We start from the raw sequence: 71,262 nt of genomic DNA on the forward strand, positions 1-71,262 counted from the left end.
TGAAGTATCAAGGTAAAATGTTTATAATCTATATTCTCAATAAAAATATCTTTTTAATTTTTAGAGCATTTATTGTATCAAAACTAAAAACAAACACTTTTATTCTTGATAATTACTTATTCTCTCATTTATTATAGTTATTTGCTTAAATATCACCAATTTTATCATTTAAGGATTCTCAAATACCATAAAAAAATATTATCTTGTATGTTACAGGCTTTCCATATCAAACTACAAGTTTTATAAATAATAAATTTTATTGCTAAAATATATAATTAACCCATGATACAAACCGCTAAAAATATACTTATTCGTGAACATTTTTTAGTTTTGAAACATGATCACCATCACCCTTCTTGCATCTGTACTGGAAGTGGTAAAAATGCCCAACTTGAGATTTGGTAAGATAAAACTGGTGGTAAGGTCGTATGGTGACCAGCGACCCTAACAGAGTTAGACTTGTGACTCCTGGGGTCTGAAAACTGAAAAAGCTGCTCATAATATTCCCTGTTTGTACTGTTAACTAGCATGATACCGGGGTGCGGGGAAATTGACATTTAATGTTTATAATTGAATATTAACAAATCAGATGTTTATATATATATATATATTATCACTTTTACAATAATCGAGATATTTGTATACGTACATTAATAAAACAATATACAAAACGAATGATATTAAATAACTAAGGAAGTTAAAAAAAAAAAAAAAAACTGGGATCGGCAGAAATTCAACGCACGTCTCCCCTTTTTTATTTAAGAGTTAAAATTAAGGAAAACTTGACTTCATTTCGAAGGAAGAAACCCGTGTTATCTAATGCGTTTTTAAATTATAAAAACATAATTGTTTAATTAAAATTAATCACACGAATGTTTTTTTTTTATATCAAAAATCAATTCCACATGTCTCTTTAAATCCTGAAACAGGTCGGCGATGAAAAGTACATGTTGTTGTGGTTATAATTCTTTTGCTTTTCTAAATTTTTTGCACGGCGACTAGATAGTTAGTTTTCATTTTCCATTTTCGGGTGAAGGAATAAATTAATAGACTACGATCAGTGGGTTTGGCACAATAAAATGTTCTCTTTTAGTTTTTCAAGCTTCATATGATATCTAGTGGTGTTTTTATATTTTCAACCTGGTTTTTGATTACAAACAAGTTGATACGAGGAAAAATTAATAATTTAATAAATATAAATATTATTTTAAAAAAATGATTGCATACATCAACATGTGGGTTTTGGTCACATCATTTGAGCAACGTGTAAGGAGTCTTTCGGTGGCCAAACGATGGCTTATGAGATGGCGTTTAAATTGTCTCAGCGACCCCTCCATTCTCGGGCAACAAGTGTGTCCAAGGACCACTAGTTTGGTGTCGACAACTTTTTATCTATTTTTTTCTTCTATTCTCTTTCTCCTCTTTAATTTCCATACCTGGCCCTCTAAGTTTTCAAAGCATCCCTTTAGTTTGTTTTTTCTTCATATTTTGTCTGTGTTTTTTTCTTTTTCAATTTTATCATCCTTTAATTTTTTTATCTGTTAGATTTGCTTTTTGTTCTTTTAATTGTAAATTATTTTATTTCATATTATTTTAAAATTGATTTTTTTTTATGATTTCATCCTCAGATTTTTTTTCTATCATATTTGATCCTCATTCTTTTGTTTGTCACATTTTTTTTTACTTTGATAAATTTTTCAAATTGATTTTTTTTCCAGTTTCATTCGCTAACATTAAATTGGCTGGGAAATGAGCTTCTTCAATAATCTTAGATATAAAATTTCACAGGTTGTGAGTTTCCAAGATTAACCCAAATTTAGAAGATTCGTTTGGATTTGCTTGATTTTTTTTCTTTTATTAAGGACGTATTTTTTCAATTTTAGCTTTCAACATTTATTTAACTAAAGATTAAGCTCTATTATTTTTATTGTTTGCTTTCTATAGAATTTTTTACTGATTTTGAAAATAACCTGGGTTATCTCAAGTATTTTTATTTGTCATTCTTTTTTAAAGAAATTTTGTTTTTGAATTAAATCAAATTAATTTATTAAATATAAGTATGAGATACTCACTTCATGATATTTTATTTAACTTTTCTTTCTTCTCCTCTCGAGTATGATATTGACACCTTATTTTTTATAGTTAATTATTACTTTTTTTAATTATATTATTAAATTAATTGAACCTATTAAACTCAACCAAGTTAATAATCCGATTCCTCATATTTTTTTGCCTCTTTCAAAATCCTAACATTACCTGAATATTTTTTTATATTAAAAAAAATTTAACCTAATTTGCAGCTTAGCGCATCACATCTTTCTAGTTATTTACTACTATTGAAATGAACAATTGAAAACAAACAAAAAATTGTACAGTATGTTCTGCTCCCCTTTTCTCATTTTTATGAGTACCTTTTGGCTTATCAAATAAACAAAAAACCTCTCTCTCTCTCTCTGTTTTTATTTTATTATTATGATGAATTTCTCATTCACAATGAAACTCGAATTATTAATGATTAGTAAAATGTTAAAACAAATCCTTGCAAAAGAAAATGAAGAGAAAAATTAGCATTTTATAAACTAAAAATTACCTTATCATCTTTATATTTTATTCTATTCTACATTTTACCTTTATTGTTTTTAAAATTACAAAAAGCATGTTAAAGAAAAATTTTAAATTAATTGAAATGATGAAAATAACCCCATAAATATTATATCGAAACTTGCTTTTCCAATTCCAAACAAGTCTAGCATCTGGATTCACTGCATAGATAAATCCTCAACAAGACCAACTGCCCTCAAATAAGCAAGTTCTTGTCTGAAAACCATGAAAACCATGGTCAGGTCACAAGAAACAATAAAGATTGTTTCTTGATTCCATTTATTGCTACAATTTAATTAGAATTTCTACAATTTATTGCTGTTTTGGTTTCTAGATTCCATTTATTGTCATGTATCGAAAGGACAATTAAATGCCTTGGTTTGCTGGAAGACCTGGGGGAAGATGGGACACAAAACGAATGTAGCAATGACACAGGGGGGAAACCTAGACTGAAGTGGCACACACAAGGTACTTCCTCTTTTTCCCATCACAGACACAGACACAGACACAGACACACACCACTTCTGTATAAATACGTTGTGTTTTGATGGAGTTGCTAAATAGAGATTACTGGTTGCGAGACCTCAAGTAGAGGGAATGGTGACTTATAAAGAATAGAATTGATGGGTAGATGCGGAACACTCTTCAACTTTTTTATTCCAGGAATAAAATCATTTGTTATATGGAAGATTTCAGTCCAAAACTATCTATATGTTTTGTTGTGATATCTTATGGTCTATTTGAATTACTTGTAACTAATTAGTTTTTAATATTGCTTATTTTATTGGAATAAAGTTTATGGTTTAATTTTTTATTGTTTAGTTTAATGGCTTCGAGTTAGATTTTAGAATTTTACTTTATATAGGTATTAACCTAACTAGATGTTAAGATTGTATAATGAGGTAATCTAATACTCATGATTAATATTTTTGTTTTGTTTCTTTGCTTTTTTTACTATATATATTTTTAGCTAATTTGTTATTTTATTAATAATATTGTTTAAATCTTGTTGATATTTTCTTTCAATTATCATAAAAAAACAAAATAGAAATATGATTGACCTGACCATGAAGGAAAAACCTTATGTATATGAGAGTTGCACGAACAAAAAATAAGAGAAACCCAATTCTCTAAAACACAAAACTGCAGCAGCGGAACAATACATAAGGATGTTTTTCATGCCCGAACCATGACCCAACAAGACTCCAAACCTGGACCATAGCACCCGTTTGAAACAATTTGTCATCGATTATCAAAATAATAATTGAGAATTTTTTATTTTTTTATTAACGTGGATGTCCGGGTCAGCTTACCTGTATCTCAACTAATCTCACAGACTTTGAAATTAACAACTATATAAACTTTCAGTAACTATAAGAGAACTCAAACTCGTAACCATTAGAAAGCAAATCCAAAGCAGGTTAATCAGGGTTTTGAGAACTATTATCTCTTGGTCTCTTTACACATACTTGATGATCCAAAATGCTAAATTGGTGATCATCTTCTGTTTGATTTTCTTCATTATCGATGTGGGTTTCTTGGTAATTCAATTGGAATTGAACTTGATTGAAATAAAAATTGGGTTTTTCTTTAAAGATTTTTTGTTCTAACTTTTGATTTTTTTTTGTTATTGTTTTCTTGTAAAGTGTCATAAATTTATAAAATTTTAATTATTTTTTATATAATTTTTAAAATAACAAAAAAAAGTATAAAATAAAATACACAAGGAAGTGATTTCCCTAATAAAAAACTTAGTGAGACTTTTAAGAATGCCCACCCAACGTCCATGCATTTCTAGCCAAGCCTTGAATAAAGCTTCGACGGCAAAATGTTATAAATGTATCCGCACTTAAAACGTTCTAGTTTACAAACGTAGATCCTGACACCGAAGTGCTGACTTCTCCAATTCTCCCATACTTTTCAAATTAAACCGGCGTCCAATGGTTGCAAACTTAAATCCGCAATATCATAATTAGAAAATAAATTTATCGAGAAATAAAACACTGGAAACTTAGGCATTAATTAATTTCCGTAAGAGAATGGAAAGAAAACTTAGGAGTTTTTCTTTTTTTTTCCTAACATGAAAACTTGGGACTTCTTGGACACTCAACAATGTGATCAAAAAGTAATTCTATCTTTTTAAAAAGCATAAAACAGTGATATTATTTTAAAAAGTTGTTTTTTAAAATAACTTTTATTTAAAAATATTTTTAATTTCAATAAGCTAAAACAACTCATAAACATTAACAAAAATAATTTTTTTAAAAAGCACTGCCTGACCAAAAGCTATCGACACCCCCCATGAATTGCGTTGTCAGGTCGTCGATCTACATCTGGAAAACATGTTCACCTTTTGAAAAGTAATCTGTATTGTAGGAGCAAAAGAGTCAAACGCTGATGTCCCCTTCCGTAATTCTATCTCATGCGAATATCTCCTCCGAATTTGAGACGCCTCAGATGTTTCAGACCTCTAATTTGAAGGCCTGAAATTACAACCTGTAAACTAGGGTCAAATATGGAATAGCATCAATAAAGATTGCTATTGGTTACTGTATCATAAAAATTAATTAGAATTTTTTTTTATTGTTTGGATTTTTTTATTAAAGCTAATTTTTACTATTTTAAAAATAAAAAGATGAGAAAAAAATATGAAAAGGTTTTTTCGACTTTTATATTTATTTATGATAGATTTTTTCATTTTTTCAAGATATTTTTTCATTTTTTTAAGAAATCAAAGAAAAGTCTTTGGAAATAAATAAATTTTATTTGAAAAAACAAAATCTTGAACACAAAAAATTTAAAATTTCATTAAAATATTAAATTGAAAAATCATATCTGCAAAAAATATTGGACTTAGAAAATATATTGTAAACCTAGTTGTAAATAACTTGCTAAATTTATTAGGGAGGAGTGATGAACCAAGATTTTATTAGTATATCTTTATAAAAAAAAAATACTAGATAAAAAAACATACAAGTATAATTTTGTCGAATCCTCAGGTGCGTTGGGGTAGCACATGATAACACCAAACACACCTAGTGGAGGTGCGTTAGTTTTGGCCAAAGCCAGACCTCATAACGAGTGGGCTTGACAATGTGCCAAGCTCAGGCGTACTAGGTCTGGTGCTAGCCATACCTACCCATGGGTGGGTTTGGCAATGTGCCAAGTGTAGGCGTGCTTGCCAAACCTAAGAGATGATTGTGTCTCAACACCATTAATTCTATAATTTTTTACATAAAATTTAAAAGAATTTATTTATCAATAAATGAGCTTAATTAAACAAGTCTACACTCTGTCAACACCATTAGATCTATTAGAGTCTTTCATGACTCGCTGTGTCTCTATTTTTTCGCTAAATAAAAAAAGTGGAATACAGCTCACAATACAACTTGAAATATTACAAATGTGAAATTACATTTCAGTTTTTTATCTTTATAAAAGGACAAGACTCATGAGTTATAAATACACCATGAGACCTTCAGAACAAGAACTCATAATCTTCATTCTCTACTGCGTATATATTTTCAGAGCATATCTCTTTAGAAATATTATTATATTTTCTTTATCTAAAAAGATATTTATTTAAGCATCGAAGAGTCCTCACCTTTATTGAAAGAGATCTTTTACATGTACTAGCTACAAAGCCTACTAAATACAAAGTATAAGTTATCAACCATTTTAGTTAAGAAGAATGAATAAGGTTACTAAGATCAATTGATTAATTAATTATCCAACCCAAAAATTGAATTTTTGAGACTTCATCAAGGAGTTATAAAATACTTTGTGATTATGTAAGAAGGATATTACATAGGCTATTTTAAAGTATCGGCATGTTAGAGGCAATTACTTTTAAAATAGAAGGATAGAATAGTTTTTCTTCCTGTTAATTTCCATTTCCTATCCAATTACCCACACGGTATCATGGTTCTTTTTAATTAATTTTGTATATATATTTGAATGTATAATATAAGTTTTAAATGCCTAGTAGATTCTTTATTTAGAAAAATACATCATTTGTGATTTATTTCACAATCAATTTAATTACTTACAATCAAAGTCGGAGGGGTCCTAAACACAAAGTTACATACTATATTATTTAACAATGCTTTTGCAATATCTAGGATAGTCTAATTATGATTATTCGATTTTTTATAAATAATTTTTTTAAATTTTTTTTAAAATATCGAATGTAGAATATAACTTTCAAATGCCGTGTTACATTCTTGAATTCCATAACTTTCATCAAAGTCAAAGTTGTTTACTCGCATGTTTTTCCATAACTTCGTGAACTTCTTTCGGCTATATATATTATTTAACAATACTTTCACAATGTGTAGGGCATTCTAATTTTGATAATTTAATTATTTATAAATAAACAAATTTTCATCCATATTAGGATTCTATACAATGATTTTATAGAAACAATATTATGCTAATCGATATAATTATTTTTATTATATTTAATCAAGAACATAACAAATAAAAATATTAGTGAATGATCGATGCTTATTGATCCAAATTTTTGAAATTATATTCTAAATTATAAATAATCTAAATATTACATTCAATCAAAATACGCTTTTTCATCCATGGATGTTGGTTGAAATGAACTAATAATTTTTTATTATTATTATGACAGGAAAAAAGTTAAAAAATGTAAAAAACAAATCATGGATATGTGTATATAATTACTTAATACTACTAAAACGCTTGAAAAGTATCGTGTAGCTTCACTGTTCACATATGACACTAAAGCTCCTTTTTTTTTAAAAAAATAATCCAGCCGTTATTTTTTATTTTTATTTTGTTTTTGTTTTTTTTGTTCTTTCAATCTCGTTTTCAAACTCTTTATAACAATTATTTGAATTGCTTTGCATCGGTAAAATCAACTATATTATATTAAAATAATTTTTATATAATTTAATTTTAAATTGTGATAAGGTAATAAGTCAAGTTAAGAATATTTTTTCTAGTTAATTTTTTCTTTTTTTTTTCTCAATTTAATTTTTTTATTTTTTGTTGATCGATGAGGTTATTTCTAGACTGATCAAATTAATTAGATTATATCAGAACAACTCTCATGTAGTCTAATTTTAAACTTGGGTTAGGCAACAAGTGAATTGAGAGGTTTTTTCATATTAATTTTATTATTTTTTTCAATTTCATCTCTATATTATTTTTTACCGGTCAACCAAGTTGTTTCTGAACTATCCAAGTTGACTGGGTCATATCGAGTCAACTTCCATGTGGTTTCATTTTAAACTCGGGTTAGATAAGAAACCGAATTAAAACATTCAAGGTTGATCGTTAAATCAAATTTATTAATAATATCAAATAATTCTCTATCATCTATATAATTTTTTTATTATATTAAAAAAAATTATCTGCAGTATAACATCCTGTAAATTAGTAATTATCTATTCCCCCATCTGACCTTCTCATGAAATCTGTCGTCCCAGGTTCTCATGTAAAGAAAACGATTAAACATGATTCTTGTATATTCCATAATCTCAACGCATTTATTCATCTTAAGAAAATATTACAAAATTGTACTAAATGATTTAATCATTTTATTAACAAAGTATTTAATTGAAAAACATTAAAAGTATAAACCACAAATAATTCAATTATTATATTATTATAATCCTTTAAATAATTTAAAGGGCTTTGATAAGAGTTGATATAGCATGGAAATAATTTCATTATCATTTTTCTAGCTTTACTCACAAAAAAAAAAACCCAACACACCTCTTAAATTAAAACTTACAATTAAAACTTGATCTAAAGTTTTTTATTCAATTTTTTTTTATTTCTCTCTCTTCAAAGCTTCATTAACGTCTTATTTGTCTTTTATTTTTTATACTAGCATATCGTATGATATAAGATAAGAGACTCGTCCCATTTTATAATTCTAACATATAGTATAAAAATATGATTAGCAAATAACGGGTTTTTTGCACAGATGACATGTCCCAAGTGTTAAAATAACAATTTTCACTATATTTTTCAGTGAATTGCTATTATTTTAATATTATATATATACGACTTACATTATATGTGCTAATGATTTTACAAGACTGTTAATCGGGATACAAACAAACTTATGCAATGTTTTTTTTTTTTTCTAAATCAAAACTTGAAACAAGCAGCTCGCAAGCGCAGAATGTTCAAGACTTTAACAAATGTTCTCTCACTTGACATTACTAATAAACTATGGTTCCAAGGTGCTGGCAGTTTAGCATACCAGTGGCAGGAAAACACAAAATTAAACAAACAAAGTAGAACAAATATTAATAGCACGCAGTGCTTTCCTAGCACTCTCTTTAACACATTTTAAGAAATACTCTTGTATTAAAATTAAAGAAGGGAAGATAAAGAAGGAGAGCTCCATGCTGCAATCATTGACAAAAAAGAAACTGTTCTTTCGAGTATATTAACCTTGCCACTGGCCCTAAGGACTCTTCGGCAACGTCAATGGCTTCCATAATAAAGCAATGGTACAAAATAACTATATAAAAAAAAACAAACAAACAAAGAAAGATCTGGTAGAATACTAGTAGTAAGCTAAGTAACAACTCATTTGTCACGCGTTTCATGATCTTTCCGCATTGAATTTCCATCAAAAGCACACAAATGAGTTTCCAGAACGGAAGAAAAACAACACAGAAACAAAGAAAAAGAATCAAACAAGAAATCTGATTCAAGGCGACCCATTTTCAGATCTGTCAAAGTGAAGAAGTTGGCCATTACACTTGGGGCAAACTTCCACCTGTTTTGGGACCATGAAATACATGAAGCAGCTCTTGCAACCAGCCACAACCAAGACATGGTCTTCTTTCTGTAGCCTTTTATGATAATGCTCTCTCGAGGAAGAAGGAGATGATTCTGATGATGACTCCTCGCTATCATATGAGCTGTCATCTTCTGAGTAGAAATCTCCATTGTATTCTTGTGTGATCCTTGGATCTTCTCTTGCTTTCATTCCATTCCTCCAGTTTATGTAGTATACCTCCCCTGTCTGCATTTACACCCAGGAAAAAAAGTAATTTATGAAAAAGCAAAAAAAAAAAGAGTAGCGCCATAAACAAAGATACGATTCATGATCAGAATATAATTTATGAAAGAAGAAAAAGCAAGAAGCAATGACCATCATAATTTAGCTATTGAATTAATGGCCACCATGAAGAAAATGTTTTTCTGCTGCCTATACATCCAGTGACATGAACTAGTAAAAGCAGAAAAGTATACTATGCCGTATTTCCATTTTTTTATTCTCGACCATCTTCATCAAAATGTACCTACCCAATACCAAACCCTGAAAACACTTTACCTTTTATGTAAACAAAATTGAACATTCATTGTTAAAGGAACAAATTTTACCTAGACATGATTTCTCTTTTTATTTCACTCTAGAAATGCAAACCAAATCTTGGGATAGATTCAAAGGGGGCAAAACCAAAACTAATTGAGAAAGTATTATTCTCTTTTTAGGGTTCTTTCTGGGGGGGGGGGGGGGGGGCAAGGAAAAGGAAACCCTATTTTTTAATCTTATATATGTGGGAGGAGGTGAGAGCAGAAAGCAAGCATTAAATACAAATCAGTAAATGAAAGACAGTGAAGAATTAAAAGACACCATATATATAACAAAACAAAAGGGAAACCAAAATACAAGATCTCCATTTATTGTAACTGTAATCGATAGAAAGTGACTTCAAATCTAAAAGGGTCTGTTTACCTTCAAATCTAAACACTGTTCCCAATGGTAAGGAAGAGAGAGATGTGACTTAAGCTCCAAGGAGGTATCAGAATTTTGTTGTAAATGATTCTGTGAATCTAACTCATCTGAACTCGATGACCTCTCTTCTCTCCCGCCACCCAAAATACCACTACTTTGATGATGGTGGTGGTGATTTAGAGAACAGTTTTGAAGAGACCTCTCCAAAGATGCTGTGATTGCTGCCATGTTTGGAGCTGTCATTCCTTACCTTCGTTTCTTCCACAACTAAGAATCAAGGTGTGAATATGTATTTAAAGAAGATTAAACAAGAAATAGGGAGAGAGAAGGGGGTCTATAAGATAGAAAGGGAAAGAGAACAGGAGATAAAAGGGATTAGGGGTTGAGATTTTGAAGGGAATATTTGTCTAGTAGTAGTAATAATACGAAGAGGAGAGAACTTGTGGGAGAAGGGGAGAGATTATATTAGAGGTGTACAAACGTTGGACTCCAATTCTACATATACTGGCTGTAACTGCGCGTGGGAATCTTGCACAAAACCCTGGGTGGGACCAGAGCTGTCAGCACCAGGGAACCACTGGGGATGCATTTTGTCTCACATCACCTTATCGGGATTCAACATCACACACGCAGAGGATGGAGCGTGGTGCACGCCCATCCATACTATCAATTGATGGTGAGTTAATGTCGGGTCATGATCATGATTATTAAGAAAAAGAGAAAAAGGGGTTCGTGTTAGCTTCAAATTCTTGAAAAAGAGGGTTTTTTTCTTCTTTTCCTGAGAGAATCGATCCGGTAAAAACGCGATTGCCGAAGAGAATGCCGGAAGTTTGTTTGACAGTTTGTGAGGAGTTCTATAAAAGTTGGTGACCATTTTTTTTTATTTTATCTTTTATGAGCGGGACATTCCCTGGTCAGCTATCCACCCAACTTGCCTTATTTTACAATAAATGAACACCAGGGACAATCCTGCGCCTTTATGTCTTCATAGTCGTAGGTTTAAGCATTTTATTTTCTTGGGGTTTTTAACTAGCTCATGGTCTTATGTTGCTAGATCATTTGAGGAATTAATGGTTCACTATGCATTTGAATTTGTGCTTAAACACTCAAGCCAGCTCAGATCCGTTGTCTTGTCGTGTGAGATTAAGGGATATCGTTGAGGAAACTCAATAATCCAAATGTTAGAATATTGTTTCTGGAGGTCTGAGACAACCTTTTGCTAATTTATAATAATTAAATCTTGGAAGACGTCCTTTCGGTCGGCATTTTCTTCACACCAGGAGGATGAATTTATGAGGGGGGGTTCACCATCAGTTTATGAGGAGCATGCATCTTCTAATACTGTACTCATTCACAAAGTCAACTAAAATTAAAAAACACTCAAAAGTAAACGTGTTTGGATACATAACCTTGCATATTTACCGAAAGAATAGCACTGAAAAATAAGAGAAGCCTTCTCTACTTGCCGTACCGTGGCAGAGACTCACCAAATTGAATAGGAAAACTTGAGATTGCAATGTCGAGCTATTTGGCGTTTAACTAATATTTAAGTGTATATAATTGATAAACTAAAACTATTAGTCCACACCAACCCCAAAGAATAGTACTGAGAAAAACACTAATGCCAAAACAATTCGAAGATTAGATCAGCTGCTTGAGTAACGGAGAAATTTCTTTCTTTCTTCTCTGTGTGGCTGCCCATCGTTCTCGTTCGAACTGCTTTCCATTGAAAAGCTACTTTGTATGCTTTTTGCATGTTATCATGGTCGGCAAATGATTTACAAATTGCCCTTTTCTTCTGTTTTCTTTTACGAATAATTCATTTCAGGAGAGATTGCTTATAGAACTCCCTTTTGTTCATCAGAATGGACTCGGGATTTCGGATATATACATTATAAAGACGCAGAGCTTTCTCCCTTCATATAAACTCTCATATATAGAACTCATCGGATGAGGAAATAGATCGAAACATAGCTAATTAATAGTATATTAATTAAAGTAATATAGTTTTAGAAGATGGACTTGTTATGAGAACCCCACTAATTATATATATTCCGATGATTTTTTTTCTTTTTTTTTGTACCTTCTAGGATCTATGAATTTAACACATAATGTTATCGCCTAGCATAATTTTAAGATGATATATAATTTACTAGGTAAATCCAATCATTTTACCATTCTAAACTATGCAATAACCAGTTGTATAAGAATATACCATCTTAATTATTTAACCATATTAATTAGGAAACAAAATCATTTTTCTCTCATCTTAGAAAAATCATTTATTTATTTTAAATATTGATGATATATATTGCTAAATTGAATGGTAGATTATCATAAAATTGATTGATTCACGGTCAAGAACGGTAAATAAAGTTACCTAATAATTTCTCCTTTTTTTTTTTGTCAAATTTGCAGTTGGATTTCAACCCTAATATAATAAGTCAATAGCGTGCGTGTGTGTAAAAAGTCCAAAACATATTTATTATATTCTCCACAAGATTATCGCGTTTGCAAACAAAAAAACAATAAAATTCGAATAAACTTGCAAAACCAGGTGTTTGCTTTGGCTTAAAGAAGTGCCTTCTGATTTTTAGCACCGAATTAAAAGAGAGGTGTGCATATATATAATTAAGAAACCTCACAGATTAAATTGACCAAAAAAGATAATTATTGTCATGATTAATTGCATGTAGAGAAATCCTGACAATATTTTTTTTTGTTAATTTTTTTTTATTTATGTTTTGGTTCTTTAGTAATAAGGGTATGATCGAGGACCACACAACCCAGTTCACTGGACACCATACCTTAAAAGAATCTCGAGTGCTGATGGTATGTTGTAATATGCCAAACCCCCTTTTGTTTATTGAAGCGTGAACTTTTAAATCTGAAGGCTAGAGACTAGAAACTTGAAAGTGAAGGTCCTTAAATTTTGATTCTGCAATGATCTTGATCACAAATTCAAGAGCAAGGAACAGTATAAGTAATGGACAAGGAGAAACAGACGACCATACAAATAAGAGTCGGCAGGCCGAATGTATTGGGGCAGCCACCTCTCTGTTTAAAGTTTAAAAAAAGAAGAAGAAGAAGATTTATAAGCACTTATATTATTTATTATACATGTTATATTTTCACAGAAAAGAATATTGTAAAGTTATATACGTACACGTAGAACTTCACGAGATGGGGTAATCGGGACCCTCTCCTTTGGAATACTACTACAGGCCACAATATGGATCGGTTTTTTTTTCTGCTGTGGAATCTATTCTGAACTCTTGTCAGTCTTGACACCATTCCCTTTCCCACTTTCTTTCACTGTGTGTGTGTGTGTGTGTGTGTGTGTGTGTGTGTTTGTGTGCAGTCTGCACTAATATTCCCTTCTGGTTCTGGCTTCCCCAGCTGGAGTCCTCGGGATATATCACTGTCTGGTGTATTATTTGAGAAATGTGTGTCACCCATCATACCAAACCTCAAATTTTACTTCTTTAATGTAAAGTTTGATATATATAGCACGGTTTAATTCATTTAAAACAATGGTTTATTTTAACAATGTTGACTGGTGCTAACTACTGTATGTTGGAGTTGGTGTTTCGAGTTTCCCTATTCATTCTCTGCACGTTACGAGATGAGGTTTAGCATTGCGCATGAAGGGAACATCCCTTAGTGGCCTCAGTGTGCTCCTTGCTATCTCTGCCATTGCATTAAAAAAAAATAAAAAAAATTAATGCCCGTGGCTCCACAGCTTCTTGCATAATATTTGAGTTCTGCAAATTAACTACATGCGATGGCATATATAGATATTTCTATTTTTTGCTTAAGTACTAATTGCTTATATAAATCATGCATGTACGAATTCACAAGGTTTGTCGCATGCCTCCTCCCTTTACGATGGCTATGTGGTCGAATGGCGGGGAATGTTTTCTGGGCCCTTGTTTTCACTCATTAACTGGCGCAAACAATTTTGTTAAAATCCCTTCACCGTTCCATAGAGAGAAAACGAGTATATATGGAAATGGGAAAATAATCTGAGCATGTGTAATTAAAAATGAGTGCTACTTAAGGTGTCTTGTATGTTCTTATATACTTGATATATATCTAAATATATTTCTAAAATAATTTGTACTAGAAAAAATAAGTATATCAAAATATATATACCCATGGAATTTTTTAAAAAAAGTTTTGATGCTTTTCAACTCTGACATACTAAAATTTAATATTATATTTCTGTAAGTAAAGTAATAGCTTGTATTTATATAACAGGAGTTCGTTAAACTCTTAATTGATTTATAACTTTATTGTCATTTAATATGGGAGTTCTTGAAAAAATGAATCCTATATTAAAAAGGATGTAGTAAAACGTGATTTTAATATTCTCCCACTTGGTCAATATATTTAACACAATGTCTTAACTTATTCTTATTTTTTATTTTTTATTTTTAAAACAAATGCATGAATTATTATGATAAGTTCTCTAATAACAAGTATTACATTTAATATATTACAATATAATGCATGTAACTTTCAGAGTATTAATTTTTGTGTGGCAATCTCACTAAACAAATAAACCTTATGTTTATTCTTTTTTCTATACATACGAGTTTTCTCAAATAAATTAAGGTGCTTATAAATATGAGAAAACATAATAATAAATAAAATTTTTTAAAAAATAATATACTTCGTACAACTAAAATCACATGATGAACTAAGTTTCATTTTCACTGCATGATTCTTGAATTTAAATGGTGGCATGCCATTAGTTAAAGAATTTATGATTATCAATTCAATATAAATATGCTCAATGATCACTTTTTTTCTCTTAACCTTTATTTTATAGCTAAATACTTGATGTTGATATGTTTACTTTAATTACCATTTTTATTATTCTTAACCTTGAAAACAGCAATTAATTGTCACTGTATATTTCAATGGCCTAGAAATGAAATTTATTATTCTAAGCTCAGATATAAAACTTTTTAACCATATATGGCAGCCTCAAAACAAAAAACAAACTTGATATTTATAGTAAAAGCAGCAGTCAAATGTGTTTTTCACTTGAAAATAAAATTAAAATAGTATTTTTTTAATAAAAATTATTTTTAATATTAAAACATTAAAAAAATTTAAATAATAAAAAAATTCAAATATATAATGAACCAATATAAAAACGGGGCATTAGAACGGTAACAGACCAAATCTAAGCTACCCAATAATATGGTGCCAGCTCCACAACTAAACAACAGAGATAAAAAGGAGAGAATCCAGTGTTTTTCTGAGGACAACAATAACCACAACCGGTTATAAAGGAAAGACACGTAATAAAATAAAGAAAGGATATAAGGGATATATGTGGTCATATGAACACTTGATTATTTTTTTTATCTTTTTAATATTTTATATTCTAATCTTGTATTGCATATTTGCTTTACGATAATGAACAAATCCCTTATATCCTTTATTTATTTTATTTTAAAAAATATTTTTACATAAACTTTATTTTTCCTTGCACCGCAACAGATGCGAAAGTTTCAAACAGACACGTAATATGGCTGACCTCAATGCAAAACGACGCTTGCCAATGAATTTTTTGAGACATGGCGCGAGTCTAGCAAGAAGAGACATCGGGAACGGCTTGGCTGTTGGGCTTTAGATTGAAGCGCCTTGTCGTGGCCCATGGGTCTGAACTCTTTGAGAAACCATGGGCTTAAGGCCCATTTCGATGGCTCCAACATCCCTTGAGAAGGGGTTATTCTTAGTTAATGCACAAACCAATTCGAAAATATTCTCATCAATGAAAACAAAAATAGCATTTTGTAATCCCTCATGAAATAATTTACATTGAATTTTTTTTATAATATATAATAAGTAATGGTATGAAAAATATAATGATGATAATATATCACAATGCTTTTTAATAAATTAATAAAATTTAATGCATGTTTATTTTTATGTTTTAAAAATATTTTTAAAAGAATTTAAAGATTATTTTTTTATTTTAAATTGTGGGTTTTCAAATTATTTTGATTGTTAATTTTAAAAATTAAAAAAAATATTATTTTCAAGTAAAAAATATTATTTTCAAATAAAAACAACCGCTACTATGATAATAAATAAACTTTTAAAAGCTAATTATAAGTAAAATATATGTTATGGATCAAAACAAATTTTAAAAAAAAAACAGAAGAAAAATGTTTTATGCAAAATAAATGCACTCAAAGACCGCAAGGACTTTTTTTTTTTTTTTTCCCTTCAACATCATTAAGAAAGAAAGAAAAAAACTAATTTGATGGAAAATTAACAGGGCCAGCCGGCCAGGCACAATGCATCGTTCATCTTCCACCTTGTCAATCCGACAAATTTATTTTGTATTATAATTTAATAGTCAATGTAGACTAGCGTTCCAGCTTTGCTTTCAACGACAGAAACCTCCTCTAAAAATTGTTCCAACACCGAGAGGACCATTGCTCATTGCAAACAAGAACAAAAAATCCTTCCTCGTCGATCTCTAATCACAAAATCCATTGAAAATGGGGCAAAAGGACGAACCTGTCATCGGAGTTCCTTACTACGCTGGGCAGAACCCGTACCAAGCCGGAGCTATACCGCCAAACGCAATCGTCGGCGATCCAAGGGGGATCCCGATTCAACAGACTATGTATCGCGACACCCCTGCTCCTTTTAACTGCGTCCACTGTGGTAATTCTGGCGTTACCGTCGTTAGGTAATTAAAACTTATCTTTCATTACTTAATTCTCTCTGTTGCTTATAGGTTACAAAATCATATATATGTTTTTAATTTTTAATATCTTCATGATAAAATTGCAGTAGTAATTATTTATGCAAAATTGAGCTGCCATTATAGAAGGAGTACTGTTTTTTTCTTTCAAATGTATGGTTACAAAATCATATTGTACAGTTAATTGCAAAACCTTCTAAGTTTAATTCCAGGATCATGGTGGAGGTATAAATGTGAGTTGGCTTTCCTGTCGTAGAGGTATAGTTTTTCCAGAAAAAATAATGAACTTTCTCCTAATGTAGCCTGTTATTTCAACTTGGTTTCATGAGCTATTGCAATGGAAATGGGAATGGAAACCCTTTTCTCTGTGTGCATTATGGCATTGATCTTCCATGTGTTTTCTGGCATTTCTTGGGATCCTTCTTGTTGTTGGAATCTTATAATGAAGTTATTTCTTCCTCTCTTTTTTTCACCTCTATTTATTTCCTTTTCGATTCACATAATACTGTATCTAACCGAGATTAGTAAAGCTGTTGCCACTCTCAGCCTTTTATTGAACCAATATTATTGAGTTAGAATGCCGCTTTACTCTTGATTTAAATCAAAAGGTTTACAAAATTGAGTTAGAATGCCGCTTTACTCAAGCGTTAAAATTCTTACCTTTGAACTTGTCGATTCCTTACACGACCTCTTATATTAAAAAAAAAAAAATGTTCTTAAGTCATTTTTTGCTAGACATGCTCGTAACCTAACTCATTTTTGTCATAAGTTGGTTATGAAAAATAACTTTTGATCAATCGACTCAAAGCCAAGGTTATTTTTGTGAGTCATACCAAATGAACTCTTAGTAAAATGATTTTACAAATCTCTAATGTAACACTATCCATTACTGCCAGTTCAGTTAATAGGAGTTTTTATGCATAGCTTTTCCGTTTGTATAGAGCTTTTCTCCTTTGTTGGAGAGGAGGACCGCACAAACAGAAAAGGGCAAAACTATCATCCAACCTTTACAATAGTTTTTGAAGTTCACAGACTCTATTATTGTCCTGTCTTTTCTTCCATGGATTGATCCTCTCTCTCCTGAATAGATGACATTTCGTGACACAGATCAAAGCCTAGTTTGGCAGCTGTTGTTGGTTGCATGATGCCTTTGATGGTTGGATTTTGCTTTCTTTGCCCTTCTATGGACTGCCTCTGGCACAAGCATCACTACTGCCCAAGCTGCAAAGAAAAGGTAAGACTATTCATACTGTCACTTTTTTTTCTTTTCCTATTGTCTCAGGTTTCTCGTATGGTATTGTAATCAGAATGCTATCATTAAAACTGTTGTGTACTCTTGTTTGTTGCAGGTTGCCGACTTTGAGAAATCAGATCCTTGTGCAGTGATGGATCCTCCCCACTGGACACAGGAGAGCTTCGCATTGCCTGCATGATATGTTCGCTTGTTATTTATATCTTGCCTGGCCGAATTCTATGTTCAACCTGTGTATTCTTACTTTCAGCACCTCTTGTGTGCAGTGTTCTCCATACAGTAAGTACAATGCATGTTTTTAAGTGACTGCTGCTGCAAGAAGCTATTTTTTAAGCTTGGGCCCTGTTTCACTTCGACACGCATTATCAGCTTGAGCCCACATAAACACTCAAAATATCTTCTGATGATGAAAATGATTTCTTCTTGGCAATGTGGCTAAACAACCTATTTAAGGTAGGACTTCCTGACTTCTGGATATGAATATGTTGATAGCGTATTCCTTTGGTGGGTGGTGACAATGGACTTGATCCTTGGAGCAAGTTTTTGATAAAATGAGTACTAACCAGGATGATATCCGGACGTGTTTTCCTGCAAGGGATGATTAATGTCCAAGTTCCAGCAATGGCATTACTGGATCAGTGGAGGTCAAAGATTTGGAAGAAGAAGAATAAGAGAGAGAGAGAGAGAGAGAGAGAGAGAGAGAGAGAGAGAGAGAGAGAGAGAGAGATTCATGCCCATCATTCTTGCTGACATTCTGCTACATGTAGCTCCAAATATTCCTTCTAGACAACAGCTAACATTATTCTACAAATAAGCCAATACGTGGCATGTCTCTTAACATAGTAAAATCAAAACATAAAGTAAACGATGCGTTTTGGCCATCAATACAGTAACCTTAACGATCATGTAATTTAAAATCCATCCAGCCCTAATTTCTTTTCCCCTATTACTCTTTTTTTCCTTGCAAGACCTGTGAAAATTCTCTTCCCATCAAAGGATCCTTGTCCTTCCAGGGAAAATTGAGGAAATCTTAAAGAGAACTCATTGATGAATTTTCAGGTGGCCTTTGGTGGTGGTAGACCCTTTCAAAGAATCAAGACTTGGGTGGCAACCTAGTTTTTATGCTTTATACAATATCAATCAAAATTATGGGTAATTCTTCACGTACCCTTTTATTTCTAGTATGACATTTTAATCAACACACTTGAAAGACTATGTGAATTGTAGCTAAATCAAGCAACCCCAATTTGTATGCCACTACACCAATGCGTTCAATTACTTGACAAGTCCCATAAAGCTTAGTTGATAGTTTGCGTGGGATCTTATTAACAACTAGTCTTTTTATGGAAGATTGCAGTTTAAGATAAACCTTAACTCCCACAACAAATACCTTTTCAATCCTTTTTTTTATTTGCTAACTGTATCATCCTATGTTGAGCTTACTTGAGATTAATCTTGATGAGTTTGAGCATGTCTTCTCTCTAGAAATGTAAGGAATGTGGATTAGAAAAGCCTGGCCGTACAAAACTTCATAAGGAGTAGACTTACTATAAGTGTAGTAATTAGTGTTATACCATCACTCTACCAAGGATAACCACCTTGACCATTGATTAGGAGCTCTACCAATTATGCATCTTAAATAGTTCTCTAGGCATTTCTTGACTGATTTTATCTACCCATCTTTATAGGGATGGTAGGTTATAGAGTAATGCAATTATATTCCTTGGTAAGTAAATATATTCCTCCAAAAATGATTTAAGTCCTGTTTGTTTATTGCAAGTAGTTTTTTTGAAAAGTGAATTATTTTTTAATGTTTGGTAGTGTAATGGAAAATAAGTTGGAAAACACTTTCCAGTATTTGGTTATGTCATGGAAAATAAGCCGGAAAATAACTCATTAATATTTTATTTTTTTCAAATTTATTAAAATAATAAGGAATAAATCTTACAAATTAAAAAGTTAAATGAGAATGAAATTAAAAAATATATATAAAATTTCATAAATTATCTCAAATAAAATAAATAATAATCAAAATAATAGAGATCAAATCTAAAAAATAAAAAAAATTGAAAGATGAAGAAATTAAAATAATAATAATTAACATTTCATAAATTATTCAAATAAAATAAGTAACAATCAAAATAATGAGGATCAAATTTGATAGATAAAAAATTTCAATTGAAAAATGATAAGGAAAAAGCAAATAACAATTATAAAAATAAGGACCAAAATTAATATAAAAATTAAATTATAAGAGATGAAATTGAAAAACAAATATTCAAATATATATATATATATATAACAATCAAAAGTTTGAGGATCAAATTTGATATAATCAACAAATAATATGATATTTCTAAATTTTTCACAACTTCCAGAAAGTGTTTTCCGCCCAAAATAAAAGGAAAACACTTTCCTGAAAACCAAGCCAAATTTTTCTTTGACCGAAAAGTATTTTTCATTGACCAACTTTTCTAATAACTAACAAACATAAAAAAAATTTAGCCTTAAAAACACTGATTCTCTATCACTTACTATACTAGCAGTAGGCTATGAAGCTTATAGATATTATCCATAAAAATAGTAACCACCGTAGTAGCAGGATAGGGATGAGCCAAAGTTATAAAGTGTATATATTTACTGAACTTATCCATCACCACAAAAATAACCTTCTTGTCATTTGATTTAGATGTTCCTTCCATAAAATCTATACTAATATAAGTGAACAGTGTTGAAGTAATAGGAAGAGGTTGTAATAGGACAAGACTAGGTATATTTTTAGCCTTGTTCTTCTAACAAATGGGACACTCTCTCGCATACTATCTCACATGTTTTTGTTTTTTTTTTCTTTAATAGAATAGACTCCTCGTCCTTCTTTCAGTCACAATAGCACTAAAGTGACCACCCATATTTGGGTCATGATACATTGTAATTAAGTATGACATTTTTGTTAATTCGGGTTTAAGTATGGGTTAAGTTGCAAATGGATGTTCAATAAACACCCAATGGACACCTGAAACCCGATCAGGAAGATCTTTTTGTTTGAAAAAAAAATCATCTTTAAATTTCTCATTGATTTTGTTTAAAACCGTGTGATGCATTAGAATTAATGATGGAGGTTTGGTACCTTTTCTAGAAATACTTCGACTTAATATCATTTCTATAAATGGCAAGATAGTATCGTTTCTCACTTTGTTTTAAGCACAGGCTCAAAGAAATGAAAAGGTTCCAAAGGTTCACGATTTTATATTGGATCTCACATTGTCATTAGCTTTCAATTTTGAATCAATTAAGCACAGTTATTATACCTCCTTCGGGTTGTACGTTTATTGGATTAATCTTCAAGTCAACTGCATTTATCCCTAAACATTATTTTGAATAAAACTCAAAAACAAAAACACGAAACAAAATATTTTGATGCTATTTTGTTAGGTCTCATTTGGATTTATCCAAAACCCGATCAAGTCTCATTTGAATTTTGCTAGGTTAACCAAGTAGTAGATTGATTTGTTAGGTCTTTTGAATTCGATCAAGTCAATGTGCACTCTGATTCGAAAGTAAACCCGGCCTGAATTAGGTCAGATCTTGAGTCGATGATCATCTAGTCAACCTAGAAAACCAGGTTTAATAGCTGTATTATTGAGGGATTGTGAAATCATCTTAGCCTTCTACTGTGGTCTTGGAGAAATTATTTTTTAGCTGAGTATTAAGACAATCATAATAAGCAGGAGAAGCCGGAGAATGAAATTAATTTTGCGCTTGCATTTTCTATATGCCTCTATATTTCTCCTTTATTATCGATTTTTACCTCACTTTGAACCATCTTCACCTCTGATTTACATCATCGGCACCAACGGTTCACCTAACACCTCGTATGTCCTAGCCATTTAATTTAGCCGATCCAGTCACTCTTAAACTGTGAAGGAAGAAGAAGCCATTTAGTTAGTGAATTATGTACAATATTTGATGTTGTAATAGCATTACTTTTCAAGATATTTTTTGTTTAAAAATATAGTAAAATAATATTTTTTATATTTTTTTAAAATTTTATTTCTGTTATCAACAAATCAAAACAATTTAAAAATATATATAAAAATTATTTAAAATAATAATAAAAATTATTCTTTTAAAAAACACGGCGCGGTGGGCTTTTTGTGTTGTTGAAAGATTTTAAAATGGAAAATCATTAACACTGGCCTTGAAAGGAATAATTAAACGTAAGAATAAACTAAATTACATATGCAATTCCATAAATGAATCAATTTGTGGTCGGCATGATAAGCCCGGCTATTCTTCCACAAATTCAACATGTGATTTCGCTGTCCTGTAAAAAAGCAGCAAAAGACACCAAGGAAAAATTTAACGTCGTAAGAAGGTGAGGCTTTCATTTTCTGGCATCAACTATCTCAATCATGGAGGGGGAGGACCAGGTCTCCAAATCATAGCCGGCTCTCCTTCCCATTTCACCAACCTACGACCTCGGCAGGACATACAGGACGATCTTATCCAAACATACTTCAATCAAATCCAAATAGACTGACACGTAGCAGCCTCCCGAGTTGACCAGGATATGTATAGCCGGTGCCACCTATAAGAATCTAAAAAATAATAATTTTCAAGAATTGTCGTGACTTTGATCTTATTTTTTATTAATCAAGAAAGCGGACACGTATCATTTAGGGTCTGTTTGTTTCTGCATTTTAAAAGCATTTTTGATAAAATTTAAAATTTTTTTATTTTTTTATTAACTTTAAATTAATATGTTTTTAGTATTTTCAAATTATTTTGATGTGCTGATATCAAAAATAATTTTTAAAAACATCATTGACGTGCATTTTAACACGAAAAGTTATTTAAAAAGCAATCGCAACTATACTGTCAAACAAACCCTTAACACGAACTGAAAATAATATCAGACGTCCATTAGTCATTTTCAACTTTATAACTAGAATTTTGAAAAATTATTTAGTGTATTTAGCCTACCACATCTGGATCAAAAAATACAAAATATGTAGACAAAATCATGCACAATGCTTATGCTATAAAGTGGAAATTAATATAATAATAGTAGTAATATAATAAAGTGAATAGCGGTAGTGAGATAATGGAGTTATTTAGTTGTTTTGATAATGGTGATTGGATTGGTTAAATAATTGTGTTAATTAATATTATGTGCTGAAGGTTACCATTTTTTTCCCCTAAATTAACACTCTAGAGAATTAATTAAATTCTTTCAATTATCTTTCTTAATGTCTGTTTTATATTAAAAATGAAAAAAAAAAGGATAAAAAGATATTATATGCAAAACAAAGACACCCTAAGAGTAGTGCTGCTCCATTTCTTTTGTTTTGGGCAACAGCGAGGAAGAAAGCAAGATCTAAGGACGGTGGCGGTGCTAAATTAAAATATAAACTCGTAAAAGTTAGAATTCCTAGGACGGTGAGACTACCCAAAAAGGGTAGGATAGGGACGTCATGGATGACGAGCTGTGGCCTAGGTTAGGTAGCCACAACCCTTGCCTTTCCTCTTATGTGATGCTGCGCCTAACCAAAAAGCCCTCCTTACCTCCACTCTCGAGGCCGTTCGCACGTGAGTTTTCTTTTTATTTCCGCCACTGACAACCTTTGAAGTTTACTTATCATCTCCATTTTCATAATAATTAATCGCCCCATCTCTTGCAACCTTTAACTGGTTAGTATTATAAATTTTAGTATTATTGAAGGTTTATTTTTTCATTGATTTTAGAATTTTAGAAATTAATTAAGATGTATGAACATTTATAATTAAAAAAATAAAAAGATAATCGTGTTCCTTTTCCCTAATGATTCACTCTTTTATTTAAAAGTGTGGTTATAAATCATTAACGTAAATTAATCCCCCGTGAGTTTTCTTTTTATTTTCTTCGACGGTCCCCGTCCTATTATGATTATTTCCGCCATTGACAACCTGTGAAGTTTACTTATCATCTCCATTGACAACCTGTAAATTAATCGCCCCATCTCTTGCAACTACTTTGGAGAGAAAGATAGACGTGTCCCCTTCCCCTAAGGGTCCAGCCACTGTATATTCCTACGCCTGTATGTATGTATGTATGTATATACGAGTTCCACTTCATGGGCTTATAATTGTACTCCGAGTCATTACCGCGTGTTTTTATTTTCCTCTCTGGATTCGGAGAAACCTTTTCAAAACTCAAACAAGAGCACGACAGTCTTTTTGTATTACTTATGTTAACAAATATATTAAAAGAACTCAGGTTTATTTCTAGCAGCTTCTCAGTTAAACTTTTTTTTTATTTCATCTTTTTTTAAAAAAAACATTTGTCCTTCAAGTTTTTTTTTCAATGACTTAGTTTCACGAGATGAGATTTTAAACTATAGCAGGAAGACAAGATTAAAATATTAAGACCTGTAAACATAGAGAAAAGGTGTCATTTTCAAAGCTTTTAGATTTTTTATTGCGGTCTAAAAATTTATTTTCTTTGTTTTTTTGTTTTTGAATTTAAAAGAAAAGAAAAAATCATTTAAAAATAATAAAAATAAAAGAAAATTATTGATTAGCCATGTTTTAGCAATAAAAAAAATCAATTTTAATATCAACGAGTTGTATTTAACAATTAGAATTTAATGATGGTGTTTTTTTTTCCAATAAACAATCAAGTCCGTTTTGGAGTTTTTTTTATTATATTGATTGTCTTTTTTATGTATTTTCAGGATGTTTTAGGGTTGATTAGTGATTTATGAATATTTTTGTTAGGGAGGGGGGGGATTCAAGGAGTTTTCAAGTAAAAACAATTTAAAAACTAAGTTTTTTAAAAAAAAACTTGAATTTTTGATTTTTCAAATACAAGAGATGATAACAAAAAAAAACATTACAATAGGTGACATGTCACCTACTGTAATATTTTTATGTATTTTTAATTTTCACTGTCTTTTTTTATTAAGATATCACCTTATACCCTCTATCTCATCTTTTAATAAAAGTTTTAAAAAATAATAGTTATTTTTTTTATTTTTTATAATGTTTTAAAGAGATTATTATAATTTATATTTTAAACTATTTACTTTTATTTTTATATGAATTGATTATATTTTCATGATATATTTATATAAATAAAAATAAGTCATCTAGTATAAAAAAATACATAAATTAAAAAGAAAACTCATAGTTAAATATTTGCATGCTCATGTGACTTTCTATTTTAGATTTTAAATAAAATTAACAGCTCTTTTTTTAGTTTTTTTGTTCATTAATTTTTTTAAAAAATTAAATTAATACCCTCTTTGTATTTATAAAAATAAAAATTATTATTTTTTGGTAAGAAAAAAAATATTCGTAACATTGATATATTTTTCTATTATGTTAAAGATTGACTTGAAATTTTACAAACAACATATTTACAAAAAGAAAAGATGTATTTTTATGTTTATGAATTAAAAAATAAAGATATTTTAAAATACATGAACACAATTAACACGTTTTTTTTTATTATGTTTGAAATCAAATTAAAATTCAAACTGCGGTGGGTTATAAAACTGGTTCATGATTACAGTGGAGTGGTTTTGACTTTAACATTAAGATTATGCTTTCACTTTCCACGTTATATTCACTCCACGAAAAGGAAAGAGAACATGATGATGCATTGATGCTTTTAACAACATAGTTAAAAGGATATTTCTGGATGTTTAGAGGGGCTGCACGTGCTATTTAATGTGCACAGGTGCTTTTCACATGATTTTGAGTGTTGTCCATGCACTTGATTTTTTTTAAATTAATAATAAATTTTATATTTATCAAGATATTAAAAATTTGACCGGCAAACCTAAAGGTTTACGTCAAATAAAGAGTGAAGTCTCTGTTGAGCAGTAAATCACAGAGATTTATAGTTAAAAAGTATGGAGTTTGTATCGAGTGAAATGCCCGCAAAAAACTAAAAAATATCATTTAATTACATGAAAAAAAAAGGATATTATTACATGAATCAGTCTCTAATTAAATAGAAAAAAAAACATTAATCAGGACAAATATTATTGCTTGAGTCAGAGAAAGAAATAAGAACCTTAAAAAAACCTGGACATCTGAATCATTTTCAAATACTAACTAGGAAAATCTTAGATTAAATCATTCATGTAGATGTAGTCTTTTAGAATAATCTCGATCATAGTATATTTAAGTTCAAAAAAGTAAAGTGCTAAATGACCGTGTCTTGCCAAGCATCTTTCTTAAGGATCGTCCAAGCCAACTGTCAAGTTTTCATTGGACAAGTATTGCTCGCATGTCCATAATTTGAAATGTCTACAGTGTGTTTGATATATTTTTTTTTAAAAAATTATTTTTAATATTAATTTGATTGATTTTGAACTGATTTTCATGATATGTTTTGGTTTGGTTTTTGTTAGATTATTACAGTTTTATATGAACGTCATAATATTTTATTAGTGTTCAATTTTATAAGTATTATTTGTTTTGTTGTTGTATAATTAAATAAAAAAATAGTTTTATAAAAGATTTATTAAATCTAGTGGGGTGCGTAATTGGAACCGCATGTTTGACATGTTAGCTTGAATCTACTCGTGTCTTTTCTTGTCATTTTTAAAGTTGAATATTTTTTTTCAATTTTGTCATTTAAAATTAGATTGATTAAGGATTGAACTTCATAATTTATTTTGATTTGCTTTTTATAAAGTTATTATAATTTCATGACCTAAATCATGAATTACACGGGTTGACCCGGATCAATCCCATATATTATCATTTTAATATTTTTAAAACAAGATGTCATTCGATATATCTTTGCCATAATATTTTTTTAAAAAAATGTCTTTCAATATACATTAAATTTTGAATTCATAATTATGTTTTCTACTAAAAAACACATTAATAATGTCTAATTATTTTTTTACATCAAAAGAAATTGTTTTGATCCCCCTAGTAAGCTAATATCTAGTATACATATGATAATTTAATGATAAATACCAACTTGAATTGATAGGTGTTTTTTAGATAATTACTTTACTTAATGAATAATAAATAGAGTACGAATATTACAAACTCAATTCAAAACCCGCTCAAACTAACTCGAAATATATATAACATTTAGATTTTTTAATACAATTTAATATATACATATCTTAATATTAATATAAAATACACATATATGTATAATATTTATGATTTTATAATTGTATAATTCGATATATATTTATACATACTTCAAATATATATTAATTATTTTATTTTGCATTGAATACTAAAAAAATAATTAAATAATAGATACTTATATTAATATCCAAAACCTAATAAATAATTTATAAATATTTAAAATTTTAATCAATAAATAACACGTAGAATATAACTGTAAAAAAAATACAACCCTCGGCTATTCATTGACATCCTAATCTAGTAAATATTAAGAGTTTGTTTAAAAAAACCCAAGAATCGATAATGATTCAAAATCCGGCAATTTCGTAGGCAAAGGCAATAAATAAATTGCTAGTTTACTACCTACAAATACCGCTTTAATGGAGAAAAGATGGTAGGTCCAAAGCATTAAATTATAGTACCGGAAAAAAAAGAGCATTAATCTTGTAAGAAGCTATTTTTCATTTTAGTGGTTTGTTTTTAAAATATTTTTTATTTAAAAATTATTAAAATAATATTTATTCTATTTTTTATAATTTATTTTTAATATCAGTTAATCAAAATAATTTTAAAACACAAAATAATTTAAATAAAAAAAGTTTCAAACAAAATCTAAAAAGAGCCTAAAATGCCAGCTCAGCGAAAAAAGATCTTGAAGATATGTTCGAAAAGGGGCTCAATCTTTTCAAATTTTATTGTTATTACAACAATATCACTCTCATGTCTCATCTCATGTCCAAAAGAACTTTGAATTATTGTTATTATTATTATTATTCACTTCCGAAAAGTTACTACAAACAAATATCTTCTTCCTCCTCCACTCCCACAACGACACACTCTCTTCCTCGTTTCTCTCTAGGGCTTCGCCTTTCTCTAGCGCATCAAAGATGGATACCCACAAATCAAAAACCAAAGAAACAGTACCGTGTGATTTCTGCAGTGAACAAACAGCAGTTCTCTACTGCCGAGCTGACTCCGCTAAACTTTGTTTATTCTGCGACCAACATGTCCACTCGGCAAACCTCCTCTCGCGAAAGCATGTCCGCTCGCAGATCTGCGACAACTGCAGCTCGGAGCCGGTTTCTTTCCGCTGCTCAACTGACAATTTGGTACTTTGTCAAGAGTGCGATTGGGATGCTCACGGTAGTTGTTCTGTGTCCGCTTCACACGATCGTACTACTATTGAAGGGTTTTCCGGTTGTCCCTCCGCCCTTGATTTGGCTTCCATCTGGGGTTTTGATTTGGAAGAGAAGAAACCGGAGCCGTTGATTGAAAATTGGAGTAATAATAATTGTGGGGTCATTCATGATTTGGTAAATGAGCCTTGGGTTTATGATAAATCCAGTGGTGATTTGACTTTTCAAGACTTGATGGTGCCTAATGAAAACAATAATAATGGTAATAGGAATATTGACAATGTTATGATTTTTGGAAATGTGACCAAGAGCCCAAGTTGTGGGAAATATAAGCATGTGATATATAAGCAGTTGTTTGAGTTGTTTAAGAGGGATTTGATGGGTGGTGGTGTTGAGGGCGAGGGTTGTGGTTTTGGTGATGGCGAGGGTTGTGGTTTTGGCGGTGGTGATGGTGGAGGAGAGATTTTGGTGACGCAGAGTAGAAGCGGATGGCGGAGTGGTGTGAAGGGAGTGCAATTTGGGAACGGGAATGATGGGGGTTTTGGGGATGATAATCTTGTTGATTGTGATGGTAATGGTAATGGTAGTGGTGGTAATGTTAGAGGTGAGCAATTGCTGCAGGAACAAAGGCCGTTTACTTCTTTGCTTATGCTGCCGACGGAGGTGGATGTCAAGTCTAATGGGAGAGTTGTTGGTGGGGATATAACGTGGGATAGCAATGCCAAAGCTCATGGCACTCAGGTAAAAAATATGAATTACCGAGATTTTCCAAATGTGATGTTTTGTGAGCATTTCTTGTTGTTTTTGTTAATGTAGATTAAATTTATACATTGCCAAACAAAACAAGTGAATATGGTGGCCACTCTGAGAATTGTTTGCTCATCTTTCGAGTAATAGAATAGCAATATTGATTGTGGCTTGTAATTGGGAGACACGGGATTTTCCTAAATTATTAAATAAAAAAAATTGGGGTGAATTTGTTTATCTAACATGATCATGTATCCCGTTTTGCATGTAGTTCTTGAAGGTTTCATGAAGGTTTGAAATTTAAGAGTGTTTTCATGAATTCGGCATTTTGCTTTTGAAATTCAATTGGTAGAGGATTTTCATCTTGCTTTTCTAGGAAACGTTTGCCTCTAGGTCATATCCCTGCTCGTATCATTTTTATCACACAGCTCAGATGACTGAGTAGTTTTTCATGTGAAAACACTGAAGAAAGGATATCATGTGTCTTCAATAATGACAGTGGATTGCTACTTTTGCAGGTATGGGACTTTCATTTAGGGCAACTGAGGAATCATGATGAATCTGGCCAGTTAGAAATTGAATATGTTGCAAATGATGCAGGATTTGTGATCAAGGATTTTGGTGAACTACTGAAAGAAACATCGTCAACTAGCCCAAAAATGTTGGGAGACATGTACCGGATGAATTGTTCTACCGCGCATGATGATATGACGTCATTTAATGTAAGTTCTATTGATAATTGTGGGGATCTTGGCTGAAATCTCTGTAAACTCTTTGGGGAGGGATTTCTTTGCAAACCTTCTGTTTTTTAGTTGGTGCTACAAAATTTTCTTAGAAAGTGCTGGTGCACTAATTATTTACAGTAATCAAACCCAATTTTTAAATTATAATTATAATAACACATAGCTTATGTGCTATGAATATTAATTTTTAATATAGAGTCCATTTCTGTATATTGACGTATATGATATATAAATGAATGGATTTATACTGTTGGGCATTTTATTGGAAAGGTCCTTGACCTTGATGTTATTGAGCCTGTTCTATGTCATCTATTGCCTATTTATGCCAATCCTCAACCCATGTGCATTGTCAGTGGCTTATTTGCCTTTTCTTCTTTGTACTTTATTTTTGAAATGCAGAACAACTTAAATAACCCAACATCCAGCCAGGGCCCAGCAACATCTGAAAGTAACAACCTCCCTATAGTAAGATCGGGTTTTAGTAAACCAAGATGTTCAAGTAGTTCTAATGATGTCCAGTTCATGGAACAGTCTATCCTCGTAAGAGGTGAAGGCTTGAAAATGGAAGCAGCAACCAAGGTTGACATGGAGTTGCTGGCCAGGAATCGAGGCGATGCCATGCAGCGATACAAGGAGAAGAAAAAAACCAGAAGGTATGCATGCCTTCCTTTGCGCCGCTTGCTTATCAAGTGATGCATTCTGAACCATTAAATTGTGTTGATAGATATGATAAGCACATACGCTATGAATCAAGAAAGGCGAGAGCTGATACCAGGAAGCGAGTGAAGGGTCGATTTGTGAAGACAACTGAAGCTCTTGACAGTTAAATTCATGCTTCGTTAGATGTCCTTGATCTCATTGTAAATATTCTTTAAATTTGTCTCACAGTGAATGTACAATTCTCAGTATCTTTCTTGCGCACGTGCATTGTTCTTGATCATGCCAGCATTCCCTTAATATGGTTACGGTTGATGGTGTTTCGTCTTAAATTATTGCACTAGAGGTTTTCTGGCTGGTAAGAGGCATCGTGGGACCGATATGGTAACGACAGACAGATCGGGAGTACCTCAGAGATGAGGAGTTTTATTTTCTAAGTAGTCCATTGCCCTGGGCTCTGTCATGGGCTGGATGAGTGGTTTTTTTAATGTAAAAAAGAACACTGAGTGTGTGGATTTCTTTTGGCAATGCTATTATATTAAATCCACACAGGTAATAAGTTTTAATTAAACTATGAAAGAGCTAGTATGATATGAGATTGAATAATGGGTTCTAACTTAGGTAACTGGATAATGCATGAATCATCTTGTAAAAAAAACCAAGAGGAATTTATTTTTAAAGTATTAAGATGATGTTGTATTAAATGATTTTGGTCTCTTGGGTCATGAATTTAGTTAAGTTTAATAATTTTTTTTAAAATAATTTTTATTTAATTATATAATAAAAATTAAATGCATATAATTTTTAATATTAATTCTAAAAATATATTTATTTGAGATCATAATAACTCTAAAAAAAAAACATTTATAAAATTTATTTTTCAATTAATTTAACATTAATTTCTTAATCAATTTTTTTTTTATTTTGACTGTTATTAAACAACGTTGTTTTTGAATTTTAGAGCTTTCTAAAATCCAAAATGCTGAAGACTGAAGAGTGAAGAAGAATGAAGCAAAATCAGTAACCTAATTAATTCTTTGAAACCCAGCTCAGGAGCAGAGAGGGACATCTGACTATTGATAGCTGCTGTTTCTCTATGAAAAAGGTTTGAATCTCCTTCTTTCACTCTCTATTTTTTGTGGCCTTTAGCCTTCTATACCTCTCTTGACATTGAGCCGCTTCGCCCCTTAGTCCAGAGAGGCTCGACAGAGATCATTCGAATCAAGCGAAAGCAAAGGCATTCGTTGGCCACTCGAGATGCTAAGGATCGAACAATTAGGAAATAAAGGAAGTCTTGCAGCTCATCTTGATTGAGACAAGTGCAAATTGCTTCGCGTTTTCTTTTCTTCTTCCCGCCCTAGGAGCACAAAACGAGGGATTAGTATTATTGACCCAATGATAAACCACTAACACCTGGGGCTCCGCGCACTGGAAAAACAGCAACTTCAGCCATATGCTCGACTCTTCTATGATAGCTTCATTTGTGGACGAAAATTGTCACTATTAAGGTACTTTGGTGTCCAGTAACTCATCTTAGTTTTGTTCTTGCCTTTTGGTCCTGTGGATTGTGCGTGCTTTGTAGAGAAAAGGGCAGTTGTTGGAACTGAGTTGTTTTTTGTGAATGGAGAGATATGAGCAGCTCATTAATTTTCTGTAATCTTATTGAGCATATCTGCAGGTTCTTGGATCTTTGTTTAAGATCTTGTTTGGTAGTGTGATTGTGGGTGCTTTTCAAATAATTTTTCGTATCAAAATACATGTCAATAATATTTTTTTATTTTTTAAAAATTATTTTTAACATTAGCACATCAAAACGATCCAAAACATATAAATCATATTAAATTTTAGTAAAAAATTTTTTTTTAAAATTTTTTAGGAATATCGCTGCAGCCGCGTTTCCAAACTTTCCCTAAATAATTAGCTAATTGATTAGGTTTTACTCGATTTGTTTTGGTTTTTTTAAGTGTTTTTTTAAGTGTTTTTTTAATATATATATATATATATATATATATATATATATATATATATATATAAAATTTATTTTTAAGTTCAGCATTTTAAATATTTAAATTTTGGCGAAAGCACAATAGCCAAACGGGCTAGGTTGTTGCTAGTTTTGTGTGAGTATCTTTCTTTTCAGACGAAGACAGATGAAAGACAGGGAAAAACTATGGATGTGACTGGGAGCTATGGAGATGCACTTTGCAAGCATGAAGGAGGATTTAATTCAACTGGGAACTATATTTTTTTGGGTTGACCCGATTAACTTAGATTAATTCATTTAACTTATAACTTGATCATTTAACTGGGTCAATAACCGTTTCAGGTTTCAAAAATATGATTTTTTAACTTTCTCTTTAGTTTCATTTCAAAAGGAAAAAGGGAATCAGATTCGTTTTGGAGGCCAACTTATAGTACAAGTAACCGGGTCATCATGCTCCGATATTGTTCTTGCCGATATTCCAAAAGATTGATTAAAAAATTCAAGCTGGATACGCGAAATCCATGTTAACTGCTGCCATTCTTTGGAACTTGAATAAAATTAATATACATGAAGACTCAGTATTCTAGATATGGTGCCCCGGTTCAATGCATGCCTTAAGTGGAACAGGTCATTTACCTTCGAGTTTCAACAAAGATCGTTTGGACTCTTTCTAAGTAGCATGATTACAATATTACACAGGGACTTAGTTTTACCGGGGGCTCTACAGCTCGTCATAAATCCCTTTTTTTTATTATTCTTATTATTTTAAATTATTATTATTATTATTTTTAAATTATTTTAATATACTGATATGATATGTTGAAAATAATTTTTAAACAATAAAAAAATTTTATTGTAATATATTTTTAAATAAAAAACACTTTAAGAAAAAAACTACCATACTTAAAAATGATGATGTAATTTGGCGTGCTGCTCTTCTGATCTGGTTAGCATGCACCTCTGAACAACATTGCATTTGCAACATTTCCAAGCAGTTTTAACTTCCTAATAATGTAATTCAAGTGTTGCTTTATTGTCTCTGTTTAGGCTCACTAGCTCCCGCTGTGATGCGCCGCCATCTCTTACTTCATATAGATGCTGTTGACTGTTGTAATTACCAAGGTAGCTTGTAAATAACTTGGAAGCTGTGGATATTGTCCTTTTTCGGCTGCCAAATCTTGACCATTGACATCGAGGGTCTCCCAGAAGGGATACTGTTGAGATCACCATCATCTTCCGATCGGTATACGGAACTTCATTTTCTTTTCTTGTAGCGCTCGACGACAGTAGTGGAATTGCTCTAAAACTTGTTCAATTTATTTGCCGAACAGGTGGAGTGGAGTACTCCTTGCATGCGTGGAAAGTCTATTCGATGGCTACAGTATTGGTAATATCCTTGAGAGATAGGACCCAGATCATGCCAGCACTCAAGTAACAAAAACAAAAAAAAAATTGATGCCTTTGCCAACATGTTTATCACCCGTGAGTTTGCAATAATAAAATTTAAAGAGTACCCTTCCTATTGAAATAGGAAAAGGTTTTTTGTATTTAAATTTTTTTTTTAAATTTTTATTGAATTATTATTTAGAATTCTGGTTTAAATATCATATATAGTTTGAGTTTATTTTTATTCTATAATACATGTTATGTATTTAGAATTGTATATATGGGTCGAATAACAATGAATAAAATCTTGGGAGGTTTAAGAGTTTCCAAGAATTGATACAAGTACATGACAACAAGGAAATTGATTTCAACCGAATGATTGGTTTAATTATGCCAGTATTAACTGTTCAAGCAGCTTTTTCTCCCAAAGCAACCTTAGTTAAGGTATGTCAAAGATTTAGATGAGGTAGTATGGAGTTTTTTTGAGGGGTAAATAAAGATTGATTAACTTGGAATTGACAAGGTGAAAGGAAAGCAAAAATTATTTCATTATTTGACCGCAACTGATCTAATCTACTTAAATATATCTTAGTTGAAGAAATAAAGCTGATTTTGAAATTAATTCTAATAATAAAAGCAAGACATACTCTGCATAATAAATTAAAACTTGTTTTAAAAGATTTAGTTTTATTAATCCATAAATTATCGGATTAAAATTAATTTAGATTTATATTATCACATTATATGCAGTTGCAAAATATTAAAAAAACTATTTATCATTCGTAAATAAAATACAAAAGAAAACACACTCAAATTATAATAGTTTATGAAGTTTAGAAAATAAGTTGTTGTTTGCAATCTATAAGATCTGTTTATACAAGAGTCTCTTATTATTAAACTGAGTGTTTAAGAACAACAATTTAAGGGAGAAATTGTTAAGACACGAAAAGGTTTCTAGATAAAAAAAAGTTTTGTTTTTGTTGAGTTATAGAAAAGGTTTTCTAGATAAAAAAAAAGATTTGAATTTAGAATCCTTGTTCGGAAATTGTACTAGAAACATTTCTGAAATGGTTGAATTGATAGTGGTGCATGCCGAACACCATTGATGAACTGTTGTTTGGGTGAAAATTCTCAGCGCAATGCAATTCTCATGCGGCTTTTGATATCTTGTGGAGAATCTTGTCTGGCTGACTATAAACAAATTGGTTTTTCAAGAAGAGATTACTGATCGGGATACAACATTTGAGTTGGTTCTTCATCGTTTGATATTGAAGACAAAGATAGTTGATGGAAACTACCAAGAATGAATTTATTTATAGGTTGAAAAGGCTTCCTTAATTTTGTCAGATGGATCGATTCCCATGGGACACTCCGGTTGTCAAGTTAGAAACTTGTAATTTGAAGGTGCCGAAGATAAATGAATGAGAATTTAGTGACCATCAAATATGGATATTCTATATATTCTGTGGTCTATAACAATAAATCAACATCCCATATAGATATATAATATACTTAAACAACCCGACTGTTGTAGTTTGGCTTTGACAATGGATGATTTTACTTCTCTAGAAACCAACAGTATCTGCAAGCAGGAACTATCCAAAGATTCTTGACTGATTCTCTATTCAAAGTAAAAGCAGGAACAAGTCATTACATTTAATCTATTACGTCCTTAAGAAGACTCACTTTTTATACTGTCGACTTGACTTTGACTTGGTAGCTGCAGTATTCTTCTGGGTGAATGTAATTGGTTTGGATGAGTTGATTGTTGAAAGTTCTTCGTGTCTGTATCAAAGACACAAAAACGCGTTGTAAATTCTAGAGTTCAACATGTTAGCTAGTATCCGTGCTTACTAGTGAGCACTGTAGTGGGCTGTGCCTGTGATGTACATGTATCGTATGCTTATAAATAAGTACGTGAATTAGGTGCCTACACAGAAAAGCCATCCATCTAATTGCTTTTATTTCCTTTTTTTTGTCCCACTATGGCATCAAGAATTCTAGCTTGCCTCGTAATTGCTGTTGCTATTGCCACTGTGGATTGTAACCTGGAAGGTAAGGAAACCCCGCTCTATGTTCTACACCATCTCCACATAAATTTCTTCTTTACCACCTTAGTTTTGTCGATCTTTGCAGAGAACGTGATAAATTAATGGCCGAGAAATATTGATTTGAGATAGTTAATATGCGCCTTTACTCTTTAGTCTTCTAGTAATCAAAATGGCTAACATGCTTATTTGTGTACAGGGGATGTTCTAAATTCTTGGAAAACCCAGCTGTTTGATCCAAACAATGTACTGCAGAGCTGGGATCCAACGCTAGTTAACCCGTGTACATGGTTTCATGTCACCTGTAACTCAGATAACAGCGTAACCAGGGTGTACGTCACTCTTTAGTCTTAATCAAATTTGATGCATGCTCTTCGTCGATCTGGGTTTTGCTTTCTTGCTACTTTGAGAATAAATACATTTTTAGGTTGACTTGAAAATTGGATTTTGATCACTATAGGGACCTTGGCAAAGCTGGACTATCAGGACCTCTTATCCCCGAGCTCGGACTTCTGGCTAATCTTCAATATTTGTAAGCCTTCTCACATCTCAGCTTGGGAAGTATATGCCATTTTATTTTAAGAGCTACTAATGTACCATTTGATATTCTAAGCCCCATTTTCTCTTTGACAAGCTAGATGGACAAAGTACATAACTGTGTTCTTGCATGTCCTGACATTAATATTTTATTTTCTTGCAGGGAGGTATTTAGCAATAATATCAGTGGACCTATTCCTAGAGAATTGGGTAATCTGACAAAACTAGTCAGCTTGGATTTATACCTTAATAAACTGTCTGGCCCAATTCCGGCTTCTCTTGGAAACTTGGGATCTTTGTTGTTTATGTAAGTGTATATCCAAAACCTTTTGAATTTTCTTGATTGGAAGAAAAATTTGAGAAGTATTTAGCATCGTGGTTTCTTCATGATACTGTTACATGTTTTCTGATTCCAGGAGATTGCACGGTAACAAGCTAACCGGAACAATACCAACATCAGTTATTAACCTCATTACTACAGGAAGATTGAGGATCCTGTGAGTCAACTCACTTATTTCTGCAATTTTACAGCTTTTTTAGGGACTTATTTCTTGGGCACGCAAGGGTTCGGCGCCTATCATCTGGGCTAGCCTGCTATTCTCTTATACATGCACACACATACACTCACATGGATGTATGTTTTAGATGCTTACATGTTAATTCCAACTAGAGGACGTTTCGCATGAAAATTTAGCCAGTTATTTATGATTGTCTCCCTTCCTTTATTGACAAATCTGCAAATGATGTTTTTTTCAGGAATGTTTCATACAATTTATTGTCAGGGACTGTTCATCGCAATAATTCAACGGGTAAATCCTGTTTACTTTTCTAGCAGAAGAATTGAGATTTCGTTAACTCAATACCCCTCTTTAGATAATAGTTAACACTGACCAGATCAAAGCTGTCTAATTTAACGATGTTATTGAGGCCAACCCAGCCAATTTAGTCCAGCATCATCCTTGCATAAAGTTGCATGAAATTTAAGCATCGACGTTCTGATAAAATTCGAAACATCTGTTTGTGTACACTATAGAGTCCAGCAAGATCATGGCATATATGTTCTTTTTTTTTAACTTTGCTGTGTTCTTATTTACTAATCAACTTAGTTTTGTTTCATCTGGTAGGATTGAGAATTACGACAGTCATACAAGATCCAAAGGCTCCTGCAATGTAAATGTACTGAAGATGGGAAATGCTGTAGCTATTCCCACCTGATGCTATAAACTAAAAGTCGGAATTTCTCCGGCCTACTTTCTTTTATAATAAAGCTACGTGCTTGCTTTCTGTGTAGCGTTTGTATTACCATTCAATACATATAATTATATTTCATGAGATTAGTGCAAATTCTTTTGAACATTTTTTAACAAAGGAAAACAAATTGCGCAAGTTATTATGTTTGGAAACATATTCTATCAGGACTGGTTACAAAACGATCAACGATAGGAGTTTCCAAACCTCAACAGAAGAAGTTTGCAGGCCACGTTAAATTGTAAATCTTTCTTTTATTTATTCGTTTTAAACTTCGCCGAGAGGCTTAAGCCTTGCAGTATACAACAGAGAAGTCCTCTTCTACGCAACGTTACCCCATTCTATTTGGAACTCAAAGGAATTTTAGACATATGTCCACCATTGCCGTATTTATTGATTTACCAGCCAAAACAAAACTCAGCAGACAGGCCAGCTTCAAAATTACATCCATGAAAACGCGGTAATGGAAATTTGTGGGACCAACAACAGGTAGATGTAAATGGAAGAAGATTAATCAGTGACGAGCGAACGAAATATACAAACAGATGAAAGAGGTTTTTTTTTTTTTTGCTCGCGCGCATATTAAATTAAAAAAAAACTAAATATCCTCAAAAAGTTAAGTTAATCTTAGTCAAGATTCATAATACTATTTATTATATCAATGTAATTATAAAATTACTCTTAAATAAAAAAAAAATTAGACTAAGTATTGGAAGCAAAATGATTTGTTTTACCATGATATAATTGGTTTTTATAAATTGTATGGGTTTAGATTCATCATTTTATTTTTTTTACAATAAAATTATTAATTTAACAATATAATAAAATAATATAATACTTGTTACTTAGGGATTTTTTTGTCTTTTTATTTTTTAAATTGTGTAATTACTTTGATGTCTTTAAATAAATAAACAACATAATTATCACTCAAGGGGTTTTTTATCATTTTATATTGGTTTTATTGTAAATTTCAATGGTACTCAGCAGAGTTGTTGTAATTTACATTAATTAAACATAATTAAAAAAAAGTTGCATGTGAGTGTGTAGAACATGCTAGCTTGTGAATGCCTTCCGCATTATTCGAGGGACGCATGCGGGGTTATTTGGCCACCAAATATCGCCTTTCAGGACGACATTTGAAAGGTCTCAGAGCCCCCAACTCAATAGGGAGGCACATGCCCCTAACATGCATCAGGATTTGAATCAACGATATTTTTTTTCTCACTTTTATTTTTTCCTACCTCGAATTCTACGTCAACCCCTTCAAAAAATCAGACTAACCCCTGCAATTTAGTTTCCCTTTATATTTTGTCCATGTCCTTTTAATTACTATTTTCTTATTTTAAAAAGTCATGAAATTACATATGTTTTTCAATTTCACCTCCCTTTTATTTTTTTATGGTCCCTAATAATTTGATTACTATTTTTTTATTTTTAATAAGTTATAAAATTATAATTGTTTTCTAATTTCACCCCATTTATTTATTTTTCTTTCAAATTTGGTTCTTATTCTTTTGATCGCTATTTATTTTGTTTGGTATTATTTTTTAGGTTTTTGTTTTTACAATTTCATCCTTCATAGTTTTTTTTCTTTCTTATTTTGTCTCAATTCTTTTTATTGCTATTTTTTGACAAGTTTTTTAAATTGATAATTTTTCCTGATTTCATCCTTTAAAATTAAATTGATTGGGAATTATGCTTTTTAACTGAATCTGGTTCAAGAATTTCACGGGTTGCGAGTTTTAGAGATTAGATCGGGTTTAGGAGATTTGCCCAAGTTGGTTTCTTCTTCTTCTTCTTCTTCTTAAAAGCTATTGTTTTTTATTTTTTAACCTTGTTTTAGAGTTTTTCATTATTGTTTTTTATGTTTTGCCTTCTATAGGTTTAGTTTCAGGTTCATGACCAAAGTTCTTAGTTTAAAAGGTTAACATAAGTTGATTTTTGTTTTTTCTGTGTCATTTTTTTAAATTGATTTATTTTAATTTCATCCTTTAACATTTGATTTATTAGAAATTGGTCTTTATACTCTCTTTTTTTCCTTTCTATTGGGTTATCCCGATCATTTTTTTATATATAATTTCATTATCGGGTTTTTTCTATCAAATTTAATCTCCATTTTTTTATTTTTTTTTCCTTGACAAGTTTTTTAAATTGATATTTTTTCATGATTTCATCTTTTAAAATTAAATTGGTTGTGAATTAAGTTTCTTGATTGAACTCAGTTCAAGAATTTTATGATTTTCATGGTTGCGTGGTTTGCGGGCTAATCCAGGTTTATTTATATATTTTTTTCCATTGCTTTTTTAAATTAAATTTATTTTTTATTTTCATCCCTAAACATTAAGATTTTTAAAAAATTGAGCTTTATGATATCATTCAATTTGTTTTCAAACTCAGTCACCACGGTATTATGACTGGGTTAGAGATTAATCCGGGTAGGCTCAAATCAAGTTTTTTTTACCTTTTTTAAATTATATTTTTTCTTAGTTTTTTTCCTTCACATCTTTTTTTTTGTGAAGATATCATGTTCTTATTTGATTTATTAGGAATTAATCTTTAAATGTTTTTTCCTACTTTTTTTTCAATGAGATTATTTCAATCTTATATCCATGGTCACAAAGTATACGAGTTAACTCGATTTAACGAGGTTTTTTTTGTTGTTTTTTTTAATTTTTTTTAATTTTATCCTTCGTTATTGAATTGTTAAATAATTTAGGTTAGCTAAGATCAAGTACTTTTTTTTTCCGTTGTCATTTTTCTTTGTTTGTTTATTTATTATTGATGAATTTTTTTATCATATTATTTAAATTACTAATTAAATCAATGACTCATGTTTTAGATTTTTTTTCCTTAGCATTTCTTTTGGGTTAAATTTTTTTTTATCCAGCCTGTAGCGGAGTGCGGGACACAAATCTAATATATATATATATATATATATATATATATATATATAACAACGTGGGTATTTCGATCATTTGAGTATCAACAAAAATTGTTCAAGGCTGTGCCAATATATATATAATCAACGATATTGTTATTTTGCTGGAACTTGACAGTTTTTTTTTCAATTTAATATAATTATTAAGGAGGCCATTTTGTTTAGTATTTGTTTTTCTCATTTGCATAGATATTTTTGCACAAGTTTGTAATTATTAAAATATACAGCATCTAATATTTATATAATTTTGTTCAATTAATAATTACCATTTGATTTACAACTGTAAAAGATGGGATTTTATTTTCGAAAGCTGAATTCACGCTGTAGTTCAATGACTTTATTTTCTTTTATTCTCGTGTCTTTCAACTGATGGCGCAATTTGTGGCTTTGGTATACCAAGAAATTACACAATACTATGAAAATGATTATGGAAATCGGTGGAGAATGGTTTTGAACAACGGGAAATAATAGCATTGTTATAGTTATAAGATTCAACTGACTGAACGTTCAAATTATGAGTTGGGTGTTGACTGTAATGGATTTTAAAAATTAATTAATTAACCATTTAGTCAATGTTGGACAAGTTTAATTTAATATTAACTTTATTTCAAAAAAATGTCCTCGCTTCTCCTCAATATTTGTATATTGTTTACTTCTTTTTTCATTTTTTAAGAAATAAAATTAATTGAAAAGAAGAAGACTAATTGATTAGTTTTTAAGAATAAAAAGACTGATATTTAATTTATTTTATAAAAGTAAATTAAAGGACTAGTTTACATGAAGAGCCCTTCAACACATGCAAGGGTCCAGGCTATCGATCCTAGTCAACAGGCAAGATTGACTGCCACCATGAGCAGCAAGCTGTTGTAATTAAAATCGACCTAATAATTTCGCGATAAACGAAACAAATGGTTCTCAACGTATCAAAAAGGCCGAATTAATGAGGTTGCTGATCTGGACGACCCCAAAACACCAACCAAAAGTTAACAAGGATGAATGAAGCTTTAAAAAGATAGTGATTGAATTTGAGTACAGAGGGAAAAAGGAGATGGAAAGGATGAAAAGCAGCTGGAACTTGTTTGCTTTATCGTTAACATTATTCAAACTAAAAAGATATTTGACCCCCAGTTCGTCCTTTATGCGAGCAAGCTTATCATGGTGAATTCTTCTTTTCCATGGGGCCAAGGCATTATTTAATTAATTAAAGACTTATTGCCTCGCTTTTGCATTAAATATATATTTTGCCAATTCTGAATTGATTTTCTTTTGAATTTCAAGAATATTTAATTATTCTATTGTGCTTGAAGTTGCTACTTTGTATTTAACACGGACCCGTCTAAAAAGAAATTAATTTGAACGTAGTTTTCTAATAAAAATAAACATAATTTTTTTTATTTAATTCTTATATCAGACCGAAATTTTAACAGAGTAATATTCTACATTTTATGTTCTCTATGAAGGTTAGTAGGCTGGCATTGACGAGGCAAACAAAAAAAAAACATGTTTTTTGTTTTGAAATCTTTTGAAAATTAACAGATTTTATTATCTCGTTATTTGTCTCATCATTATCTCGTTATCTTGACGTAGCATCAATTCAAACAGGAGACATGAGAGGTCATTGATCATGATTTTTTTGGAAGGAGCTACCTCGAATTGGTCTCTATTTTATATTTAGAACTAATCAAGAGGTCAATCAGCAATAAGTTGTTTGTGTTTATATGAAACATCTATTCTTTTCTAATTAAAAATTAAATTAGTGTAAGATAGTTTGGATATATGTCAAGCTTAAAATACATATACTTGAAGAGGTAAATAAAAGAATTGAATATAAATCATTTTATAATTTAAGTTTCTGGATTAAAATTACTGTTTAGCATCAATCCCCACTAAAAACGACTTATTGCTGATAAGAGAGGGTGGACACCAAAGAGATTCGTCTTTTCTTGATTAAACTCTCAATGGTCCGTATGGAAATCTTTTCCGTTTGAAGAAGCATAAGACCAACATAATCTTTTAACATTTGTTCCAACTTTTCCCATTCCCATCATGAAAGCAAAAACAGGAAGGAAAAGAGAGGGGGGGGGGGGGTGGAGGAGGGAGGTGGGGAAGGAGGGAAGGAGGTGCAATGCTAGTGCTAGGCTTAGTCAAGTCACTCCTTTTAAGGAGAAAGGTTCAATCTTATATCTAATCCTGCATATGTACAAAGCTGTTCTCTAGTGTCTCTTCCACTAATATGTATCTAGCTAGTGACTGGTTAAAGGAAACCCTACCATGCATGTGAAGATCAACTATGAATCAGTAAGTCAAAAGACTCGAACACTAATCATGGACCCCCAAACGAACAATTATTTCAAACTTTAAAAGACGAGTCTCACATGCCAACAACCACACATTTCCCACCAGCTCCTCCTTGCTAGCTGCATCGTCTCGGTGCCTTTCCAACTCAAGCAACACTTTACTTCCAGGATAATAACCGTGATGAAAATAGAAAAGAAACAATATTGGAAAGGCCAATATCCTTCGAAATTACTAATACTGCTGAGATCATTTGATTTTTGTTTAGCAAATCTTTTCGGATGTTAGAAAGGATTGTTGGGACATTTGCAAAGAGGCACGAAGTAGATTCCAATGATTTTAATTCGGAAATTAAAGGCTGTGACTAATTAAGATGCATTCATTATTTTAAGGTTATTTGAAATTCTTATGAATGATAGTGATCGGGCCTGAAATGTCGAGTCATTTTCGCAGAAAGATACAACTTACAAAATTGAACGATTGAGAATGTTTTTGCTTTGATGTTAATTGTCCAGGATAAGCTTTAGATGATTAGGTCTCAAATGGGGGGGGGGGGGGGGGGGAAGAACACACACACACATATATAATTACTCTAATCATAAACTCGGAGAGCACAACTTTCTACTAACCACAAATATAGATAGTACATTAATTATATAAGAAGACAAAACATGCAATTTTACCCCTGTTATCATGCAAGAAGACAAAACATGCATTTATATAAACAAGTCGGAGCTTTGAGTTTAGAGGATCATATACTTTCTTTTCTTCTATCCTACAACTTAAAAATTTATTGTTTAGTACTTGCATAATATCTAATTAGATTTTTTACTCACCATTTTCTCCTCCATACATTAACTTAATTATCAAAGAGTTACCTAGCCCATAAGAGAGACTTGTTTTGCAAATTTTTCAACATCTCAATCTTTAATAGTAATTACATATTAGGGTCAATTTAATTCAAAAATCAAGCCACAAATTAAGAAATTAATCTAATTTTAGAGGGTGATATTCTTTTTTTAAATCAAAATAATGATGTTTTAATATAAAAAAAGTTTTTAAATTAACTTGATCTGGACTAAGTCTAGATAATAAATTACTATTTTAACTTGCAACTCCATACTAGTTCTTATAATTGTGATATCATCGATTATGCGGTGAAAAAAAAAACACATCATCCTTAAAAGATTTTCCAACTTCATCATCTCCCAGTTGGTTTAGACTCCAATTGATTATTCTACGACTCAAAACAATGTTTTGAGCTATTTGAAACTTTTCCAAATGTGAGGAAGGGTAATTAAGTCCCATACACATGACCATACATGTGTAAATATCCAAAGACCAAATTTTACTCGTATGCAGCACCTTTAATTATGTGACATGACTGCTGAATTAAAAAAGAAGGAAAAACGAAGAAGAAAGAAATGCTTGAGAGCCAACGAATCTCCTCCCAGCTGGTTGACTTATAATTACTCGAGTGATGCTTCTTTTGCCATTAGTAAATTGTGAGTACTCTACTTCTTTTAAATTGGGCCTTTCAGTGCCGAATCTACAGTATATATTTAAGTTCTTAGGTCACATTAAAATATTATTGAAGCAATTAGAGGAAAACAGTAAATAAATATGTAGTAAACGTTTTCTCGACCACAACATATATATATATATATATATATATATATATATATATATATATATATATTTCCGGGTGATATTATTCTCTTATGCTTATGCCGTTCAGACTTGCCCATATCCGTATTTTTAATACTTCTAAGATACGCATAAAAAGAAGTGTGTAACATATATATTGTATAATAATATTAAATAAATAATTAAAGTCATGCTTTAGATATGTATTTTTTTTCTCATGCTTGGGGAATCTTGAAACTTGAAAGTGGGAAATGGACAAGCTTGATGAGTCTCAAATATTCTCTTTTATCCTGTTTTGGCCCTCTTGTACTAAAAGGTTAGCTGGTTTCCCTCCATCCGATACTGCATGTACGCAACACTCTGCAATCTCTATGACTACTGTCGTTGTATATGATTACCACTACACAGTATTGAAAAAACTGCTTGGTGCTTGAATTTGATCCAATTACAAAAGTAATTGTTAATTACTATTACTAACTTGATGGTAGTTAAAAGATAAATCTGACTTGTGATTATCATTGCTGCTTGACTAGTGAGCACCACACCTGCATTTTTGCTTCTTTCAACCATATTTTGTGGAGCTTCAAAATCGAAAATCCTCATGATGAATCCAAATGCAAGATATTAACGGATTTGTGGAGTTCTAACTTGTTTGAATTTGTAATGATCATATGTTTGTCTTTTAATTGATAAAGTATGCCCTTAATAGAATGTCATTGTCCAGTCACATATGATGAGGACCATACAGTGGTCCTGAGTGAACGGGACTACTCTTGTTTTACTTGCTCTTTTGCTACTCCTACTCCCCTACGCTTCTAACTTCTGACATGGCCAGCAATGGCTGAAAAGGAATGGGAATATATACACAGACTGTAAAGGTAATTTGGACAGGATCGTCCAGGTAGTGAATGAGTTAGGGTAGTTTAGAACGTGCAAGGACTTTGGCAGCATGAGACAAACTTAACAATAGACGAGAGAGACCCGCCTCTTCAGGCTTTGCATGGGAGAATAGTCCAAATTATGAAAAGCCCCCCCGAACTTTAGTTCAAAAACAAGCACCATTTTGAATTTGAAACCCGGTCCGGTCTGGCGGGTCGATCCAGGACCTGGCCGACCCGGGTCTGGAACCTGACCAAGTTGAAGAAAAAATAGGAAAAGAAAAAACCCAGTGTGACCCGGCGGGTTGACCCGGCAAGACCCGGTAAAAAACCCGGTTGCAACTCGTTGATTTTTTTTACTAAAACGACGTCGTTTTGATTTTTTAAAAAATTGACCCGAGTGACCTGGTCAAAACCTGGAATTCAGACCTTGGATCGGGCCGGGTCTAAAAACTATGTTTTGAATAGTATAGAAAATGCTAAATTATACAATATATTGTAGTACTTACCTTATTTAGTTTTATTCTCTGAAGTATGATCTATTTTATATTTTGTATGTAGTCTTATTTATATATAGAGAGCATGAGTATCATAATATGTTGAGCTTTAACCTATTATTTTCTTTAACTTGCTATCTTAACAAATTTATTTTTCAATTGATCCTACCTCTATTGGCACCACTATTTGCAGCAACAACCCCACTAGTTTCTTTCTTCATCTTTGTTATAGCAACTGTTATTTTTCCTCCCTTTGCTACTGCTACCAACATTAACAGTCCTCTCGCTATTGTTATTCCTCTCTCCAACACGAAGCAGGTTATCTTGTTGAAATTAACCAACACAAACTATCTCTATTAAAAGATGCATATGAAACCCTATCTCATCGATCAAGGAGTTTTTCCTTTAGTTGATGGCTTGTTTCCATATGTTGCTTCTCAATTCCTACCTTCTGCTGGTTCTAACAACTTTGCTCTGGTGATTAATCCAACTTTTCTCTCTTGAAAACTATAAGATCAACGCATCCTAAGTTCTCTTCTTACTTTTTTGTCTATAGATGTTCTACACCTTGTGGTTGATTGCAAAACCTCATCCAGTGTTTGGAGAACTTTTGAACAAGCCCTTGTTTGTCCATCCAATTCTAAAATTATGTAACTTCATAGTTTCTTCCAAGAACTTTGTCAGGGTAATGACACCATCATTGGTTATTTATAAAACGCCAAGTCTATGTTTTATGAGTTGGCAGCAGCGAGCCGACATATTTCCCTTGAAGACTTCAATTTATATGTTTTCAAAGGATTTCGTGGTGAATTAAAGGATTTGGTGACTAGTTTGTCCATTAAGGTTGAGCCTCTTCCCTATTTCGAGTTGCACAGTCACCTTCTTACATATAAATTTGTCTATAAGAGCTTTTTTTACTCTTTTGTTACTGCTGCACTTCTACTACCTATATCAACACAGGCTTCTTCGACCTTTTTTGCTCAATGTTGATTTTCTGGTTCAAATGGCAGCGATTATAACACACATCATTATAGAGGTTTTAATCGTGATGGATGGAGAAACAACTAAAACACATATGCTGATACCGGGAATAACTTTTATTTGGTTAACAATGATGGTAATGGTAACAATACCGTGGGAATAGTGGTCATAATAGGAGTAATTAGAAGCAGCAAAACAATCATAATCCTCAACAGAACCAGTGGTCTCACACACGATAGGTTATATGTCAGCTTTGTTATGGTTTTGGTCATTATGCCCGGTATTGTTCCCAGTTAGTCACTCATGAGAACAAAGTTATTGCAAATTTATCTTTTAGTGATGCTTTAATAGCAAATTTCATTACTTGATTTCCTGACACGTGTGCAAATTAACATGTTACTCTTAATGTTTTAAGCATGACGGGTTCAAAATCTTATCTTGGTAATGATCAATTGCATGTTGGTGATAGTAAGGGACGCATCATATCTAACACAACTCATGCTACAATACATACACCAAAACACATATTTACTTTGTTTAATGTTCTACATATGCCTCAAGTTAATAAAAAAAAACCATTACTATCTATTCAACAATTTTGTTGTGAAAATCATTTGTTTTTTGAATTTTACTCATTTGTTTTCTATGTTAATGACATAATAACCAATGACGTGTTTCTTTCCTGTCCAAGTAAAGATGGTCTCTATGTTCTATTCGAGTCTTTCACAACATTTATGCCTCAAGCTTTTTAGTTTGCTAGTGTGTCTACCTCTGTTGATATCTGGCATCATCGACTGGGTCATCATAGTTCATGTATTTTAAATCTATTAGTATTAAATAAAAAGTTTATTTATAATTCTTAATCTTTTGATTTTCAATGTTAAACATGTCCATTAAAAAAATTATCGCGTCTGTCATTAGGGTTTACTATTCACAAAATTTATACTCCTTTTGAATGATATTTTGCGACCTTGTCCTATGTTTTCTTTTGATTATTTTTGTTATTTTGTTATTTTTTTAGATGCTTATATGTGTGTGTGTGTGGTTTTTTCCTCTAGTTGTAAAATTTGATGTCATAAATGTTTTTCACCAATTCCATGCTTAAGTTGAAAGGTAATTCTCTAGCAAAATTAAATCTGTCCAAATAGACTAGGATGTTGAATATAAAAAATTACATACCTTTTTTTAAACCATTGGTAGTCACCATCGTTTAATTTGTCCACATACTTATGAACATCAACATAAGCATATTATTGAAACTGGTCTTACTATTCTTGATCAATGTAAAACACCTTTAAAATTTTAGAGTTATGCATATAAAATCTTTATGTAACTAATTAATCGTATGCCTACTTATATCTAGCACAATAAATAACCATTTGAATATTTGTTTCATTGTACATTATATTATAGTTTTTTGTGTACTTTTGAGTGATTTTGTTTTGGTTTTTTTCATTCATACAATGCTCACAAGTTAGATTACTGCTCAATCTCGTATGTGTTTCTAGGCTATAGTTCTTCTCATTTAAGGTCGGTGTTTTAACTTATCATCTAAATTAATTTACATTTCTCGTCATGTTTGATTTCATGAACATTAATTTCCATTTGTTGACTCTGAACATAAAGCCGGCTCTCTTATGCAGGCCTACAACACACCACATTACCACCTTGCCTTCTCTGACTCACTTCTTGGCATCTTCTTTATCACCACTTTTCATGACCCGTTTCTCTCATAATCTTGCCATTGTTCCCTCTAACTTTATTCCACTATCACTATCACTATATGCATCTTTGTCTATTAATCATTTTCTAAGTTCAGCTTCTACACCTTTAGGATTGTCGATGTCTGCCTCTTTTGATGTTGATGCACATATAATTTTAACTTCGGGTACACCACCTTCTAGCCCCTCGACTATCTCACCTCCTGGCTTAGATTTGGTTATTGATCTATCCAATTATTCTATTCCACAACCTTTGATTTCCCTTCCATTTTTTTATCATTTTAGCACCTTGAATGCACCCTATGGTTTTGCATCCCTGACAGAATATAGCAACCCATCTGAGCCTCATCTCAACTTCACCAGTATCATCTAAAATATAGGTAACTTCCACCCCTAACCATGAACCTCTTACTTTTGAAAAAGCCAACCAATTTGTGTGCTGGAATCATGCTATGTAATTTGAAATTAATGTTTTACACGGTAATAATAGTTGGTCACTAGTTTCATTTCATCCTTTTATAAATATGGTTAGCAGCCGGTTGGTGTATAAAATTAAAAGTCGAGTTAATAATGGTGTTGAATGATATAAAGCTTGTTTGGTCAATAGAGGATTTACTAAAAAAAAAAAGGTATTAATTACTTAGAATTTTTCAATCTCGTGGTTATACTTACCACCATTCAGTTAGTGCTTACTATTATAGTTTCTAAAGGTTGGCAGATCTGTCAAATTGATGTTCATAATGTTTTCCTAAATAGAACCCTTCGGAAAGGAGGTTTATATGGACAAGCCCTCTGGTTTTGCATATCATGTTCTTTTCTTTCATGTTTGTCGGCTTCACAAATCTCTCTAAGGCTTCAAACAAGCCCCTTAGGCTTGGTACATAAAGTTGAGTGATTATCTTCTCTCTATTAGCTTTTATACTTCCAAGGTTGATGCATCTTTGTTCATCTTATTTGTGGGCTATGAAATCTTTTCTCTTTTTATTTATATTAATGACATTTTACTTACTGAAAGTAACTTCACTTTGCTTCAATGCCTAATCATTTTGCTGAGCTTAGAGTTCAAATTTTAGGATTTAGGTTATGCATTTCTTGGAGATTGAGGTTACACCTACCAATATGAGTCTCAAGCTTAGTCAACATAAATATGTTCTTGATATTCTTTACAGAGTAGGTACATCATCTTTTAAACATGGTATTCTTCATCTAAGTTAAGTTTGTAGTCTAGTGATTTGTTTTCTGATCCCACTCGATTTCGATAAATTATTGGTGATCTTCAATATCTAACCTTTACTAGGCCAAATATATGTTATACTATGAATAAAATATGTCATTTTATACATGCTCCTATAAAAGATTATTGGGTTGTGGTTAAACATGTTTTGAGGTATCTGAAAGGTATGACTTTTTATGGTTTGCACATTACTCGTTATTCCTTTTTGTCTCTCCATGGTTTTACTAATGTTGATCGGGCTGGTAATGTTGATGATCATAATTTCACTGGTGCTTACCTTGTGTATTTTAGCAATACTTTTATTTCTTGAAAGTCTAGCAAGCAACGTATAGTTGTTCGTTTCTCTACTAAAGTTGAATACAAGGCTTTAGCTAATGGTGTAAACCCCCAACCTGAATTTCTCAGTATTATTAAAATTTTAAATTTTAGCCCAAGATTAAAATGAGTTAATTAGAAAATAAATATGGAGACATTAAGTAGATTGAGATGAGTTCTTAAAGATTTTAAACTTCATGAATGTTATTTTAAAAGTAGGTCAGAATAGGATGTAAACCCTAGATAAGATCGGTAACAATAGTGAAGTAAATATTATGTTAAGTAAATTGAATATTTGCATAGGGAGGATGGTAATGGATTTTAAGAATTTGAAATAAAATGGTTATGTGATAATTTTAAAAGTAAGAATATAAAAAATGGATGAAAAATAAAAAATACAGAAACACAAATAAAAATTAAACGGAAGTGATCTATAAGGAACAAAAGGTACTAGGATATAATTCAATGAAATTCAAAATAGCTCAGCTTTAATTTGGTATAAACAGACTATGAAATCTAGGAAATATTACTCGAGAAACATAAAAGAGTGTAAATGAGAGACATATTAGGAATTAACAAAATTCATGCGTGTGTGGGGGCTGGGAGGGAGCTTGTGAAGAGAAAAGGGAGAAAAAAAAGTTCTTCATTTCTATTAAGCTTGATCATTTTAAAACCTAATGAAAACTAAATATTAGAGAAAAAAAATGTGAGATTGTGTTATTATAAACACTTAATCATTGAAAATTAGAAAGATTAATGATGAGAAAGTAAAGAGTTAGAGAGAAAAAAATTAGGGAGGTGAAGGAAAAGGAGAAAGCTTGACTAGTTAGCTTTTAAAGTGCATATTAGGCAAAGTGTTTTAAGCTTATTTGAACAAGTTATTAAGAAGTTTAATTGATTTTTTTTATTGAATTTTAAATTCTTGAATTTAGGGTTGTTATATGAAATTATACTTAGTATGATTTACCTTATATTCTGTATGTAATTCTATTTATATATAAAAAGAGAGGATGATGCAATATATATAAAGCCTCATATTATAAATCAAACTCTACCTGTTATCTTCTTTGCTTTTGAATAAAAAAATGCTTGATTTTTCGTGAAGTTGCCCCTAAATAATAAAAATTAATAGAAAAGCCCATAATATCCTCTAATTAATTCCTCTCTTTTCCTTTACAACTCCTAATAAATAAATAAAACATAATCCATTCTCAGTGAAAACCCTAATGGAAATGGTATTTTCAATTAATCATATTGTTTAGGATGAAAATCAGAGATTGTTTTGTTTAAGGAGGTAATTTGTTTTTTTGGATAAAATCGAGGGTGTTTGTTTTTTTACAATTTGACCTGGAGAAAACTTCTTTTTTAAAAAAAAATAATTCACAGTAACCAAACTCTTTGATGAGCTCTATAAATTCCCCTACAAATGCTGCTTTCGTTGCGCTTCCATTCTTTAAACAAACATCCTGAAACTCTTTACTCTCCCTCTCTCCATATTTCTCTGTTAAAGTGCCATAAGCATCTTGACTCTTTACCCCAGGCCTAAAGTTCTCTAAATGGCAAGCAGCACCGCGTTTCATCTTCTTGTTCTTTTTCTTCTATCAACCATTCAGTCACCTACAAATGCAAATTTGGAAGGTACACGTGGGTTTTTCTTTTCTTTCTCGTTTTCATTTTTCATCGACAGTACCGAGTATAGTCGAACTAGCTAAATGAAATTTTTTTGGTAGCTTTCTTGATTTTTTTCCTTTAATCCATGAACTAGGGGATGCTTTGTACGCTTTGAGGAGAGCAGTGAAGGATCCAGGACATGTTCTCCAGAGCTGGGATCCAACCCTGACAGATCCATGTACTTGGTTCCACGTTACTTGTGACGGTGATAATCGGGTTACCCGACTGTAAGCATCTTACTATATACTAATCTTCCAGCATCATGTTTCTTCTTGTTCTTGTTGTTTTATTTTTGTTACATTTTATTTGACCCTTTGTGCATGTATGCTTTAGCTTGTAGTTTGTAGTTTGTGTTTGTCTGGCTGATATGTCATGAAAAATCATCGCCAACTTTCTTGCTTGTCAAAACCATTATTTAGTTAATCCACCAGGAAATCTAATTAGGCACTAGAGACAAGCCCGACTTCTGAGTTCTGACCATATTCAATTAATTTCCACGCATGCATCTCGTATATTTGTACATGATAATCTCAAGGACGGACGACCTTTTCAAACATGATGTTTAAAGATTATTATAGTAATATATCCTTGATTTTTGTTCTTTTTCACAACTCAAAATCTTTGAAACAGATTGTGTGACTCTGATGTAATAATAAAGGAGAAGGCAGAGAGAAAAGGCATGACAATATTTGTAATTATGTATATACATGCACATGTAAATTCAAGAGTAGAATAAATTTTGCTCCTTTGATGTTTGAATCATACACTGTATTTCATCTCTTTGTATGCAAATTAATATATTGACCTTAATTTACCCATGGCTGTTAAGGAATTTTTTTTATTTGTGTTTTTTTAATTAATTCCTATGGAAATAATAATTAACACGACAGGAATAATCATTTGTTTAATTGTCACCGAATTAATTAACTCAAACAAAATTATAGGACCAATAAATTAATGGCGAGTAAAATATTGGTTGTTGCAGAGACCTTGGAAATGCAAAGCTTTCGGGCAGTCTAGTTCCTGAGTTGGGGAAGCTCGTGCATCTTCAGTATCTGTAAGCATGTCACATTATCTATAGAATTTAAAGCTGCCTTGGCAACGCCAGCACCTTCTTTCATTTTCTTAATTACACAGAATAAGGATGCAACTGTTTGATGTTTCATTGATTTGAATGGAAAAGAAGCCCGTGCTTTGATACCTTAATCATTGCTAAAAGCGTTAGCTTTTTTGATTCGTTGTAAGAACACTAGAAATTGGGTTGATAGTCTTCTTGATTAAGAGATGAGTTTGTTCGTAATTTATTATGGACTAGATCATTACAACATTCACGATATAGTATCTACCTTGCCTAACATCTGGTGGCCTTGTGATCATATGGACACTGGTGGGATACTGGTATTAAATTTGAAGTGATTTATGTTCCCTGTGTAGGGAACTGTACATGAATGAACTGGTGGGTCCTATACCAAGGGAACTCGGAAACCTGAAGAGTCTTGTGAGCTTGGATCTGTACCACAATAACCTCACTGGGACCATTCCTGCTTCACTTTCTAAGCTATCCAATCTTAAATTCCTGTAAGCGTTCTCTCATCTGTATTAATTTTAATTAGCTGCCAAATTCATTTACCGATATGCTTGATCAGAATCAAGAGGATGGTCGTCATTAATGTTGTCAGTTCCTTTTCACTTTCATTACTACCTTGCTAACGTATTGCTGTTGGTATATTTTGCCTGTGTGTCACGTAATTTCCATGCAGGAGACTGAACGGCAACAGACTGACTGGAAGGATACCAAGAGAACTTACCAAATTGCAGAGCCTAAAGATCCTGTGAGCCTTCTTTGTGATCCCCAAAACACCTTTCTTCTTCTACACAATCTCTTGCGCTCCCGTAACAATCTAATCTGTTTTGTATGCAGTGACGTATCAAACAATGATTTATGTGGCACCATACCTACCTCAGGTTCTTTCTCCAAGTTGACAGAGGAAAGGTAACCAGACTAATTCCTTGTTATCAAAAGCTTTCATTTAATTTCTTTGTTTGAACGTCTTTTAATTGTTTTTTTTTTCATGATGGGCGCTTGGTTGCTGGTTGTTTGAAGCAGTTTTGTGAATAACTCAAGACTGGAAGGACCAGAACTGGTGGGATTTGTGAGATACAATGCTGCTGGAAGTTGTAAATGACAGACCACTAAGAGGCAGCTAGTTACCTAATTCCATATATTAACTCAATATATGGCAAGGGTTGTATGTTTGTTTACTCCTATAGTTAATTATTAGATGTTTCTTATTAAAGTCATATACCAAGAAATCATGTTTATGTTAATTAAGAGAAGAATCTCCAGTCACCATATCTTGCAGTCACTTTCAGCCTTCAGTTAATGGTAATATATTATAGAGAATACATATAGTCAACTCCTTGATGATCGATGTCGACGAGATGGCGTACAGATAAGGAGGGGGATGCCATGCCTTCCTGTTAATGGAGGTTTTTTATTAAAAAAAAATCTTTGGCAAGTCAAGGAACATTGTGGAACATGATTGCTTTGGGACAACGACACACCACCCAAGAAAACATAATACAAAATGTAAGATGTAAGATGATCTGTCCAGTTAGCGATCCACTAGACAACTCAACTCTATGCGAACTGATCCTTACTTTAGGACAGGGACATGACTCCAGCAATATTGTTTCAAACAGGTTTTGCCAAAGTCCTTGGTCAACACGGATCTCAGGAATGATCTATGGCAGGCAGTACTTGTCCTTTGTGGGTGCTAACGTTGAATAGCTTCAATCCGTTTCTTTTCAAAGATGATGCCTCTTAAAAGTAGCTTTTAAGTACCATTCTTACATGGCATTTATCGAGAAGAAAAAAACGTACGCCGTATGCTTTGTTCACAGCTTCGGATATGTCCATCATGCTGGGGGTGAAATGCGAAATTCATTCAAAAGGGACAGTACTAACAACGAAGTCGAACCCAGACTTTAATGGATTACTGGAAATTCTAAAATGGTGGAATCTTTCATGGAGAAACCATTTATATATTCAACACATTGAACTGTGCATAGCATCACAAGGATCGAATTCATTGCCCCACGAAAGACCAAAGATTTCAAAATCAACTTATACAGAAATGAAGTTAATTTCCCAAATCGACCACTTGCCATCAAGATCTACGTATATAAACGACACCTTTAAATCCATTTGAACCATCTCCATCTCATACATTACAAAAAAAAAAGCTAAACGAGCTCAGCTCTCTCCTGTGCACTGTGAGGAGAAATACTTGGATTCAAGTCATATTTTGGTCATTTTGTCGAACACAATTTAAATCTTATAACATGCACTCAAGAGCAATGGATAATTTTTCATAGAACACATCTAGTATTACAAGATTAGATGCGGGTAGATAGTTTTTTATAACTTTTATTAATATAGTGCAATATCAATAATACTCTCGGATGTTTACTTCCCTTGGCTGCACGACCAGGGGTGTTTTTGGTTTTTCTTTATTCTATGAACAGCATAGGTACTTAAGTGTCTTTTAACTCGAATAATCTTTAGCTAAGATTGAAAAGTCTGTCTTTTTATTATGTTTTTTTAGTTAATATTGTATGAGATCAGGAGTAATTTGATATTTGCACAGGACAGCTCTTGAGCTTCATTTTTTTAACGGCGCCTCCGAGTTAGAGGTTGAGATGATGCAAAGGCGAAAGTGGGTTGAGATGACGATGCACAGGAAGTGGCGCTAGGTCTCTGGATTTTGGATTGGTGATGGTTTAGGCACTAGATATGGTTATTTTTGGAATTGAAGTTGGTTACTGGATAATGACATCAGACGTCGTTTTTAAATTCTTGACAGACACTAGGATGAAAGGGGTTGTTGATATATCATATGAAATATCAGGGAGGTTGGTGTCAAATACTAAAAGGATTGGATAGTGCTTGTAATTCCTTTATACTCCACGGGGGTTAGTGTAATTTACCCTTTTTTCTCTCTTTTTACTTTCATGCAAATTTACAGATGATAGGGCTACGAGTCACCCCCAATCAACTTCAAACCAAAAGGAAAATAAATAGAATTTGCCTATTAAATCCAAGGAGAGCAAAATTTTGTCACCAATGAAACCCTGAGCCAATCACTTAATTGGTTCATTCCAAGTGCTCATCGGTAAGGAATAAGGACTGGATTAACAAAGATAAACATGCAAACATATATAAGAACAATAGACAAGGATTATATTTACCGATCTACACCTGTACCAAATGACGAGAGAATCTTCTGAGCTCAGCTTTTGGTCGCTGAATCTGAAGCAAAGCTATCGCTACAAAATTATAGAATCAATCGGCACCTGCAGACACCAAATGTACTGATATTTAGAAATAACACCACATCTTCATAAAACAAAACAAAGCTGGGATGCATGAGGATGTATACATTAAAAACCAACTTCATTTCACACTTGGTGCATATACCTGTCTGGCTAAATAACTCAAATTATGTATCCTCCATGAATTATTTAAAAGAAAAATGACGGCTGATGAAAAAATATATGAAGCAGTTTCTCAAAAGCATACAACTTGTTCTCATTTGGACTTCCACTAGTATAAGAACGGTTTTATGTGATCCACAAAAGTAACTAAATCAGTTTGATGGTGATGTGCGAGTATAAAATACCCTAAACTAGACAACCATACAAACGCATTGGATTATGAATTACCTCTGATTTGAACCATCTGATTGACAGTATGCGAACCAGTGGATGATGGGTAGTTGTTACATAAAGATATCGGGGTTAGAGGAGGTGAGGCAACATCCTCAACAATCCCTGAACTCTGAGCGACCATTATTCTACGACTTCTAGAGGGTATTGAAAAACTGCGAGTGACAACTTGAGAAGGTGTGGGCAGTTGAGATGCTACATTTGATGCTGGTGTTTTTCTTGTTCCAGGATGCATGCGACCTTTGGGCAACAATGGGGTTGAATGGCCAACCAAACCTTCAGCCCTTGGAGACTTGGAGGTTGAACTGAGTGGGGGTCTAGGAAGCTCATGTAACTCACTGATTTTGGGCGGGGACACAAAAGTAGGGGAAGCACTAGGAGATACTTTTGGTGATATTATTGGAGACACTTTTGGAGGTGATAATAATTGAGTAGCTGGATTTCGCAGAAGGGGTCCAGAGAACAATTGGGGATGTTCTGCTGAGACCAGCTTGGTAGACAATGGCTTGCTTGTAATAGGACCAGAAAAGGCAAATCTTCTGGTTTTCTTAGAATCAAAAGCAGCCAATGGTTCAAGCCGTGAAAACAGATGTCCATCAGCTAGAGGAGGAGGTAATCGGGTGGATGCGGTGTTGTTGTTGCTCTCCTTGAGTACTGACCCTGAATTTTTAGTAGCGGGTTTGTTAGACATTTCAACTCCTAATAACTTCTCAATTTTTTTTTGGTCGAGAGGGGATGAATGCCACAAATTGGGCGCGCGTCTGCTCAAACTTGTCTTTAGTGTTCCAGAAACCGGGCTACCAGATCCTGTAGGATTTGAACTCTTAGGGTCCGCTGGGGTAGGCAAAACATAAGTGTTGAGCTTTCGTGTGGATGATGGCATCAGTTTTTTTGTTTTTCCAGCTGGATCAGATGTAGTTTCAGCAAAAAGTGGAGCTGATTGGGTGCCTGCCCGAAGTTCTCCTTTAAATGAAGACGTTGTCCTGTAACTTCTATCTAGATTTTCCTGCAAGCAATCCAAATCAAAATATCAAACTCATCATCAGTCAAAGATCTGAAGTTCTGGTATTGCATTTAAGAAAATAAATTACAGCAAACATACATGTTAGAGCTGGAATAGTGCAAGATATATAGGGTGCTCTATGGGAAGCAAGGGTGAAAGATTCTATTGTATCCGTCAACTCATCCAACCCAACTCATATGGGAGATCTTTAAATGCATGTTCAAGCGGATATCTATAAAAGAAATTATAAAAAAAAAAATTATCTGATAGCAGAAATATGGACATGTATTGCATTACATTACGTTCCTATTCAGATTCTCCATGCTAAGGTTTCATACCGATTTGAAAGGTGACTAGTTCAAGCACACAAATTATTGAAAAAGTTCAACCATGCAAGGATGGTGAAATACTGGATAGTAGTTCTTAGAATGTCTGGCCAAACAGATCAGGTCACTCATTAACAGGCCTACAATTGCATAACACAGATATGAAAACAGCATGATCACTCAGAATGCACAAGTCCATAATAAGAAGGTTTACCTTTGCCATCTCCAATGTTGCAACTTGGGGAAATGTAACACCCACCAAATCCAACTGACAAATTGTTACACAGAAAGTTGAAGTTAAAATGAAATGAAAATTCCACTGAAGTATGCATTGGTAGAAAAATTTGGAAATCATGATAAATGACTATAAACATCACCTTGAATTGTTTAACCTGTGGAATAAGTTTCAACACAAACAAATAAGGCAGAAAGGTCGATCCATAGAATTCTGAATTCATGCACTAGTAACCACAAGTTTGCAAATTTTGCAAATTTCATTCTTTCAAGGCAATGATATTCATAGTATCCTAAAGCAAAATGCATAATGGTTGCTTTTCTGAAAAGAAATGATAAGTTGATTAGCCCCAATGATGAAAAGTGCATTGAACTCTTACCTCCATCGACTTTTTTGGTGTGGAAACTTCTTGTTCCTGGTCATTTTGTCCATAGTCAAAGCTCAATTCTCCATCATCATTGGCATCATCATAATCTTCATCATCATCATCAACATCAACATCATCTCTCCCATCATCATCAAGTCCACTAAAGTGGTAATCTATATGCTGCCGTTCTGTGACCAATTTGACATGCGGCTCAACAGCTTCAAGAGATTTAAGAGCCTTCTTAAAAAAGTACAACTGCTTTCAAGCAAGAAAGCATAGTTAACAACTAAACCAACAATATGAAGAAAAAACATTGTTTGAAGAATAAACCTGAGCAGCATGGTGCCGAGCTGCCTGTGTTAGAAGACTGCGAGATTGTCCTTGCTTCAGAGATTTAATACGAAAAACAAATAAAGTTGCCTCCTCATCAAATTCATCATGAGCTGCTTGTACTTGCTGCATAGATACACTCTCTCCCTTTCCACTTCTTCCCCGCCCTTTTTCTTTCTGTCTCACCATGTACTCATATACATCTCTGTAGACCAAGTAGCAATGGGAGATGAAACTTATCTTAAATTTCTGGGCTTTCAATTTTCTTTTCTTTTCTTTTATAAGTGTGTGGGTGCAAGTGTATAAAGGTGCTTCAAATAGTACCACAAACCTTTTCTCATCACACAGTCGCTTCATCTCCTGTATGAATGAAAAAAGTCTTAAGCAACTTCAGTAAAATGCTTGAATTACCATATACAGGATAATAGTAAAAAGATTAAATTACAATGATACCCTTAAGGTATTATGAAATTACAAGAACCATCCAAAAGTATGAAACTTTGACAAAAACCTTCTATTACACCCAAAATACTTGTAATTACTCCTTATAAAAGAAATACTTGAATAGAATTAAGAAAATATATATTTGAGAGAATATTAAAAAAGAAACTTAAAACAAAATTAACTGAAATTAAATAGTGATATTAATATTATTCATGTACTAAAAGATAATCATGTCCAATTATTTTATATTCTCTCTCTAATTTTTCTTAATTTTTTTATTTAAATATTTTTAAAATTTTTAATAAAGGGCATTTTTGGTACCAAAGAAAGTTTTTGCAATTTTTTATTAAACATTGAGGGTTTTTTTTTTTTTTTGTCAAATCTTAAACTTTTGAGCAGTGTCTGCAATTTCACAAAACCTCAAGGGGTTATTGTAATTTATCCTAGTAAAAATAATAAAATAAAATGTGCAAGCATGAGCACTGATTTCAGTCATTAAGAATTTAAGCATTTTCCAAGGATAGTTTAAGACGAAAGTTATGGATAAGTCTAAGATATCGAAAGCTTGAAAGAGGTACCACTAACCTCAACTGTTTGAAGCTCATTCAGAAGAGACTCTGACGGGCTTATGATCGTCTTGTTGATGTGGGATCGCTGAAAATATTAAACAAAAAATCAGTACCACAACAAAGCCAGGATTCGTTGCAATTTTTATTCATAACAACTCACATAGCAGTCAACAAGTTTCTCAAGTTCAAATTGCAATTTTCCCAGCATCAGCAAGACTCTACCTGCAAAGGAACAGATCCAACTTCAGCTTCTGTCTCCTTTTTGGAGTGCAACTACATGTGAAAGACTACACGTTCCTAAGGAATAAATTCAGTGAATTAAAGAGCCGATTATTATCATTGCACTAAATTTTGTTCGAATTTATTCATGTCATTTGGAACTTGAAACAGCATCCTCAGTTAAAGCTGAAGAAAAAACAGGTTAAATGGTTGATTCTGTGTCAAATGCACATGTAAATTCTCTAGCAACTTAAGTAGATGAAGCAGAATCAATTTTGAACATAACTTCAATTAAAGAAAGGAAGATAATAATAAAAACACGGTTTCCAAAGTACAGATTTACGAAAAGATATAATTACTGAACCAAACATAGTATAGTACTCTAGTTAGGTCTCTGGATCCATAGTATGTACAAACACAGCAATATATTGACTGTGAATTAGGTATTTCTCAGTCAAATATGATTATCTAAAGCATAGATCAATAGCAAAGGATTAAGAAGGTTTAACTTTGTATCTTTGTTGCAAATGTTGCTAAAGTTATACGAATGATGCACTCAGATGTTACTATAATGCTGAAAGGAAGTCCCAGCTAGTGATTTTCTTTTAGCTTTTAAAACCAATATTAAGATTATTAGCAAATTAAGACACCCACTATCTGTTCATATTATCTAGTGACTGAAAAGAATTAAATAAAAGTTTCATTAACTTACCGCCTTCTTCATCATCATTCGATGCAGTTTTCTCGAGAAGGCAAGCACCCATTTCACGCACTGATTCTGAGAATTCTGAGGAAAGATAGAACGATGTAAGAGCACTCTAGAATCACACACCAAAAAGGGATCCTTCAATTCAGGGGCTCCCAATTAACACCTAAAACACTCTGATGTTCACTAATGAACTCGTTTTAAAGGTAAAGCCTGACAATCTCCAAACCAGAAGGCCAACAAGAAGTTAGAATGTTGGAAATGCGGTGCCACATGTGCACAAAATCGATTATTACCGGTTACTGTTCATCTGGTGAGAATCTATTGCAATGTAAGCTTCCAAAGCAGATTTGTCCTTTGGATAAGATTGAGATGCATGGTTTAAATCAGTCATTGCATCCCAGGCATCACATAACAGTCATGGCAGTCACATTCACAGATTATTAGCAACTTAAAAAATTAAGTAATAAACATATATTTTTAATAACTTTAACAAAGGGACACTAGTAAATACTTATCACAAAAGCAATACAAGATGCTACGTAATCTTTTTAAGCTAAGTTCATACCAATAATTTGCAAAATCAAATGTGGCAGCGAGTTGAGGTATTAGGATAAGATCTTAAAATGATCACTAGGATGTCTAGTTTAGATGCAAAATCTGAAGAGTGAAAGATTCATCTTGGTGAAATTACTAAACAAAATTAGAAGTGAATGTGAAGAATTGTTGGAGGAGACTATCAATGAAAAAACAAAAAAAATGGCTCAAAACTGAGGTTTTCCCTGGCATTTACATCCTGAACAAGCATGATAGCTCTAATGGTAATGTAACGGTCTGTGGTGGTGTGAAATGAAAAAATGCCGCAGCAGCGGTTTGCAAAATTATAACACTCTGCCTGATTTCCATCATGTCAAGTGTCAGCAGCTTTCTAAATCCATGTCGGCAAGTACTCCATTATTAGTATCGTATCACCAGTATTATGCAAAAATTTAGTTCTTGCCCCTTTTTTATGCATCAAGTTTGTTCATGAGATTGTGTCTTCCTCGTATGATGTAAATGTGGTTCATATGATCTAAATGACTCCATATCCAGTGCTACCAAAACAGAACCAATACGATATTTAAATCACAACTACTACGACTTTACTTAAGGAGAAGGCAACTCCATCCCATTTCTAAATGTTTTGTGCTGTAAACCATAATAATTCGCTTTTGCAATGTTGCCCTTGGATGTTAGTTGATGACAGGGGGGTGGGCTTCTTCAATCACAGAATAACGTTGCTATTATAGCCAGCACATTGCCTTAAAAAACTTCTAGCTTCATTTTTCAAGTATATGGCAGTTACTTCATTCTAACTGCACCTTCTCCTTTCAATAAAGGACTTTCCACCAAAACTTTATCATTATTAGTTGCACTTCAAATTCCCAAAAGAAGAAGAAGAAGAAGAAAAGAAAATTGCAGTGAATGAATATGATTTTTACCCTTCATTTATCAACTGAAAAGACAAATTGATGGGGAAATGCGAATTGCCCTAGTAGACTAACAATCAAATGATAACGCTAGTAAGGCTGTAAATACTCGGACAATAAAAGAATAGCAAACCTCATGCGCCTTTTATAAATTGATAGCGACATCCGTGGAGAAGGAATAGAAGAAGAAGAAGAAGAAGAAGAAGAAAGAAGTACCATAGGCACAATTGGCAGTAGCGGACGCAGCAGAAAGTAAGCTATCATAGCAATCTTTCATGTCCTGCATGTCCTGAAAATAACAAAAAGCAATTAATATTTTATAAGAAACAGAAACCCAAGTGATCACAATAAAGTGACTAACTTCCCATCATTACAGCACTATTATAGCTTAAATTAATTGATTAATTAATTAATTACAGCTAATTTATTCATAAACCGAACTGATCATTCTTCATTGCTTTGTTGCTGTTGCTGTTGCTGTTGTATCCCAACAGATTGATGGGATCAAATTAAGCTTGGAATTCAACAACAAATAAAAGTTGCAATTGACAAGCACAAAATGTAAATTATGTACAAGTAAAAGGAAGTAATTTTCAGGTCGTGTCTGGTTGGAGAGAAATCAGAGAAAAAAAGAAAGGAAACAAAGCGATTAAAAAAGGTTTGACAGGTTCAAAAGCTACGCGATAATTTATCAATTTCCGTGGATTTCTCGGCGACCAAACAAACGGTAGAGAGAGAGAGAGAGAGAGAGAGAGAGAGGAGTACCCGATAAGCTTTAGCGAGCTCGTCTAATTGAGCGAGAGAGAGAAGATCCCTTCGGTCTTTATGATCACCACCATGTCCATGTTTGTGCAAGGCAGCAAGTCCTCTCAGTTTCCTCAGGGATGATTTCATTTCCTTTTCTCTCCTTTGACGAGGAGGGAATTCAATTCGTTCCTTCTTATTGTAGTTGAATTCCGAAATCGAAGAGCTTTTATTTATGGAAAACTGTGATGGGAGGAGGAAATGGGAATGAAATCCTTAACACTCCCTCTTTTATTATTTTTAATCTATTTGTGGAGGAATATCTAGCTGGTTTCGTCGGGAACATAAAGAAAGAGGCGAGACTCGAGAGAGATGATCAAGATCGATTGTATTAATAGCTATTTCTATTAAATTAAATCAGCCAACCAAAATTAAAAACAAAAAAAAATTAAAGGACAACTAAATTTAAATTTTTTATATTGGTCTTTAGGGTTTAACACTGACTTCAGCACCCAACTATTTATCAGTATTTAATGGATAACGACGTCCCGCGTTCAAATACCAGAAAATTGACCGGAGAGGAAAGTTATCGTTTTCTCATTTCCGTTTTCTCAATTTGCCCGCCGATCAATCACATTCTACTCAATGGCAAAACTGGAAATTAATTTTGATATTCTGAGGACAATAAGGTGTTGTGTTCTTTGTTGCTTTGAAGGTTTTCCACGCGACGCTTTGCATTTCTTTTCTTCTTCTTTTTTTGTTCTATCATTTCTTATTATTAAAATTACAAAAGCCAAAACTCAAAAGACTTAAGACTTGAGACTTGAGACTTTCTCTCGTCCACAAAACGTGTTCCCTGTTGTCCAAGTCATCGCATCTTCCCGTCTTCCTTCACCTTTTATAAATGTTTGTTTGAGAGTGTGGTTGTAATTGTTTTTTAAAATAGTTTTTGTATTGAAATATATCAAAATGATATTTTTTTTATTTTTAAAAAATTATTTTTGAAAACAGTGCATCAAAACAATCTAAAACATATAAAAAATTTTATTTTTTAACAAAAAAAATTAAATTTTTATGGAACGCGGTTTGCACATTCCCAAACAGTACCTTAATTCCATTGAGTATTTTTTAAAATTATTTTTTAATTAAAATAGTAAATTTCTAGATTTTAATTTTGATATAAACACTTAAAATTATAAAAAAATATTAATTTAATATTTTTTCAAGTAAATAATAATTTAAAAATTATTTTAATAATAAAAACTATCACAACATTAAATGAATAAATCTACAGTGTTGACCAGTCTCATACTTTGTTATAGTAATTCACAAGCCATCTCATATGTGTTATTTGATGTTTCTTACAATGATTAATGATGTGTCCATATGTTAATAACTTAATATTTTTCTATGATTTTGTTTTTTAAATGTTAATTTTTGAGCTATTTTTTAATTCTTTTCTTTTCTTTTCAGTTTCTGAATTTTTAGAGAATGAAATATGATTTTTTCAAGGCACTCTTTTTGCTTTGAGAAGTTGAAAGTCAAATCAAATTGAATACCTAGACATGTGTTGCACATATAATTAACGAGTCATTAAATTATTGTTAACAAAATCTTGAATAGTATCTAATTATAGACAGAAAATATAGTAAGGGGAATTCATTACTTGTATTCTAGTAGATGAGGAACTCAACTGCTCCATATCCCATTAGTTGTTGTCACTGTCAAAATCTGCTGAGAAAGTTTTGCTGTGCCTGAAGACGAGGGGAGTCGTGAACAATTCCACGACATACTTCGATTAATATACACATGCCAGTGTGATGATGATTTCTGTCTGCGTAGTTTTTGCACTGTTCTTCCACCTATGGTTTGGGAATATGTGTGTGTGTGATCATTAATCTCCAAGATAATTTCTGTGGGTGTTGTTTTCATGATCACGAGCAGGTTTATGCACGAAGGAACTGGTCTGTTAGCTGCATCAAGGCCGCCCTTCCAGGCCCCTCCACCTCCGCCAAGGGTGCCACAATCACCCAGATCTACATAGCCATATGTGAGGAACTTGGCACATATGATCGCCTTAATCATAACTTCATAAGCACTATAACTCGCTCAGTCGCTTGTGTCCTGGTAATTTTCAGATGTGTGGTATTTACTGTCTCTCCACTCCACAGATGAATTACTTTTTTTTTCCTTAAATAAGTACAAAGGAAAGTTCAAATAATAGGCCAATTGATAAACTTTTCAGCCAAGTTTTTCTGCTGCCTTTAATAGAGGTTATTAAAGGTATTCATTTTTTATTAGGTTTGGTTTTTATCAAAAATAAATAACCAAACCAAAATTTGTTTTGAAAAAAAACCGAAACCAGGTCAAACTGACCGGTTTCGGTTCAGTTCGGTTTTTAGGGTAAAAACCAGTTCAAATCAGTTTGGCTCGGTTTTCTGGTTTTGACTTGGTTTTTTTCAGTTTCAATTTGGTTCTTTTAGTTTTTTGTTTATAAAATCAAAATCAAACCAAACCAACTGATATTTTTAAAATTTTAATCGATTTTTCAGTTTTTTTCTCACTCCTAATCTAACCTTTATAATTAGCTTCATTGGTGATGAAAGAGCGATCGGTGCCAAAAGTTTGTGGCTGTAACATTCTCTCTTCTGAGGGAAGGAACTAGTAATTTTCTTTTCATGTATAGTAAAATACCAATTCGTACAGAGTATTAAAATTCAGTGAGTGCAGGACAATTTAAAATGCAGAAGAAGAAATTTTTTTACTGCAGGAAAAGGGGGTACAAAAAAGCTCAGTTTAAACCTTAAATATCCTTTCCACCTTATCCTACCATCACGTTTATTCGCCAGGTATTTAGATATTTTATAATATTTAGCTCGCGTTACGGGGATTGTATTAATTTTTTTTTTAGTATAAAAAATTATACTTAATAAACCTATGTTAATTTATTAAATTTATAATCTGGATGGTAAAATAGTGATAATTTTATAAAAAACAAACTAAAATAAATTATAAGAATCAATTTTTAATTCACTCAATATTAAAGAAATAAATTAAAAAATAATATTAAATTATTAAATAAAAAATTACTTAAGTCAGCTCAGATTAACCTGTCAAACTCACAATTTTGATTATAAAATAGGGATAACCCCATAGAAATAAATTAAAATAAATTATATGAAGCCCAACTTTTAATTAACTCAGAGTTGAATGATGAAATTGAAAAAAAAATCAATTAAAAAAGACAAAAAAACACCTACTCAAGTTAACCCGAGCTATCCTGTTAAATATAGGACTAGCATTGTGAGACCGAGATAACTTCATAAAAAACAAATAAAAGATTTTGAAGCTCTATTTTCAATAAATCCAATATTAAATGCTGAAATCAAGGGAAAAAAACTAAATCTATGAGACCGGGATAATTCCACATAAAACAAATTGAAAAAAATATCAGGAAACTTAATTCCTAAACAACCTAATATTGAAGGATAGAATTGATAAAAAGAAGAAGACTGAATTGTGGGAGGGTTAAATTGAAAAAAAAAAAGATTAAAAAAACAACTAGGTCAACTAGTCAAACCCCTGACTTGGGTTATAAGTAGGAGTGAGCAAAAAAATCGAAAAACTGAGAAAATCATAAATAAATAACCAAAAAAACCGAACCGTAAAAAAAACCGATTAAAATTTTGAAAGAATCGGCCAGTTCGGTTCGGTTTTATAATCCTAAAACCGAAAAACTGAACCAAATCGAACCCAATCCGAAAAAAAACCAAGTCAAACAGGTTTGAACCGGTTTTTGTCCTAAAAAATCGAACCAAAACCGGTCAGTTTGAACCGGTTTCGGTTTTTTTAAAAAAAAATTCAGTTTGGTTACTTTTTTTTGATAAAAACTGAACCGAACCGAAAATGATCACTCTAGTTATAAGATCATAATAATCTCTTAGAAAAAAAATCAAAAAATATTACGAATCATGATTAAAAAAATAATCAAATAAAAAAGGATCTAAAAATTAAACAAAGTTTATCTGGGCCAACTTGTCAAACCCATGACCCAAGTCATAGATCAGGATAGCTTTAAAGAGAGCAAATAAAAAAAAATTATAAAGCCTAATTTCCAACCAACTCTTTGTTTTACATGAAATATTTTTCAAAAAAATATTTTTCAAATTTTCCTGTATTTGTATTTTGAAAAATATTTTCATGTGTTTATTTCTCGTAAAATATTTTACAGAAAAATTGATCAATGTAAAATATTTTATAATCAACCTTCAAAGTTACTTTATTTGATGGAAAATATTTTCAACTCATGAATTTCCATAAAACATTTTACGAATAGTAATTCACTTATAATATCATCTAATTATTTCAATAATCATTATTATCACCACCTTCTCTTTCACCACCACTACAACCACCTCACCAACATCTCTTGCACAATTATCATCATCATGTCATTACGCTCCTCCTTCTCCTTCACGACCACCTCCAACACCACCACCATTACCTACCATTGCTATGTCACAACCACCATCTCATCATCGCCATTACCATCATCTTACCACCACCACCTCACCACCATCTCCTCCACCAATGTTATCATGTCGCCATCATCATCTCACCACCACCATGACCATCTCCTCCACCATGACCGTCATATCACCACCACCACAACCATTAAAAAGACATTTACATGTAAAATATTTTTCATCCATAAAACATTTTACAGGAAACAAACATACTCTTACAGGATAAATTCAAAAAATATCAAATAGAAAAGGCAGGAAAAAAAAATATCTGAGTTAACCCAAGTTAACCTATTAAACTCACAATATGAATCATGACATCAAGATGAATTTATAGAAAGTAAACCAAAAAAATTATGAAACTCCACTTTCAATATATCTAATACTAAGTTGAAATTAAAAAAAAAATCTATAAGACTGGTATATAATCTAACAGAAAAAAAATCAAATAAATTAAAAAGCATAATTTTTAAAATAATCTAATATTAAATGATGAAATTAAAAAAATAAATACATTGAGATGTTGAATGGTAAATTTTTAAACAAAAACACTCAAGAAAAAAAAGACAAGAAAACAAATCACTATTCTAGTAAATAATATTTTATGATGGTGGCTACCACATCCTTTAATATTTTGTTAATTTTAAGAGTAAATTATGAATTAATTCCTCTAATTAAAAAAATCAAACTAAATAGTTTTTCTTGTTTCAAAAACTAATCACTTAGTGTTTCAACCGGTGCTAACCATGCTTAATTTGACATTACTTTATTAAAAAAATGTTTTCTTTTCTCATTAGTTTTTTTTCATATTATTTACTTTTTATTTGTGGTTAGCCAAATAGTAGAAGTTACCGCAATACAAAACTGTTTTTAAATCAAGCAACTAATGAATTTTTCATTTCTGCAGCTAAACAAAAGTAGAATTTTTTGAAAACTTAAAAGTTTAAACTAATTAAGTTCATCCATGTTTTATTTACGAGCTTACAATAAATGACTAAATTAAATGATTTTCTAGAAAAGATACTACACAGTACACAGTTTATCACAAGATTCTGAAGTACAAAAAAGAAACACCAAAAATGGATTAATATCTGGTGATAGGAATGGCTTCGGAGGGAGTTGAGATCCAAAAAATGAAATATCTTAGAATACATAGGTTAAGTGCAGGCTGTAACTAGTTAGGTTATATAACTCAGCATTTGTGTAAACAAAAACCAAAAGAGAACATGTATTGATCTCCACGGAGACTCTCTGTGATCTTTGTATTTCTAACAATGCTAAACAGAAAAGCAGATGAAACTTCTCATATACGTGCATATCACATAATATACTCGATTAACACCCAGAACACATTGATTTCCTATACAGATGTATTGATGGGTTCTAAAACTTCAAGATGATGTCACAAACAGCATGTAATTCTTCAGCTTTTAGTGAAATAGGGAGTCGAAGTGATCATATGAAAATAAATTGAAAACATAACAGACCTTCGAAGAAGAATGCACTCTATAAAAATCCATAAGTAAATTTAATTCTTGGCTTATGTGTGGAAATGGGTTCGTATCAGGTACCAATTTAACAAAACAATGACAAAAATTCCCGCTGTCACCAACACACTCCATGTTATTCAATGAGCTGTTCCTCCCCAGTAGTAACAAGGGGGAAAATGCACATCTCTGAGATTCCTGAAAGCATCATTGTTTGTCATTATGAGAAAAATAAAATAAAAGTGAAGAGTTTACGCAAACTATTAACAAAATCTCACCAATGATGAGCAAACAGCCAGCATTAAACTAACCTGAATTTAGGATGTGGTTTCTGGACTTCAATGAGTATACCATCAAGCAGCTGCAGCCAATTACACAGATCTGTAGCAAGCTCTCTTTGCTGCACGAACAATATCCTCAACCTGCACATGCCATGGACCAAAGATAAATAACCCAAAAATACAGCATGCCTGATATGTGCATCACACAAATGAGTGAAAAGACTATAGCTATATAAAGAAGGAAACAAAAGGCCATTCGTGGACAAGCTCATGTTGCATAAAACTACAGCTTCAAAAATCACCACAGACAAGGACTGATTATATAGCGAAGATTGAGAGGGAGGGGTTCATTTGGAGAAAAAGGATTCAAGGGGAAAGAGCTTCTGCTGTGAGGAAAGTAGTAAACAAGTGTCTAATATCATTGATAAAATGTTTATATGGATACGGTTATATGAAAAGTTTGAGGCATCTGGTTATATGAAAAGTTTGAGGCATCTAGCTAATCAATTGGTTTTGGTAGTCCAGTGGAAACAGCAAAGAATTTTAGACATCAAAGGTGGCGAGCACATCTCCGGCAAGCACCAGAAAATGATCAAACAAGAAGATTTGAGATGTAACACCCAGAAAAACTTTTTTTAAGAGAAAAAGAAAAAGGAAACAGCATACCTGTGGCACAGCCAATCTCTCTAGATTAGCTGCATAAGGCATGGGAACATCAGCTCCAGCAATTCTCTCAACTGGGGCGTCAAGATAACCAAAGCTCTCTTCAACAACAGATGCACTGCAAAGGAAAAGGCAGATTATGTAAATATGTGGGAATAATTTAGCAGGAGAGGTTAAATATAATAGTGGAAAGAATATGAACCAGATTTCAGCACCAACACCATGCTGAGGAAATCCTTCTTCAACTGTCACCAGTCTGTTAGTTTTCCTGACTGAAGCATTGATTGTGTTTCTATCTAGTGGCCTAATTGATCGCAAATTTATCACCTGCATTAACAAGATTGGTTATTTTTTGTCATCAGACCTGAAAGTGCTATAACCTATAGAAACTTTACAGTCCTCCTAGTATCAGTTTACCTCAGCACTGATTCCTTCCTTTGCAAGTATCTCAGCAGCCTGTGAAACAAAAAACTGTGTGATTTAAAGGTAGAAGCTACATGAGCTACATGAAAAAGAATGGCACAAAAAATTCCCCAAACATATAGCTTCATATCAGATTGTTAAACACATTCCATCTATACTAAACAAAAAGTACCGTAAGATCAATCAGGGATGCGTCCCAAAAGAGAGATTCAGCAAACTAATAATGCAATGTCACATGATAACATTAAATTAAGGAACAATAACAGCCACAACTCCACCCAAATTCAACTCCATCAGTTTAATGCAACGCCAATCACTAAAAGAAGCAAGCCACTATTATAGATGTCATCTCTGTTCCTCCTGATAGGCAGTGGTAGCAACATATTACAACAAGAGAGGAAATAACTCCTGCACCAAAATTCAAGCACATTGATTTTTGGGCATATTTACTGAAACTGCAGTAACTTAGCTGAGCAGTCGATCATTTGCCTCACACAATACTAATTTGGTGCCCCAAAAAAAATGTTTCCCAAGGAATGTCAACTTCAGATTTACAATAAAATCTTCTAGTGCACCTACCAGCTAAATCTGAATTGATCATACCAGATGCAAACCAACAT

At 32.2% G+C, this 71,262-nt stretch overlaps 7 protein-coding genes across 11 annotated transcripts in view; 4 read left to right on the plus strand and 3 right to left on the minus strand.

Annotated features, from left to right (window-relative positions):
- Positions 1-9,002: 9,002 nt before the first annotated feature.
- On the minus strand, positions 9,003-10,810 carry LOC133690085 (protein CURLY FLAG LEAF 1-like). Its single transcript, XM_062110262.1, has 2 exons — positions 10,337-10,810; positions 9,003-9,619 (listed from the first exon to the last, which is right to left on the minus strand). Exons 1-2 carry the CDS (start codon positions 10,577-10,579, stop codon positions 9,302-9,304), a joined length of 561 nt encoding a protein of 186 aa, XP_061966246.1. The 5' UTR covers positions 10,580-10,810; the 3' UTR covers positions 9,003-9,301.
- A 5,806-nt stretch (positions 10,811-16,616) lies between these two features.
- On the plus strand, positions 16,617-18,654 carry LOC133701310 (GSH-induced LITAF domain protein-like). The gene is made up of 3 exons (XM_062125184.1): positions 16,617-17,054; positions 18,177-18,303; positions 18,419-18,654. Exons 1-3 carry the CDS (start codon positions 16,861-16,863, stop codon positions 18,500-18,502), a joined length of 405 nt encoding a protein of 134 aa, XP_061981168.1. The 5' UTR covers positions 16,617-16,860; the 3' UTR covers positions 18,503-18,654.
- A 9,551-nt stretch (positions 18,655-28,205) lies between these two features.
- On the plus strand, positions 28,206-31,077 carry LOC133699035 (zinc finger protein CONSTANS-LIKE 14-like). Its single transcript, XM_062122161.1, has 4 exons — positions 28,206-29,339; positions 29,864-30,067; positions 30,488-30,741; positions 30,813-31,077. Exons 1-4 carry the CDS (start codon positions 28,350-28,352, stop codon positions 30,913-30,915), a joined length of 1,551 nt encoding a protein of 516 aa, XP_061978145.1. The 5' UTR covers positions 28,206-28,349; the 3' UTR covers positions 30,916-31,077.
- Positions 31,078-35,880: 4,803 nt separating this feature from the next.
- Positions 35,881-38,044, plus strand: LOC133680928 (leucine-rich repeat protein 1-like). The gene is made up of 7 exons (XM_062103977.1): positions 35,881-36,170; positions 36,363-36,495; positions 36,624-36,695; positions 36,864-37,007; positions 37,117-37,197; positions 37,457-37,509; positions 37,825-38,044. Exons 1-7 carry the CDS (start codon positions 36,101-36,103, stop codon positions 37,872-37,874), a joined length of 603 nt encoding a protein of 200 aa, XP_061959961.1. The 5' UTR covers positions 35,881-36,100; the 3' UTR covers positions 37,875-38,044.
- A 13,834-nt stretch (positions 38,045-51,878) lies between these two features.
- On the plus strand, positions 51,879-54,478 carry LOC133680782 (leucine-rich repeat protein 1-like). Of its 2 annotated transcripts, XM_062103772.1 has the most exons (7): positions 51,879-52,092; positions 52,220-52,352; positions 53,111-53,182; positions 53,560-53,703; positions 53,886-53,957; positions 54,047-54,118; positions 54,233-54,478. In XM_062103772.1, the coding sequence occupies exons 1-7, from the start codon at positions 52,011-52,013 to the stop codon at positions 54,309-54,311; spliced, it is 654 nt and encodes a 217-aa protein (XP_061959756.1). In that variant the 5' UTR covers positions 51,879-52,010; the 3' UTR covers positions 54,312-54,478. The 2 variants fall into 2 exon arrangements, with proteins under 2 accessions (XP_061959756.1, XP_061959757.1); XM_062103773.1 differs by lacking the exon at positions 53,111-53,182.
- Positions 54,479-56,197: 1,719 nt separating this feature from the next.
- Positions 56,198-63,751, minus strand: LOC133680781 (uncharacterized protein At2g33490-like). Of its 3 annotated transcripts, none has more exons than XM_062103769.1 (11): positions 63,287-63,751; positions 62,738-62,810; positions 61,059-61,133; positions 60,288-60,349; positions 60,144-60,212; positions 59,446-59,474; positions 59,115-59,319; positions 58,797-59,039; positions 58,397-58,450; positions 56,851-57,859; positions 56,198-56,481 (listed from the first exon to the last, which is right to left on the minus strand). In XM_062103769.1, exons 1-11 carry the CDS (start codon positions 63,413-63,415, stop codon positions 56,471-56,473), a joined length of 1,959 nt encoding a protein of 652 aa, XP_061959753.1. In that variant the 5' UTR covers positions 63,416-63,751; the 3' UTR covers positions 56,198-56,470. The 3 variants fall into 3 exon arrangements, with proteins under 3 accessions (XP_061959753.1, XP_061959754.1, XP_061959755.1); XM_062103770.1 differs by having other exon boundaries at positions 61,349-62,810; positions 63,287-63,359; XM_062103771.1 differs by lacking the exon at positions 63,287-63,751 and adding an exon at positions 61,349-61,407 and having other exon boundaries at positions 62,738-62,811.
- Positions 63,752-69,276: 5,525 nt separating this feature from the next.
- The window catches only part of LOC133686885 (pyruvate dehydrogenase E1 component subunit beta-1, mitochondrial), a 4,915-nt gene continuing 2,929 nt past the window's right edge, over positions 69,277-71,262 (minus strand). For both annotated transcript variants that reach the window (XM_062107011.1, XM_062107004.1), the window contains exons 12-16: positions 70,637-70,675; positions 70,422-70,546; positions 70,223-70,337; positions 69,587-69,697; positions 69,277-69,473 (exon numbers count right to left, since the gene is read on the minus strand). In XM_062107011.1, coding sequence (XP_061962995.1) covers positions 69,647-69,697; positions 70,223-70,337; positions 70,422-70,546; positions 70,637-70,675 — 330 coding nt within the window. In that variant the 3' untranslated portion in view covers positions 69,277-69,473; positions 69,587-69,646. The remainder of the gene's footprint in view (positions 69,474-69,586; positions 69,698-70,222; positions 70,338-70,421; positions 70,547-70,636; positions 70,676-71,262) is intronic.

The sequence above is a fragment of the Populus nigra genome, chromosome 1 (assembly GCF_951802175.1).
Source record: "Populus nigra chromosome 1, ddPopNigr1.1, whole genome shotgun sequence".
Lineage (NCBI taxonomy): Eukaryota > Viridiplantae > Streptophyta > Magnoliopsida > Malpighiales > Salicaceae > Populus > Populus nigra.

Coding starts and splice junctions, on each gene's coding strand:
- LOC133680782 (XM_062103772.1), top strand. CDS start 52,011: ATGGCAAGCAGCACCGCGTTTCATCTTCTTGTTCTTTTTCTTCTATCA. Junction 52,353..53,110: donor GATAATCGGGTTACCCGACT/GTAAGCATCTTA, acceptor TGGTTGTTGCAG/AGACCTTGGAAATGCAAAGC. Junction 53,704..53,885: donor CTATCCAATCTTAAATTCCT/GTAAGCGTTCTC, acceptor ATTTCCATGCAG/GAGACTGAACGGCAACAGAC.
- LOC133680928 (XM_062103977.1), top strand. CDS start 36,101: ATGGCATCAAGAATTCTAGCTTGCCTCGTAATTGCTGTTGCTATTGCC. Junction 36,496..36,623: donor GATAACAGCGTAACCAGGGT/GTACGTCACTCT, acceptor TGATCACTATAG/GGACCTTGGCAAAGCTGGAC. Junction 36,696..36,863: donor CTGGCTAATCTTCAATATTT/GTAAGCCTTCTC, acceptor ATTTTCTTGCAG/GGAGGTATTTAGCAATAATA.
- LOC133680781 (XM_062103769.1), bottom strand. CDS start 63,415: ATGAAATCATCCCTGAGGAAACTGAGAGGACTTGCTGCCTTGCACAAA. Junction 60,350..61,058: donor GAATGATGATGAAGAAGGCG/GTAAGTTAATGA, acceptor GTTCCTTTGCAG/GTAGAGTCTTGCTGATGCTG. Junction 59,040..59,114: donor CTCGGCACCATGCTGCTCAG/GTTTATTCTTCA, acceptor GCTTGAAAGCAG/TTGTACTTTTTTAAGAAGGC.
- LOC133701310 (XM_062125184.1), top strand. CDS start 16,861: ATGGGGCAAAAGGACGAACCTGTCATCGGAGTTCCTTACTACGCTGGG. Junction 17,055..18,176: donor TCTGGCGTTACCGTCGTTAG/GTAATTAAAACT, acceptor TTCGTGACACAG/ATCAAAGCCTAGTTTGGCAG. Junction 18,304..18,418: donor GCCCAAGCTGCAAAGAAAAG/GTAAGACTATTC, acceptor TGTTTGTTGCAG/GTTGCCGACTTTGAGAAATC.
- LOC133699035 (XM_062122161.1), top strand. CDS start 28,350: ATGGATACCCACAAATCAAAAACCAAAGAAACAGTACCGTGTGATTTC. Junction 29,340..29,863: donor CCAAAGCTCATGGCACTCAG/GTAAAAAATATG, acceptor CTACTTTTGCAG/GTATGGGACTTTCATTTAGG. Junction 30,068..30,487: donor ATGATATGACGTCATTTAAT/GTAAGTTCTATT, acceptor TTTGAAATGCAG/AACAACTTAAATAACCCAAC.
- LOC133690085 (XM_062110262.1), bottom strand. CDS start 10,579: ATGACAGCTCCAAACATGGCAGCAATCACAGCATCTTTGGAGAGGTCT. Junction 9,620..10,336: donor AACAGTGTTTAGATTTGAAG/GTAAACAGACCC, acceptor GTGTAAATGCAG/ACAGGGGAGGTATACTACAT.